This window comes from Panthera uncia, chromosome B4, assembly GCF_023721935.1.
Source record: "Panthera uncia isolate 11264 chromosome B4, Puncia_PCG_1.0, whole genome shotgun sequence".
Lineage (NCBI taxonomy): Eukaryota > Metazoa > Chordata > Mammalia > Carnivora > Felidae > Panthera > Panthera uncia.
The window spans coordinates 8,997,304-9,069,392 of NC_064809.1; positions in this window are offsets into that span (position 1 = coordinate 8,997,304).

Consider the following 72,089-nt stretch of genomic DNA (forward strand, 5'->3'; position numbering starts at 1 on the left):
ACAGAGAAATTATGCATTACTTGTCAAGGAGAAACCATCCTAATGGCAGTAGATTTCTCATCAGACACCATGATGGCCAGAAGAAAGCACCACAGTATTTTTCAAGAGCTAAATATGAAGAACCATCAACAGAGAATCCTATACTTAGTGAAAGCATCCTCAGGAATGAAAAGAAGGAATTCAAGACATTCTCAGATGAAGGAAAACTAAGATAATTTTTTGCCAACACATCTATTCTAAAAGAATGGTAAAAGGCGGGGCGCCTGGGTGGCTCCATCGGTTGAGCGTCTGGCTTCAGCTTAGGTCATGATCTCGCGGTTCGTGGGTTCGAGCCCCGCGTGGGGCTCTGTGGTGACAGCTCACAGCCTGGAGCCTGCTTCGGATTCTGTGTCTCCCCCTCTCTCTGCCCCTCCCATGCTCATGCTCTGTCTCTCTCTCTCTCAATAATATATGTTAAAAAAATTTTTTTAAAAGAATGATAAAGGGTATTCCCTAAACAAAAGTAAATGATAAGAAATCTCGGAAAATCAAAAAGATGAAATACAGAAAGAGCAAAAATATGGCAGTTCACAATAGATTTTCCAGCTCCTCTTGAGTTTTCTAAATTGTTTGACATTTGAAACTAGAATTATAACAACGTCCATTGTAGTTCTCAAATTATGTAGAGGTGGGATTTAAGAAACTACATAATATATTGGTAAAGGGAAAGGGAATAAGTTTTCTTTTTTTTTAATGTTTTATTTATTTTCGAGAAAGCATAGGGTGACAGGGGGTCCTAAGTGGCCTCTGTATTGACAGCAGTGAGCCTGATGTGGCGCTTGAATTATGAACCGTGACATCATGACCTGAGCCAGAAATGGACATTCAACCGACTGAACCACATGGGTGCCCTGGGAAATAAGTTTTCCATGCTTCATGTTAGTGGGTAAAAGGTCAACACTAGAATACTTATAAATTGTGATTATATAATATGCTATCTAGAATAACCATTATAAAGCTGCATAGAATATATACTAAAAAGCACCATAGATATATCAATATGAAATTATTTTTAATGTTTAAGCAAGCAACCAGAAGGCAGGAAAAAGAAAATAGAAAAACAGAAATCAGGGTGAACAGAAAACAGATTTAAACCTTAATATACTAACAACTACATTTAATGTAAATGGTCTAAAAAGGCTAATGAAAATATATGAGCAGAGTGGGAGTGGGGGTGGGGAAATGACCCAACTATATACTGGCAACATTTTAATACAATAATATCTGTAGTTTAAAGGTAAAGAGATGGAAAAAATGTACCATCAAACATTAATCAAAGAGAAGCTACTGTAGCTACATTAATATCAGATAAAGTAGACCTGACTTCAGAGAAAATTACAGATATAGAGGAGAACATTACATAATGATAAACAAGTCTGTCTCCAGGAAGATACAGCAATCCTCAATGTGGATACACCCAATGACAGAGTTGCAATGTATTGTAAAGGAAAAACTGATAGAAGTGAAAAATCAACAAATCCACAGTTACAGTTGGAGAATTCAGTGCCACCCTCTCAGTAATTTATAGAACAATTAGAAGACTAAAGTTATAAAAGAATTTAACATTGTTAGCAATCACCAGAATCTAATCAACATTTGTAGACTACTCCACCAACAATAGCAAAAAACAAATTATTTTCAAGTTCCCATGGAACATACACTAAGGTAGACCATGCCCTGGATCATTAAGCAAACATTAACCATTTTAAAAAATGAAAAGTATACAGAGTATGCTTTCTGACCATCAGAAAATCGAACTAGAAATCAATATCCAAAAGATAACAGGAGCATGTCTAAACAAACCATTGCACTTCTAAATAATGGCTCAAAGAGAAGTCTGAAAGGAAATAATTTAAAAAAAAAAGTATAATGGCCTGGATGAAAATAAAAATGGAAAAAAAAATCTTTACAAGATAATCCAAAGCAGTGCTTTTAAGTAAATTTATAGCAATTCATGCTTGGATTAGAAAATAGGAAAAGTATCAAAACAATAATCTAAGCTCCCAAATCAAAGAACTGGGGGTGCAAGAGTAAGAAAATGAACGAAAGGCAAGTAGAAAAAAGGAAATGTTAAATACTTGATCAGAAATCAATGAAATTGAAAACAGAACAATAGAGAAAAACAATAAATCAAGAATCTTGTTTTTTAAAAATAGCAATAAAATTGGCAAGTCTCTGGCAAGATGAACAAGAGAAAAAAAAGAAAAATATAATTAATACTAGGAATCAAAGAGGAGATATTATTTCAGACCCTGCAGATAGAAAAATATAATAAGGGAGTAATAAATGCATTCCTGTATACTTAAATTTCATAACTTAGATGATATGAACCAATTCCTCAGAAAGTAGAAACTACCTCAGCTCATACAATATAAAATAATTAATTTGAATCCCCTAATAACTATTAAGGAAATTGACTTCATAGTTAAAAATATCCCCAAAGAACATACATCTCTAGGCCCAAATAACTTTAGTTGAGAATTCCATGAAACCTAGAAGGAAGACATAACATCAATTCTACACAATTGCTTCCAGGAAATAGAAGAGGAAATACTTCCCACATGAATTTATGAAGCTAGAGTTACCCTCATACAAGAAATCAATAAAGGCAGGAATTATTTAAATATTAGCAAGTAGTATTCAGAAATATAAACACAGCATTATACATCATGATCAAGTGTATTTATTCCAGGGATACAAGGCTGATTGAATATTCAAAAATCAATCAGCGTAATCCACCATATTAACAAGCTAAAGAAGACAGATCTCATGATCATATCAATTGATACAAAAAAAAAATTTCATGAAATTCAACACACATTCAGGATAAAAATACAGAAAAATAAGAATAGAGGAAAACTTTTCTTAATTTGATAAAGAGTACAAAATACTGACAATAACATTTTTTAAGTATGGTTGACACATTAGTTTCAGGTGTATTACCTAGTGATTTGACAATTATAAACATTACAAAATGCTCACTACAGTAAGTGTAGTTACCATCTGTCACTGCAAAGTTATCACAATATTATAATTATTGGCTGTATTTCCTATGCTGTCTGTACTTTTTATCCCTATAATTTATTTACTTTAAACTGGAAGTTTGTATCTTTTAATCCCCTCCACCTATTTCTTCTATTCCCCACCCCCCTCCCCTATGGCTACCACTAGTTTTTCTTCTCTGTCTGTTTCTCTTTTTGTTATTGTTGTTGCTATCATTTGTCTGCTTTCATTTGCTTTGTTCTATAGATTCCACATATCAGTAAAATCATATGGTATTTCTCTTTCTCTGTGGGACTTATCTCACTTACAGTACTCTCTAGGTGCATCTATGTTGTCGTGAATGGCAAATTTTATTGTTTTTTAGGGCCGAGTAATATTCCATTCTGCATGCACACACAAACACGTGTGTGTGTGTGTGAGTCTGAGTGTGTATGTCATATATCTTGTATATCAGTTATCTATCGATGGAAGCTTGGGTTGCTTCCGTATCTCAGTTATTGTAAACGATACTGCAGTAAACATAAGGGTGCGTATATTCTTCAAATTAGTGTTTTTGTTCTCCTTGGGTAAAAACCCACAGTTGAATTACTGGATTGTATGGTATTTCTTCTTCCAGTTTTTTTGAAGAACGTGCATACTGATTTCCACAGTGGCTGCACCAATTTCTATTCCCACCTATAGTGCACAAGGTTCCCTCTGCTCCACCTTTGTTATTTCTTGTCTTTTTGATACTAATCATTGTGACTGGTGTGAGATGATAGCTCATTGTGGTTTTGATTTGCATTTTCCTGGTGATTAGTGATGTTGAGCATCTTTTCATGTGTCTGTTGGCCATCTGCGTGTCTTTTCTGGGAAAAAATGAGGGTCCTCTGCCCACTTTTTAATCATAGTATTTGGATTTTTGGTGTGGTGTTGAGTTGTATGAGTTCTTTATATATTTTGAATGCTAACCTCTTGTCAGATGTATTACTTGCAAATATCTTCTCTCATTAAGTAGTTTGCCTTTAATTTTGTTGGTAATTTCCTTTGTTGTGCAAAAGCTTTTTTGTTGTGTTTCCAATTGTTTATTTTTGCTTTTGTTTCCCTTGTCTAGGAAGACATGTTCAGAAAAATATTGCTAAGCTTAGTGGTAAAAGACTGAATGCTTTCCCCATAAGATCAGGAACAATTAAGACCACTAGAAGCTATTACTACACAAACAGAACAAATAAAATTTTAAAAATAATGAAAATATCAAATGCTGGGAAATATGCAAAGAAATGGGATCTGCCATGTGTTGCTGCCTGGAATGTAAAATGGTACAACCACTCTAGAACACTGTTTGACAGTCTCTTAAGAAGCTAAACATAATCTTCCCATATGACCCATTGATTTCACTCCTGGAATATCCCAGAGAAACAAAAAACTTTTGTTCACACAAAAACCCATACAAGATCATTCGTAGCAGCTTTATTTATAATAGCAAAAACTGGAAACAATTCAAATGTCTCTTAATAGGAGAATGATTGCACAAAGTGTGGTATATCCCATACCATGGAATACCATTCAGCAATAAAAGGAATTAAATATTGATACACTCAACAACTTAGATGGTTGCCGTTCTGAGTAAAATAAAATAAAAAAAAAAAGCTAATCCCAAAAGGTCACATAGGGTATGATTCCATTTATGTAACATTCTCAAAATGACAGAATTATACAGATGGAAAACAACAGGTTATTGGCTTCCAGGCATAGAGATGGTAGGAGGTAGGGCAAGAGTATGTGTTGTGGGGTAAGTAGAGCTCTATATGGTAGCATAAGAGGTATCTTTGCAGGGATGAAATAAATCCGTATCCTGATTGTGGTGACATCACACAACTCTTCACAAATGATAAAATGATATGCACACATGGCACCAATGCTAAATTCCTGACTTTGATATTATGCTATTTCTAAACTTACTTATTTTGAGAGAGAGACCATGAGCAGGACAGGGGTAGAGAGAGAGGGAGAGAGAGAGAATCCCAAGCACTGTCAGCATGGAACTGGACACGGGGCTCAAACCCATGAACCAGTGAGATCATGACCTGAGCCGAAACCAAGAGTTGGACACTCCACCAACTGAACCACCCAAGTACCTCTGATATTATGCTTTAATGGGGTAAGATGTGGCCATTGGGAAAAGCAGAGCAAATGGTATCTTTCTGTACTCCCTATGCAACTTCTGTGAATTTGTAATTATTTCAAAATAAAAGTTAAGAAAAATAGTGCCGTCAGTTTTAAGAAAAGAGTTCTAACATAAAATTAAGGTAGGCTCTTGAAAAGTATGAGAGATGAAGATAGAAAATGAGAAAAAAAAAAAGGATAAATTGTGAATCTAAATTGCAAGGTAAACATTCCATTGATAGGAATCATAAAAAGATATAACAGAGAAAACAGATGACAAGGAATCATTAAAGAAATAATACACCTAAAATGTTCAGAACTCAAAGATATATACCCTCAGATTCCCAGGTTTTACTGAATATCCATCGTTATAAATGAAAAAAACAAAACAAAACAAAAAAACAAAAAAACAAAAAAAGAAATCATCTTCTATTGTAAACTAGCAGATCATGAGTCAACAAAAAGACAAGGAGAATTGTCTTAAGAATGACACTAGAAGTTCAGGTTTGCTTCACTTTCCTTAACTCTCTGGAGCAATTAAAATGTTGCAAATTATATTATCTGTACACATAGATGATAAATTAAGAACAGAATTTCCATATATCTTTCCTTTTTCGTGTAGTGGATGAATTTGAGATCTATTGGAAAAGCCGTAGAATTGTAGACAGTGATGCTTATTAGTACTTTGTGTCCAGTAAACTTTACAGTGGGCCATCTTTCAATTCAGTATTATCCTCTGTGTTTTTTTATACTAAATCATATGTAATTCAGGAGCAAGTAGTTTTGCTTATAGAATAACTCAAGATTTCTCTTTAGATTTTTGTCTTTGGTCACATACCTGCATTTTCCACATAATGTATCAACATTTATATGGATCACTGTTTTATCTGTTAAGTTCTGAGAGTATAATCTAACACAGAAAAGTGGAATTGACAAGGTAAAAAAAGAAGGGTAAAAAAATTAGGCAAAGCCACTAGTTTAAATAAAGGAATGAAAGTAGAAATCAAAAAAAAAAAGAGGGATTAGCGAGTTCTGGCCACTTTAGCAGAAATATAAATAGGAAAACTATATTTAAGGAACAAAGATAAAACACACTTCTGAGACTATGGCGTATGAATATAAAACACAGAATCTAATTTTTCTATCTGCAGATAAAAAGCTTCTTAAATTTAAAAAATTAAAATCTGAATCTTTATATAAAGAGCAAAATTTACGTCCAACAGTTACTGCCTAGGGTTCTGGTAATATTATGATCCATACAATATATATGCATATAAAATTTGAATATGCAAGATTTACACCACAGGATATTATAATGCCAAGGAAGATTTCAGTATTTATGGAGCCAATAAGACCAGTTTAAAAGCTTGGTAAATATATTTATGGACACAATCAGGCTACAATCTGTATTGCAAACAGCAGTTCTGTACGAAATAACCTAATATACATTAAATGTGAGCACATAATCTTACTTTCCATTATAATAATAGTTTAAACACCAGATTTCGGGAGTTTTACGAACAAACATATCACAGAGGATTTTGTTTTTTAAGACACATGGAATAGATTCTTTAATAATTCCAGAGACCATTAAATTCCATTACAATGATATAGATGTTCAAGTTTCTTTTACAGCAAAATAAACAATAAAAAATTGGGGGTGTAAATCATGTGAATACCAGAGCTAACCTAAGAATGAAGAATTATCACCAGAAATGTTTAACAACCTTCCCAGGTTCACACAATGAATTTCTGTCGGTCAGTATTAGAAACCAAATTTCCTATCACCAAGAACATGTTCAAGTAAAACTGTTCAGTGTTTATTCTTGAGTGTGGTGGTGCTCAACAGGATATTTCTCAACGTCCCCTCTAGCGAGATGAGACAGATGACTGAATTCTGAGAAATGAACTGTGAGGAGATGGTACATGCCATCTATAGGCTCTTGCCCAGCACTTGCCAAGTTGCCCCCCATGCTGGCTGTATGCCGGTCTCTGCAGAAAGGATGGCAGGGCCAGTCATAGGAAGGAGCTCTCCTGGGTGACTGTGGCCCCACGGCCTGCTCGCCCTGACATATTCTGCTACACACATCATACTCAAGTGCATAAGAAATTAACCTTAATTTTGCCAAGCAAGTTGTTTCGGGAGTTGTTACAGAAGTTAATCTAAGCGCACTAGTAACCATCTCATTCCTTTTTTGACAGGGAAAAAAAACACTTTAAAAATGTTAATATAAAATGCATCGCTTACACACTAGGATGGATATAAGCAAAAAGATGGACAGTAACAAGTACTGGCAAAGATGTGGAGAAATTGGAACCTTCATACATGGCTGGTGGGAATGGAAGTTGGTGCAGCTGCTGTGGAAAACAGCTTGGCAGTTCTTGAAAAAGTTCAGTTTGGAGTTACCATGTGACTCAGCAGTCATATGGTACACATTCCCACCCCAGTAAAGTAAACACGTCCATACAAATGCGTACATGTGCATAGTGAATGTAGCAACATTGTTGGTTGGACACAGCAGTTCCACCCCTAGGTAGTCACCCAAGAAAACTGGAAACGTGTTCATACAAAATCTTTGAAATGAATGTTCACAGCATTCTTCATAATAGGCAAAACCAGGAAATCATCCAGATTTTCATCAACTGTTGAATGCACAGACAAAATGTCTATTCCTACAGCGGACTATTATATAGCAATAAACGAGAGTGAATTATTATACTAGAGTATGTATGCACCCCCAAAACACTATGGTAAGTGAAAGAAGCTATTAAGTATTGTATGATTCTATTTGTATAAAATACCTATAATGGGCAAATTTATAAAGAGAATAAATTATTGGCTGAGAAGAGGGGTTGGAGAGAGAAATGGGATTGGCACCCACTGGATATGGGTTAAGGAAGATGAAAAGAAAATGTTAAAATTAGTTGTGGTGATAGTTTCATAAGACAGTGAATACCTCAACAACATCATATCTCAATGAAATGTTTTAAAAAGGAGGAAAGAGAAGGAACATTGTCAGTTGTCTAGATGGCAGCTGCTCACTCCAATACACCCCGTTGAAAGCTAATGTTTTATTTCTCATCTTAGACTTAAGATTTCAAATCAGGTGGTTTTCTGACCCCTCTGTTCTCTGACAGCTTCCCCGTTGTCATGGAAACAGGCGAAACTTGCCACAGTGGCCTCAACCTTAAGTGTGCTTTTATGACTTCAGTCTTCAGCCTCCCCACAAACTGCCGTCCAGGAGCAGCCTTCTAGCCCCTTGAGGAGGAGGCTCCCTGGTTGAAAGCTGTATTCAGTACAGACCCATATCTTGCTCCCACTCCACACCTCCAAAGCTAAGGGTTGTAGTTTGAGAATAGCCAAAGTCATTTTAATATGCTCCTTGCCACCTCATCCCTAGCTGAGAATCACTTCTAATCCTTCTAAAACTATGTATCTTTAAACCATATCTCCCTATACATGTATTTCTTTAGAGGAAGGACAATTTTGTCATTTAAAACAAATATTAGGGGTATCTTGGTGGTTCGTTCATTTGGTTAAGCATCTGACTTCCGCTCAGGTCATGATCTCATGGTTCATGGGGTCCAGCCCTGCACTGGGCTCTGTGCTGACATCTCAGAGCCTGGAGCCTGCTTCAGATTCTGTGCCTCCCTCTCTCTCTGATCCTCCCCCGCTTGCACTCTGTCTCTCTCTTTCTTAAATATAAATAAAAAATTTTAAAAATTAAATACTAAAAGCAAAGATGCCTGGGTGGCTCAGTTGGTTAATCTTCCAACTTCAGCTCAGGTCATGATCTTGGGGGTCTGTGAGTTTGCACCCTGTGTTGGGCTCTATGCCGACAGCTCAGAGCCTGGAACCTGCTTCAGATTCTGTGTCTCTGTCTCTCTCTCTGCTCCTCCCCTGTTCTCTCTCTCTCTCTCTCTCTCTCGGAAAAATAAACATTTTTAAAAATTAAATAAATAAATGATAAAACAAATACTAAAAGCAGCCACTATGGAAGAGTAATAATTTACCTCTGAGATAGTCTTTTTTTTTTTTTGATTAATGTTTGTCTATTTTTGAGAGAAAGACAGAATGTGAGCAGGGGAGGGCCATCGAGAGAGGAAGACACAGAATCTGAAGCAGGCTCCAGGCTCTGAACTGTCAGCACAGAGCCCGATGCAGGGCCCAAACTCATGAACTGTGAGATGGTGACCTGAGCTGAAATCAGACACTTAACTGACTGAGCCACCCAGTTTCCCCTGAGTCAGGCCAATTTAAAGTCACACTTTTCTAGTGTCAATGATAGCTTTCAACTCTATGTCAGAAATAGTTTATTTTATTCATAATAAAATAAATAAATAACTTTAAAAAAATTGGCCTGACCCAGAAGTACATATGGGTCAAAGTCTTTTGTAGGAAGTATGATTTTAAAATAGCATTATATTATACCAAGTAATACACTTTGATGAAATTCAATATATATTTAATACAAATATAACTCCATACATAAACTACTCAGACCTGTGAGGATATTTAGATGCTAGAAAATTTTCTGTATTGGGCAGTCCTATTGGTTTAAAAAAATATCCTCTTTCTTTGATAAGGGTGTATTGACAAGGATTTAGTCACTCAGCTGGAAAGTGAGATTAGAGCCTTTTACATAGAGTTTGCAATACAGATTAGAACATGTAGTAGACAGATTCTGAATATGGCTAGGGATGACTTCCCCCTTCCCTGTGCACACGTGCCTGCCTCTCTTCTCATCACGGAGTGAAGTCCACTTCTTTCCCTTCAAACATGGCCTGGAATTGTGACCAGCTTTGACAATGTCCCTAGTTCCAAGTGGCTTGGCAGCTTCTGTTTTTGTACTGTTTGTTGCTATGGACTGCCATGATGCAGAGAAGCTTGAGCTAAGCTGTTTGAAGGGACAGGATGTAGGGAGGATGGAGAGCCCACGTGGAAAAGCACTGAGGCACCAGACATGTGAGTCACGCCTTCTTGGATCCTCTAGTTAGTTTCATGCAACCGCCATCTAAATGCACCTGGTGAAGTGCCCCCAGACACTGTCAAGTAGAACTCAAGAACCACCTAACTGAGCCCTCCCTGAATCCTTACGAAAGATGTGTAATAAATAATAAATCATTGTTCTGTCTAAAGCCACCAGAGTTCTAGGTTGTTATCCCAAAGTGAGATAACTAAAACAAAAATTGATAGGAGATATAGTTTGTCACTATAACAACATTCTAAAATATGTGCTAATGGCTTTATAACAAGGAAGGTAGGTGGAAGCCTGAGGAAAAGTGAGGAGATTGTTAGTGGGGCTTGAAATAGAGTGAGGAAATTGCTTTTGGAGGGTAGAGAAAGGTTATACCCCTGCAGCAACATAGAATGTAAAAAATATAGAAGACATACCTAACGAACATATGGAGTATAGAAAGTACAAATTGGCTCTTGGAGTTTTCAGCCTTGCCTAGCTTCTATCTGAATGTATCTGAGTGAGTGATCTCAGCTAACACCAGGTGGACATAGGTAGTGCCAATGTGAGCCCTCCCAAAATTCCTAACCCACAGAATTGTAAGGAAACATAAGTCTTTGTGTTTTAAGCCACTGTGCACTGGAGTTATTTCCTACATAGCAATGTGTAACTGATACAGAGCACCAACAGATCCCAGCTGGAAGAATATTTTTGGGATGCTGGTGCCCAAGATTGGTCTTGCAAAGACAGACAGGAACATTTGTGCATTCCTACTAAGTTACCAATTCTACAAAGTATTAATAAGTTGGAAACAAAATCAAGAGCATAAAACCCTACGAGATGGAAATAAATTATGTTTTTAGATTGCTCATACCCATAATGATGGTTGTTGGGTGACTTATTCACAATAAAGTCTTTCCTGCTCCTCTCTTTTGGATAACCAGGAGGACAGGGTTCCAGGCACACTTCAAAAATCTCAAGTCCAGTCTCAGAAATACGGTCAAATCCTTTGGACAGTCTGACCTTGTTTCTTTAATTTCTTGTGAAAGTCTTTTTTGATTGCCTATGTTTTTCTCTGAGAAGGGCATCATGTGTCACATGGTAGGTACTACTGGAACCTTTCTTTCTCAGGCAAAATACGTGCCAAGGAGCTGCTTCTTGCAGATGTGTTATCTAAATGAGTGTCCTAGATAATGATCATAATTTTCTCCATGATTGCTCTCACTAAAAGGGAAAACCAGAAGTTAAAGGATTTCTCTACTCTTCTCTAACTTATAATTTATCCTGGAAGCTGAAATAAAAGCATGTCCCAGATGACACAGCAGTAACCCTCTTCCATCAGATGTTCCTGTATTTTAAGTTTCTTAGCTGTATAACCTAAAGGAAGTACGCCTACTCTGGAGAAAAGAATTGACTCAGTGTTAGCATTTGTCACCATAAACTGTTTTGAAGTTTTTTTTTTTTTTAATATATGGAAGAAGGAAGATTAGTACAAAAAGAGAACACTGAGAAGAAGAGATGCAAATGATTTGCATCCTTTTTTTTTTCCTGTTTGTTTACATGCGAATATAAAGGAAAAGTGGATCTGGTGGTCTACTGCCAGTCTAATTGTTGTCGGAAAAAAATTTTTTTTCATATAAAACTCACATCCCCTCAGACTAGTCTGATGTTAAATTGTAGCAAAGACTGTGAGAGCTAAAGCACATACAGTATTGTTTTCGCTTTTCAGTTTACTTAGAAACATAGAATATAAAACATTTAAAAAATATAATGAATAAAATTCTTACTATGGTTAATAAGTTTTGCTTATCCATGAATGTATGTACCACTTTTTTAGTAAACATATAGGAGATGCATTTTTGGAAAATATGGTGTCTATGACAAAGATGTCAAATTTTAATTCACATGCCATTCTGATAAATGAATAGTGGCTCCAGCAAGAATGTATTGTAGACCTATCTTTGCTAGTATGAAAGAGTACCGTGATTAATTACAATAGATACAAGCAGAAAGACTGTGCTGAGAATTTGTCATTTCTGTTCTGTGAGAGTAACACCTGAGTGGACATATAGAAGACAGAAGTCCTCAGTTATAATAAGTTAATGGGGTTAACCACCAGGAAAAATGGATGTTCTAACAAAAATAATTTTATAAATGCTTGCTTATTGGAATGTCAGGGAATTTAATTATTTTGAAAAATGCACAGTTTCTTTCACCACATGGTGGATGTGATAAAGATCTGGCAGGGGAGAGATTTTTGAAGTATGATACATTTTAGTAGCAGAAATTTACTTAGGCCCAACTTAAATGAGAACATCACAAAGCATTGGACCAGGAGGCCAGAAATACGTTTGTATGATCTGTAGCACAATCATAGGTATATATGATAAGATAGTGTGTGTCAATATTTGTTCTCTAAACTTGCAGTATATAAAGGGTATAGTATTCTTTGAGGGATATCTTTTTTATATTTAATACATCTGTATGTTTTTTAAATCAGATAACAAAGGAGAGAATCCAAATTGCCAATGAAATTGAAAATGGGACTCATAGGGAAGAAGTATTCATGATAAGTGTGGTCCAAACAAGAGTAAAGAGAAGGAATGACATAATTGGAGGTGAAGAGGAGGGAAAGATACGGAATTTAGTGTATTCAGTATTCTTGTTTAACATGGCCACTTTGAGCAAAGGGTAACAATATACACACACAGATTCACTCTATAACAAATAGGTATATGAGGTGAGCAGCATTGATTGGTAAACATGGAGGCGTGGCTCATGGGCACTGATAGATACAGATAAGTATAGTTCATAGAAAGTGCTTAGATCTAAATATAATCAATAGTCTCAGCCTCTCAGCCATTAATATTTGGAGGAGAAAGAAATCTTAAAGTACAGCAATGATGAAGTGTCTGTCTTCAGCCACATCTGGTAGATGTCTTGGAGAACGAGAAATGAACAAATGGTGTCCATCAATAGAAAGTTAGGAAAGCAAGGACAAGGAATAATTCGTGCATAAAACACATAAAGAGAAGCTACAAGCACGTCAAGAATAATTGGGTTAGTAAAACATGGCAACACCATGCCTGAGGAGCCACGAGGATCTTCTGATTGGAGATTTGGAAGGGATTTTCAGAAAACCTCAAAACGATTGGTTCAGATGTTATAAAATTTGTTTCATGATGGCTTCACATCCTTCAAGTTGCACTTTTTCTTATGATTTATTCTCACAGCAAAGTGAAACTAAGTTGCTCACAGTATGAATATAAAGTTTTTTTCTGCCTACAGTTCTTTTAAGAGCAGCCTATTGGAGGCCTTTGAATACTTTCAGCTTAGGCAGAGACCTTTTATAATAAATTGTGTTTTTCATGTTAAAAAGAAAACTTCAAAAGAAGGTGTTAACATAATTGAGGCATGATAAGTTTGACAGTAAGTGTCATTATCAGAGTTACACTGACAGCTTTTTGAAGTCAAAAAAAATATTCTTCCTACATAGACACAAAACCTCTCACGGTGTTTAAACAATTTCACCAAATATATTAATATTCTACAACTGCCCCTTCATTCTGAAGGTTACCCAAGTGAAATGGTTTTCATGATATTTGGGTTTTTTAATCTATTGAACAAAGATGCAGTACTCACTGGTATTCAATATAGAGAAGATACAAAAATTTAAAGGATGAGATGAAAGAAAAATATGAAAAGATAGTCTCGTGTTTGCCTTCTGCACACCAATGACTCACCTTGTACACACACTAGGGTGAACACCCTCCACTTTGAATATTATTGCGGCAAGAAATGTGAAGAAAAAGGTGGATAAATAGATAAATCGGGGTCATTCAAAGCTGTGCTTAAATTTAGTATAAAACCAAGATGCATTTTCCAAATGAATTATCCTCATTTTTAGCCTTCTCTAAAAATACAGTATCCCTTAATTGTGAAGGTCATCAATTCATCACCTCTATGCACATGATGCTTACTCTCACACTGATATTTTTAATTCTTTCATCTTCGAGCTTTAAGGATTTCTGAGTTTTGTTTTATCAAGGAACCACTAGCGCAAAAATTTGATAAAGCATCAAAGAACACTTACAAATAAGTAGTGATGTGTTGGCAAGTAAATCTTGGAAGGAAACATATGTGATTACAAAAGAAAATAAAAGTAAAAGAAAACAATAGAGCAGCACCAAATAACACCAAACTGAAATAATGTAAAGAAAATCTGCAACTAGACAAAGCCTGATTTTTAAAGCGGGACACATTACTTTGAAATGCTTAGGAGAAAGGAGTTGAGATTCACCAAAAGAGATGCATACTCTTAAAGTGCATACTTTTTAAGTATGCATAACTGTTAAGTTGCATCCAATATTTTGAACATTACTCTTAAAAGTTTGCAGCTCTGAACACAGAAGGCCAAAGCAGGTGCTGGAAGTGAAGCAGCATAAAATAAGTGAACCCATGTATTGAGGTATAAGTTGCATTGATGAAATGGTTCAGTGAGCTGGTGGAATCACCCAATTATTTTGACATCATTTGATGCAATTTAACAATGTATAACTTGGTCTCCTAGTTTATAAATTTTTGCGTCTTTCATAAGACCCATGGGAATAAGTATCCCACTAATTTTGTCATTTCCCCAAGTTGAGAGATTAAGGTACAGGGACTTAATTATTGCCCCTCTTGGCCAGTTCCCCCTCTTGCCTTAACGCTCCTCCCTGATCTCACAGTATATAATCAATATATCTGGAAAAAAACACCCCCAAAGCTATAATAACTCTTTAAAATAATGATTCCACCATCATATTCTGAATACCCTACATTTATTAACATTGTCATGCAACAGATACTTCTTGGCATTATTGTGGATCTTGCACTTTAAGAGATGTTTTTCTTGTGCAGCCTCACAATGGGGCCACAATTAAAACTGCATAAGTAAGCCAAAAGGTAAATAAGACATGGGATAAAGATGTATAATAGGGTGACTACAGCTTTGAAAACTGAGGAAGTCTGGTGGTAAGGTTGTCTGTGTGTGTGTGTGTACGTACACTTAAGGAATGAGCACCTATAGCATTGTGGGACTAAGGTTTAGAGAAATGCACACAAAATAAATATCTAAAGACATGGTTTGAGTCATGGCTCTGCCACTTACCACTGTGTGACCTCAGGCAAGTAACTTAAAATTCTGAGTTTCAGTTCTTGATGGATTGTGCTGGAGAGAATAAAAACTACTCCCCGAGCCTTTTCTGGAAATTAAATAAGGGCTTCTATTTTTTATAATGATGGGCCCAGAATTTGGAACAATTCTCCCACTAAATAAACCTAGAAACTGTTTTCTAAGCCAAGATCTAGGAAAAGACAGATGAGATCCAGAGAAGCAAGTCTGACATTTGAGGATGGTTTTTCCCCTGGGAAGGTTTGCCAGTCTGGAAAAGAGCATTGAGTACCTGAGCACCAGAGAAGTTTTTTGACATATTCCCAACGATAGAAAAACAATAGTTTGAATACAGAGGTAGCCAAAGTATGGATTGTGATAAAATTCTATGGGTGTTGTTTTAGGACCCTGAAAATTGCACCACAGGGGGGAAAAAAGAATAAACTTTTTTTTATGTTTTATGTTTGTCTGCTAGAGATGTCCTGGCAGAGACTGAAACCTAAATTCAAAAACTTCCAGCCCTTCCAGATTACCTTATAGAAGGTAGTCTATAAATGTTGGTGCCCCTTTCAGAGATAAATCTGTATCTACCAGTCTTTATCCTAAATTAAATCCAGAGAAGAATGTTTCAAATAAAATGTTCTGTCAAAATAAGAAAATAATAACCAAGTACATAACAAAGTGAGCAAAGTGAATCATAAACTAAAAATAGCACAAACACACCAATATAGGTCCAGATATTGGAGTTATCAGATATAAAGTAATTCATAAAACAATATCACTACTGTTCTCAAAAGACAATTTTGAGAATCTCAGGAAGACTCAACACAATAAAGGACATGAAGATTACTAAAAGCAACAGATAGATATGCTTGAAATGAAAAATGAGGTAACAATATCAGTATCCCAACTTAGGATATCAAAAGAAGGCTTTAACATCAGGTTAAACACTCTGAAAAGAGACTTCTACATGTGGAAACTAAGTTGAAGAAAGTAACCACAATGAAGCATATGGGAAAAATAAAGAAAGTGAAAAATAGAGGATAGGAGATACAAAAATATAGCAAAAAATACATAATATAAACAGGGATTTCCTTTGGCTATGTGAGAAGCCCCTGTTATATAAGCAGTTGGATTAAATTTTTAATGAAAAACTGATGATCCCATAGTGAATAAGTGACACATATTTAAGACAATGGGAAATTGTTTATTATCCTATTGGTGTACATAAAGTTGTTTTACAGCATCCAGTACCATCTCATCCTTCTCACATCTCTTGATACTTGTTTTTACCCAACGTGTGGTTTCTGGCTAACTTTATATTTCCTACTGTGAGAAAAAGTAACACTAACTTTTGCTTTGGGCCTTTGGAAACTGATTATATTGAAACAATACAGATTTCCTTGCCTCTGAAGGTCTCTGATACCATTTATTGAATGCTGGTTGCACCATTACTCATGATAGCACTCATCATCCCTTTCATAAATACTTTTACAATGACTCCGACTTTGTTACTGTCCTTCACTGATGACAACAACTAATGCAAGCCTTACACAGATTATGAAGCAAAATGTTAATCTTTTGTTTATGATTATGTTAAATTTTCTGCTTAGAATTTCATAGCATAAACTTATGTCAGCACATCTAGTCATGTCTTTTCTTGAAACCTTTATTTAGGCCATAATCAAGAACTTCCTAAATGCGATCTCCTTCAATGCTGGTTGTACCACTGCCTTCTATATCCTACCCCAGTGGGGAAAGTTAGACATGGGGCTGGTGCACAAATCAAGAAGATCCACTCATTTACACAGGAACATCCATTCCACATCCAGCATGGCTTCAACAAAGACCAGGGAAAGCACAATGTCACCACAGCTATCTGAGACAAGAGAGGACAGCAGTCAGAAAGGTCCATGGGTGTTGCAAAGCAATGGTCTTCAAAGCCCTCAGAAAAGATAGGAATAACCATGTCAAGAGGACTGCCTGGAACATGCCAGAGAGCCTGTAGAGAAGGGAAGTGACTTCTGTGAGTGTGGTGGTATGGAGTTCAGAGGGTAAAGGATGCCTGCTTGTGTTGCCCCTTTCCCCAGGTGCTGTAGATCAATAGTAGCACCCGAGTTAGAACATGGAGAAGTGCAAGCTGACGTCCACATCTATTTACATAAGCATTGGACCATCAGTAGTTCACATTGTGCCGTGTCCAGTGTGAGTAAGAGTCACTCAAAATACATTATTTTTGTGAATGGTGTGAGAAAGTGGTCTAGTTTCAATCTTCTGCATGTTGCTGTCCAGTTCTCCCAGCACCATTTGTTAAAGAGACTGTCTTTTTTCCATTGGATATTCTTTCCTGTTTTGTCAAAGATTATTTGACCATACTTTTGTGGGTCTAGTTCTGGGGTTTCTGTTCTATTCCATTGGTCTATGTGTCTGTTTTTGTGCCAATACCATGCTGGCTTGATGATGACAGCTTTGTAGTAGAGGCTAAAGTCTGGGATTGTGATGCCTCCAGCTTTGGTCTTCTTCTTCAAAATTACTTTGGCTATTTGGGGCCTTTTGTGGTTCCATATGAATTTTAGGATTGCTTGTTCTAGTTTCGAGAAGAATGCTGGTGCAATTTTGATTGGGATTGCATTGAATGTGTAGATAGCTTTGGGTAGTATTGACATTTTGACAATATTTATTCTTCGAACCCATGAGCACGGAATGTTTTTGCATTTCTTTATATCTTCTTCAATTTCCTTCATAAGCTTTCTATAGTTTTCAGCATACAGATCTTTTACATCTTTGGTTAGATTTATTCCTAGGTATTTTATGCTTCTTGGTGCAGTTGTGAATGGGATCAGTTTCTTTGTCTTTCTGTTGCTTCATTATTAGTGTATAAGAATGCAACTGATTTCTGTACATTGATTTTGTATCCTGCAACTTTACTGAATTCATGTATCAGTTCTAGCAGACTTTTGGTGGAGTCTAACCTGCACTTTGAAAACTTTTGTGACTGGTGTAAGGGACATGAGAGAGGAGGGTTATTGTGTAGGACAAGTTTCACCTAACACTAATGGAATCACCGCTGTCTACTAGCTCAATGGAATCTCTTTCATTTCGTGCAATTTTAACGAGGAACCTATCCAGTGACAGTTGCTTTTGCCTCCTTTCTGAGGATTTCACGGAAATGTGACATTGCTTTGATGATCACCCACAATCCCACAATGAAAGAGAGAGAGAGAAGAATCATTGGCTCAGTTGTGATCATGTGACAATCAGCATCACATACTACTTGGATTCCGGGACATCACTTGTTTATCAAGTTAAAATTTATTAGAAAAGTTTTGCTCATCTTACAGAACACTCACAGAACGAGTTACTCGCAATCCAGAGTTTTGCTGTATTTCAGTATACTTCTGGCAGCCCAGCACAGCATGATCCCATTAGAGAAATACTGTACTGCCCAGCAGGAACAGTTCATTCACTGAGCTGCCCTTTTGAAATTGAGGTCCACGCATAGAGGTCCAGAACAACTCCACAAGCAGAAGTTCTGGAGCTTGTGGGAGGATCTGGTTGACTCACATGCAGTATAAAAGGCCAGAGATTGCCTCAGAGGGGTGAAACAAAGATTGAGGCCCATGAAAGCTAGGCTTAGGGCACTCTGCCTAGTTGGAATTGCCACAGAGAAGGGTTTGGAAAATGGGAAGGGAGACATTTCAAAGCACAGAGTTCCCTGAGGTGTGAGGCCTAGAGCATAAACCCCGTGTGCCCAAGTCTAAGGGAAATAATAAATAGACATATTATGGGATACCAGAAAGAAAAATCATAAAGTAGAAACAATAATTGAAGTAATCTGGCAAAAGAAAACATAAACCACAAGTACATAACATTATACCCATTAAATTGGCAAAAATTAATACATACAGTTATTTTATATTTTAGAATGCTCACACCCATGCATTCATACATAGCACATCCAGTTGCAAATTGGTATAGGCACTTGTGAAAACAATGTGACATTATCCTTTAAATGTGGACAGTTACAACCATTAACTCACTAATTCTCTTGTGTGTGTGTGTGTACTCGTGTGTATCCTAGAGATACTCTTATGTGTGTATGTCAAGAGATACATCTATGAAAGAATGTTATAATAGCATCTATAATAATTTTGGAAAACTAGAAATGACTTCAAAGTGCAACCAAAAACAATGAAATGGTGACCCAGACGTAGTCCATGAGATGGAATGTAAGATACAAGTTGCAAAAGGGTACATAAAACTTTGAATCCATCTGTATGAAGCTCCAAGAATGCCCAGACAAAATATTATATTATTAAAAAAAATTTTTTTTAACGTTTATTTATTTTTGAGACAGAGACAGAGCAGGAACAGGGGAGGGGCAGAGAGAGAGAGGGAGACGCAGAATCAGAAGCAGGCTCCAGGCTCTGAGCCATCAGCCCAGAGCCCAACTTGGGGCTCGAACTCACGGACTGTGAGATCGTGACCTGAGCTGAAGTCGGACGCTTAACCGACTGAGCCACCCAGGCGCCCCAATATATTATTTAAAGATAGATTCATGGTTAATAAATTGGAAATAACAAAGGGATGATTTTTTTAAGTTTATTTATTTTGAGAGAGAGAGAGAGAGAGAGAGAGAGAGAGAGAGAATGAGAATGAATCTCAAGCAGGCTCCACTTTGTCAGCACAAAGCCTGATGCGGGCTTGATCTCACTACCACAAGATCATGACCTGAGCTGAAATCAGGAGTCAGACACTTAACCCACGGAGGCACCCAGGTGCCCCTCAAAGGATGATTTTTTACAAAAGTCAAAATAATGCTTCTGTCTTGGAGAAAAATGGACATGGATAAGAGAAGCACACAGGAGAAAGATAGATAGTGATAACATCATAATTCTTAGGCTGTGTGGTTGGTCCATGGGTGCTCATTTTATTACTGTTCTTTTATGGCGTCCATGTCCTTTGTGCCAAAGATTATATTGATTATGTTAAAACTGATATTTTAATAAGTAACAAGAATGTGAACTAAGGCATTTATAGTAAGAATGAGTAAGAAGCCTAGGATATGTCTTGAAATGTCTTAGACTCTTGATGAGGATTTCGTAGAGTAGTAGAATGTATTGAACCAGTATAAAGGTCAGAATAAAGAGCTTTTAGGAAACTTGAACATTCTAGAAAACGGCTATCCAGTTAAGTAAAATACGACAAATTTCATGAGATATATATATATATATACATACAAAACCATTTAAATATAAATGGTGAGCTGTAATCATTTGGAGGAATCTAGCATGGCTTATTGGAAAACATGGCATTGGATATTGCCTTAAGGGAACATTCAACTTGACCATCAGATACAGGTTTATAGTGTCTTCCAGTAGGAACCTGAAGGTACTGTACTGGTGAAAAGTCCATTGATGTCATATTTATAGAGTAGACTGAGGACACTGTCAAGTAGCAATAGTTGAATATCCTGGAGTTTATTGAAGTTGTTTTCACAAAATCTTGAAAGTCCCCAGGAGGGGGGCAGTAAATGGGGGATTGCAGATTAATCTGGCAGAGATGTGTAGGGTGAACGTGCCCTGTGAGTGACCAGAAGCAGAAAGAACTAGGAGAAAGTTACTGCATTTTTCCAGGTAGGAGTAAGGGCCCCAACTGCAATGGTGATATTGAATACTGAATTATTTTAGACCATGCATTTTCCCAAGTGGATTTTCAGCTTTCATATTAATAAGGAGAATAGTGAAAGCTTTGATTTTTCTCGGGGAATGGTTAGAAAAATTATCCCATCTGTATAGTAATTCCCCAAACATGGATGAGTATAAGAACCAGTCCAGATGAGGATAAGCCCCCATTTAATGTTCTGAGTGTCAGCTGAATAGTTTTGCCCTAGTTTTCCACAGTATCAGGGACTCGTGGTTTACTAGTGTCCATTATATTTTTGAAAATGATTCCAACCCCCAATATTAGTTTTATTTCAGTGGCCTAATAAAAAAGAAATCTTGGAGTTTGCCTAGAGGCCATAAAAGATGAGGTGTCTAAAACAGGGCTAAATAGAAGGGATATTTGCCTCAGACTCCCTAGAATTATAGCAGAGAAGACAGCAATGATTGCCCTTTTCATTGGGAATTTTTCAAGTGAATAGGTGCTGTCTTTTCTGATGGTGTCATTGCCAAAGTTATTGAGAATTTTAATGTTACAAATAATTTTACTGAACTGACACTATTGGAAATAATGAAATGGTGAACCATAAAGGGTCTTTGTTTGAAAAATAGACTATTTTAAGGTCTTTTTTCAAAATGTAGTAAGTGTGTGTGTGTGTGTGTGTGTGTGTGTGTGTGTACATGCATATATGGACATATGTATTCAGATTAGATATATATTTTCTCTATATGAACATTGAAGAAATCAGTGATTTTCTTTTAATTAAGGAATTTGTATTATATTAAATTCATTGTTTTCACTTGTAAAATTGGACCCTGGAAAGCTGGATTCAGTACTTAAAATCATATTAAGGGGCACCAAGGTGGTTCTGTCAGTTGAGCATCCGACTCTTGATTTTGGCTCAGGTCATGATTCCAGGGTTGAGCCCTGTGTTGGGCTCTGTGCCGAGTGTGGAGCCTGTTTGAGATCCTCTCTCCCTCTCTCTCTGCCCCTCTGCTGCTCGCTCACATTCTATCTCTAATAAAAAATAAATAAAAATAAAACCCTATTAAATGTTGAAAAGATATCAACTTTAGTATTCATCAGAGAAATACTAATTAAAACTATGCTCCCACTCACTGTAAAAGTGGCCAGATTTAAAACTTGGAAAATATAAATGTTAGCAAATACATGGGTTCAGCGAGGACTCAAGGCCCTCATGAGTGTGTAGTGTAAACTGGGACATTTGTTTGGTCACCTATCCACCAAGGCCAAGCCTGTGCATGTTCTAGGACTCTAGTTCTAGCCCTGCCTACATATGCAACAGAAATAAGTGCAGATGCTCCTCAAAGTACATGTGGAATATTCAAGAAAGCAATGATTTTATTAGGTCCTAACCTAAAGTTACTAAAACCCCCAATGGTAGTATGACTAAAGAAATCCTGTTTATCCACTCAACAGACTATTATTTGGCATTGAGAATGAATGGCCTAGAATTCCATACAACAATATGAATGAATCTAACAAACATACCGTTCAATTTAGACTTTAAAGGGCTTATAATTGTTTGTTTCCATTCATATAACATACACAAAAATTGGTAAAACCAATATAAACTGTTAAAAAGGGAAGTGATTATCCTCTATGGATATTGACTAGAAATACCATGAAGGGGTCTTCTGGGATGCTGTAACAATTTGTTCCTTTTTCTGGGTGCTGTTGTAAGAATATGTGTTCTCAACTATGTGTGTGTGTATACACATGTACGTTTATGTATAATCTTATATATGTAATTATAATCCTAATTCTATATTATTAATTATATTCCTATGTGTATATGTAAATACATCAATGAAGTTTTATAAAGTATTAAATCATGTAAAGTTTAATTTTATCGGGAAGATGATAAAGGCAACAGCTTCAGCTGAAAAATAAATGCTTGATAATCATTTCATGTAAGTCAAATTCAGTAGCATGGGATGATCATATTAATCAGGGTTCTCCAAAGAAACATTATATAAATATATGTGCGTGTGTCTGTATGTGTATATGTGTGTACATATATATGAAACTTATTATATATGAAATTATATTTATTATATATGAAATTATTTATATATTATATATGAAATTTATTATAAGGATTGCCTCATGATTATGGAGGATGAGAAGTTGTAAGTGTGAGGCCCGGGAAAGCCAGTAGTGTGATTGAAATACTGAGAACACAGAGTATGAAGGGCAGAAGGATATTCCAGCTTTGGGAGTCAGAGTGAATTCAGCCTTTCTGGCCTTCTTGTTCTTTCTACTCAAGTCTTCAGCAGATTGTATGATGCCCACTCACACCGGAGAAAGCCATCGGCTTTACTTAGCTCACCAATCCAAATGCTAATCTCTCTGGAAACACCCTCACAAACTCAGAACAAATGTTTAACCACATAGCTGGGCATCCCATATCTGTGTCCAGTCACGTTGACATATGAAATGAATCATCACAATGAGTCATGAACATTTAGCATGTAGTTACAATGTATTCTTTCTTCCCCCTTGAATATATTTGATTCCTCTGTATAAGCCCTGTTTATACTCACTTAAGATAGTATGAATGCAGGATGTCTGGGTGGCCCAGACAGTTAAGTGACCAACTCTTTATTTCAGTTCAGGTCATGATCTCATAGTTTGTGAGTTCAAGCCCCACATCAGGCTCTGTGCTGACAGTGCAGAGTCTGCTTGGGATTCTCTTTCTCCCTCTTTCTTTGTCCCTCTTGTGTACATGCTCTCTTTCTCTCTGTCAAAAATAAAGACCCTTTAAGTAAAAGATTATATAAATAAAGAAACATGTAAAGAATATATTAATTCAGTCACCTGGAGAAGAATGTTTAGGTCCATAGACATGCCAATCCATAAATCAGTTATTCATTCATTTAAAATATTTATTGATAGTTTGTGCCAAACCATGTATCAAATGTTTCAAGTACAATGGTAAGCAGTAACAGAAACTGCCCAACCATCACTAGATTCTATTCTATTGGAAGGAAACAGAAGATAGTCACATGATCACCTAAAAATATATCTAAAATTACAGTTGTGGTGAGTGTTATGAAAAAGAGACAAAAGCAATGAGAAAAGTACAAAAGTGTAGTTTGCCTGGTGAGCAAGCGTAAATGTGCTGTGTTCAGAAAGCAGAATGGGAAATAGTTATTCTAAAAGGGCAGAGAAAACACTGGCAGGCAGAGGGAATAGCATGTGCAAAAGCCCTGGGGTAGGAGGGACTGTAATCAATTACAAGAAAAGAAAAGGCCACTGTTTGTGGAACACAAGGATCTGACATAGTGGTTGAAAACACTCATGCATAAGAATTTCCTGGAGGGTTTGTTTAACACATGCTGCTCATCCTCCCCCACCCCCTTGCAAAGTTTCTGATACAGTAGGCTGTGTGGGGGCTGAGAATTTCTAAAAAGTTCCAGGCGACACTGATGCTGCTGGTCTGAAAATCATACCGAGGAAACAACTGACCTGGAGGAAATATGGTCTTGCACAAGGCTTAGTAGGAACCCGACCACTTAAAGCTTTGGAGGACATGTTAGGAAATCTGTTATTTATTCTAAAAATAATGGATGGCACTGAAAGTGGGAGGTGGGAACTGGGGAGTGACCTAACGTGACACATGTTTTAATACGTTCAGTACTGGCATGGCACGTGTGTGAAAGCACTGGAAATCGATTAGGGGGCCGTTGTGACACTGTAGGTGAGGGCTGATCGTAGTTGGACTGTGGTAATAGTGACAAAGACAGAGATATTAGAGAGGATTTTCTGTTCATTTTTCCATCACAGGATTTTGTGATGGATTGGATGCAGGTGGTCAAGAAAGAGAGAGACCAATGAGGATTTCTTTTTTTTTTTTAATTTTTTTTTTAATGTTTATTTATTTTTGAGACAGAGACAGAGCATGAACGGGGGAGGGGCAGAGAGAGAGGGAGACACAGAATCGGAAGCAGGCTCCAGGCTCTGAGTCATCGGCAGAGTCCGACGCAGGGCTCGAACTCCCGGATCGTGAGATCGTGACCTGAGCTGAAGTCAGACGCTTAACCGACTGAGCCACCCAGGCGTCCCTAGGATTTCTAAATTTCTGGTTCTCGTAACTGAGTGGCTGGAGGTGGCACCCACTGCCATAGATAAAATTAGAAGATGAAAGATCACTTAGTTTATGTTTGGTCAAACGAACTTGAAACTTGTTTGGGATGTCCAAACGAAGATATAAAGCACACAGTTTTGGTCTTCCAGTCCACAGTTCTGGATATGCAGAGACTGAATGTGTGTATTTAAGATTCATCTGCAGTCTGGTTGTCCAGAAACCGAGTTGGCCTAAGGAGAAAATGTAGAGGAAGAACAGACAAAGGACTCAGGACGGAGTCTAGAGGAACTCCCAACACTGAGCAGCCAAGCACGGGTAATGAGCCCACAAAGGAGAGGGAGAACATTACCAGAGTTAAGAGAAGAAAATCAGGAGAGTATGTGGTGCCAATTCAAGGGAAGGAAAATGTCTAGTCAGATGAAGACTTTTCAAGAAGCTTATCAACTGATAGAGGAAATAGGATAGGGTAGTAGCCAGTAAGAAAATTAACAACAAGGGCAGGCTGATTGATGGATTTGTTCATTTATCTATTGGGAGAAAGTAAGCATATGCTGGGAAGTTGATGGGAATAACCTCTTCAGAGGACAGTGTTAAGGAGAGCGGATCTGTCAGATGTTACATCCTTTCTAGGTGTCTCCGTCTCGTCTCTCTCCCTTTGTCACGCACGTACACACACATACACACTCATTAATTTCTCTGATGTAAAAGGATAGCTTCTTTGAACTTGCATTTTTTACTGATTCAGTTGAATCATTTTAATATCCTAATTAAATTACCCATTTACATTACTTTGTATGTAAATTGCCGATGTCTTAAGTGTATTTTTTCTACTACAGTACTCATTTTGTCTTATTGTTTTGTGAGAACACGTTGTATGTTAAAACTAGGTGTTGATGTGTTTATTTTATTCATGTTACATTTTTTTTAATTTTTTTTTTAACATTTATTTATTTTTGAGACAGAGAGAGAGCATGAACAGGGGAGGGGCAGAGAGAGAGAGAGACACAGAATCTGAAACAGGCTCCAGGCTCTGAGCTGTCAGCACAGAGCCCAACGCGGGGCTCGAACTCACGGACCGTGAGATCATGACCTGAGCCGAAGTCGGACGCTTAACCGACCAAGCCACCCAGGCGCCCCTCATGTTACATTTTTTTAACATTTTGCATTTTATTATTTATATTGTACCCATCCTAAAATGTCATTTCAATAGAACTATCCTGTCCTTTTCAGTCTCTGACTTTGGTGCCAAGCTAAGAAACACTTTTCCCACATCAAAATTAAATAAATATTCACATGTATCTTATTCTAGTAATTTTAATGCTTTATTTTTTATCTTTTGAATTTTGAGTCCAGCTTGTATTTATTTTTCCAAAGTGTATGATAGAAATCTTACCTGTACTTTTTCTCCTGAATGCTTAACCAGCTCTAAAATACTATGCATTTTCAAACTTTTATTTGAAATGTCTAAAAGGTAATGTCAAATGCTGAATTGAGTTTGTCACTTTGGATTTTTCTGTGTCCAAGTGCATGTCCCTGTACTTTGGAAGATCTCACTCAAGAAAAGTTGACTTAATTCACAACCTGCACATTCCTTCACATTTTTTGGTTTTCATAGCCCAGTTGAAGTACTAAAATTACTTCACTTTTTAAGAAGCCACCTAGAAAGTTGACCTAGATTGTAGTTACCCATCTGTTTAAAGAGTTGTGTTACGTGGGATATTCTCTTTCTGTTCGGGTTATCCATTGGCAATTCAGAATGTATACAAAGAATGGTATACAGAACTCATTATATTTTTGAGTCTTGGTGCTTTTAGAGATTACTTTTCTTCTTTAGAATTCCTTTATAATAACTAAATAATAAAAGAGGACATTTTTAAGATTATTTCCTGTGTCACAGAACAAATATATTTTAATTTCAAAGGTGCAATGCAAATAAGATGTTTTCGGCATTCCCACTCAGAAAGATGTATGCACAATCTCCTTTATTCCCCTTTAAAAAAGTTGTCTTTATTCATTTATTGAGGTATAATTGATGTTTAACGTTTATATATATTACAAAAGGAATACCACAGTAAATCTGGTTAACATCCATTGCCATATATAGTTGCAAGGTTCTCTTCTTCTTATGATGAGAACTTTTGAGATCTACTGTCTTAAAAACTTTCAAATATGCAATACAGTGTGACCAATAGTCACTGTGCTATATATTACATCCTGAGGACTTATTTTTTTAAGGTTTGTCTGTTTAGAGAGAGTGTGCACACATATGTATGCATGCTAGCAGAGGAAGGGCAGATACAGAGGGAGAGGGAGAATCCCAGGCAGGCTGTATGCGATCAGTGCAGAACCCAATGCAGGGGCTCAATCTCACGAACTCTGTGATCATGACCTGAGCTGAAATCAAGAGTCTGTTGCTTAACCAACGGAGCCACCCAGGCACCCTCTGATGACTTATTTCTTTTATAACTGATAGCTTGACCTTTTGACCTTCTTCACTCATTTTGCCCATTCCCCAGCCCCTGCCTCTGGCAACCCACTGATCTGAATATGAATTTGTTTTGTGTTGCTTTAAGATTCAACTTACAAGTGAGATCACAAGGCATTTGTCTTTGTCTCACTTACTTCATGTAGCATAATGCCCTCGAGTTTCATACAAATTGTCACAAGTGGCAAGATTTTATTTTCTTAATGACCGAATAATATACAATTGTATGTATGTGTTTGTCTATACCTATATCTAATTTCACAGTTGTTTTATCCGTTCATTCATCCATGGACAGTTATGTTATTTCTGTATCTTGGCTATTGTAAATAATGCTGCAGTGAACACGAGGGGTGCATATATCTTTTTGAGGTGGTGTTTTCATTTTCTTCAGATAAATAATCATAAGTAGAATTGCTGGATTATATGGTACTTCTGTTTTTAACTTTTTGAGAAACCTCTGTACTATTTTCTGTGGTAGCCACACCAATTTACATTCCTCCCAGCAGTGAACACGGGTTCCCTTTTCTTCACATCTTCGCCAACACTTGTTAACTCTTGTCTGTTTGATAACAGCCATTCTAACAGGGGTGAAATGATGATGACTTCCCTAATGGCTAGTGATATTGAACATCTTTCCATGTACGTCTTGGTCATCTGTATATTTTATTTGGAAAAATGTCTACTCAGATCAAAAGGTATGATGTTTACAATCACACAGTAATAATGAGTAGATTATAAGATCCAAGAACAATGAAAGTAACCGTCTGCCCGCTTTGCACTTCCCCTTCTTGGTCATATATGTAACCGGAAAGTTCTTCATTACTAACATGTAAACACATGTGTCTTTTCCTTTCTTTTTTAGATAATGGGATCAATGTGAATACATTTTTTCACTCAATAATGTGTCTTGAGTAGGGGCGCCTAGGTGGCTCAGTTGGTTAAGTGTCTGACTCTTGTTTTCAGCTCAGGTCATGATCTCAAAGTTCATGAATTCAAGCCCCACGTCGGTCTCTGTGCTGACAGTACGAAACCTTCTTGGGATTCTCTGCTTCTCTCTCTCTCTCTCTCGCTGTCTCTCTCTCTCTGTCTCTCTGCCCTTCCCTCACTTGTGCGCACGCGCACATGCTCTCCGTCAAAAATATTTTTAAACACGTCTTAAAAATGTTTTAAACATTTTTAAAAACGTGTCTTGAGGCTATCGTATGTGAATTAGACTAGTATATCTCATTCTTTTTAATGACCACGTCATATTCTGCAGTATTGTAATTTAGCTAAATCTGTAAGACAGTGTCTATGAGTTTGAGGTATTTTTTTTCTTTCTCTATTACAGTGTTGCACCCAATATGCAGAAATGCCCCCCTCAGTTCCTGACTGGTCTCCCTGAGTCTGCTCTTGCCTCTCAGGCTTCCTTAATGCAGTAGTCAGGCTGACCCTGTAAAAAGCCTTACCAAACGTGGACTTGCTACATCACTCAGAGTGAAGCCAAATCCAGACGATGACAGACAACCCTCGCATCATCTGGACTTCCGTTGCCTCTCTGACTCATCGCCTTTGTTTCTCTTCACTCAGCTGAGTTCTTGAGGTTCACTGAACACTGTGAGCATGTTCCAGTCTCAGCATCTTTATCCATATCGCAGTCTATATCTGGAATGCTTAGTCACTCCATATCTACACAGCTCGTTCTTTTTTTTTTTAATTTTTTTAATGTCTATTTATTTTTGAGAGACAGTGTGTGAACAAGGGAGGGAGGGAAGAGAGAGGAAGACACAGAACCCGAAGCAGACTCCAGTCTCTGAGCTGTCAGCACAGAGCCGACGCGGGGCTCGAACTCACAAACCGTGAGATCATGACCTAAAGTTGGACACTTAACCTAGTGAGCCACCCAGGCGCCCCACTTACTCTCTTTTTTTTTAATGTGAGTTTGTCTCAAGTGGCATCACAGGAAGGCCTTACTGGGCCATCCTATCTAAAGTTGCAATACATGTCCCCAGCCATCTCAAACCTCCGTGCCTACATCATTATTCTCCTTAGCACTTACTCTACTATATAGTATATGGAATATCTGTGTCTTACTTTCACTAGTCTTATTTATTGCCTTTTCCTCTTAGGGCAGAGATTTGTATTTGTTGTGTTTTCTGCTGTATCTCTTCTGTATTTTCTTCTATGTCTGTCTGTTTTAGAAGCATACCCAGCGCATAGTTTTAGCCAATAAATATTTTTCATGCATGAATTTTGCTTATATGTGTGCATTTGTCTGTAAAATAGATCCATAGAATGAAAATATTAATAGGAAAGGTATGGACATTTTAATTTCTGATGTTTCTCCAGTGCTATGTCAGTTACCTTGACACCAATATTTATGCGACTGTCCATTTTTCATGTCCTTGCCAACAATGGATGTTATCAATCACTTGAATGTTTAATAAACATAAAGTATATTTATTGTTATAATGCATTTTTATTGCATACGATCAAAAGTTTTTCTCATATATATTTTAACTCATTTTTCTATATTGTTTATTTCTTTGCCTATTTTTTTCTTTAGCAATAGTAGTATTTCATTTGATTAATTAGAACTGTTTACATATCTTTGGGTATAATTCCTTCAGTTGCTGTCTCCTTTTAAAATATTTTCTCTTGCAAAACTGTCTAACTTTAACACTATGATGGCTTCTTTCTTTGTAAAGAAATTTCTGATTTCTATTTATTCAGATTTTTTTTTCCCTTCATGGATTCTGTTTCGTGCCTTCCTTAGGAAAACATCCCCAGCTCCAGAGAGATTTTTTATGTTAATACGTTTATACTTTTGTGTTTTACATTTACCTCTTGCATGTGCCTAGACTTTGTTGTTTGAGAAGAGTGGTATATGAACGGTCTGAAGTAGCTTCTTTGCTAAAATTTTAAATGATTGAGAGATTATCTCAAAAGGTTATTATTTTTTCCCTCAGTATGCTTACAGGACATTAATTCCCAGTGTTTTCAGAAAGAAATAAGCCTATTTGTTTAACATGTTTGGGTATTCTGAGGCACTGATATTCTATGTACTGTGGTAGGGCAAAGACATTGAATTTTATATAAATTTGAAAGAATTTTATTAAAATATATTCTCTCTTACTAGATCTCATGCTTTTGACAGCTGAACAGACCTCCACAGAGCCAGACTGGCCATTAGTACTTTGATTTTCACAATGCCTTTCTTTATTTAATAGGCCTGAAATATTGATTAACATTTACAGATTCAATTCTGAGCACTTGCCAGAGGTTAGGGAGAGCCCAGAGTGAGCTGCTTATGCCAGTCAAATTCTAAGGTGTAATGAAATTCCCCACCGTGCCTGTCAACTTATCCTGCACACAGGTCATTTCCCACATGGTCTCTGGTGTTGAAAGAAGCCATTTTCACTTCAAATATTTCATAGACAATGGGGGAAAATGATATGGCACTAATATTGTGTTCTTTGCCCTGCTGTGGAGAACTGAATAGCCTCCATTATATAGTAATGCTCTTTTGAAAGGAGGGCCTTCTCTGCCCAGAAGGGTTCAGGGGAAATCAAGAAGAGACATGGCATTTCAGGTGGACCATGGCATTTCCCCCGTGTGTCCTTTCCTCCTCACTCCAAGTTTCAGGCACTGGGAATTCACAGTTGACTAAGTACAAAAGTCATGAGCCTTTACTTCAGTTGGTTGATCCTACATACTTACTGACCCAGTCATGTGGGGGACTGAGCTCTAGTTCTTTCTTTCTAATCAATTGCTTTTCAGTTCCCCCTTGACACTTTGAACGACACAAGCTAAAAGACCTTGGAAAGAAATCCAGGACTTTATTTGGCCATTCTTAAGATCACTCTCATTTCACTGACTTGGAAACTGCTTGTTGATTTCTTCATCCTCAAGGAATTGTATAATTTAGGATTTTACTTTTCAGACCTTTTCTTATTCTTCCTTCCCTAAATGATGTTAAAATATACATATGATTCAATTGTATGCTCAGGTAGAAACCCTGGAGAGTAAGTGATTTAAGACATGGCTCACTATTTGGGAGATCTGTAAATTAAACAAGCAGGATTTCTATATAAGGGGTAGCTAATTAATGTCATACTGTTTACAACTGTATAAGATTATTTTCTGAGAAGGGAAGAGGTATTTAAAAATAACCTGTCAAATTAAGTGGGATTTACTTCATTAGAAATAGTCTAGGAGGGCCTTTTTAATTCAGTGTAGAGAATGTAAGTGACTCAGTTATTTTATTTTGTTTCATATGTTATTTTATATTTTGTTAATTTATTTTTAAGTTAGTTAACCTGCAGCGTAGCCTTGGCTTCAGGAGTAGAACCCAGTGATTCATCTTATATGACACCCGTATATGTTGAAATGTGTGTTCCTTTGCAGAGGAAAAGAATCCTCTACCCCTGCTGCCTTCAACCTGTCTCAGGCAGTCTGTCTTACCCTGCTCCCTCGCCTTCAGAATGTTCAGCATGCAAGGTCTCCAACTTTTGGCTGAGCAGCACTTCATAGGGGTGTTTGCCAACTTGCTCATGCTAATAGAAAATCTATGCTCCAGATCAATATTGATTAAGCAACAAAGGTTGGAAATATTTAATTTTCCGTTACAGGGAAGCAAAAAGCATCCCTTGATATCAAGTCTCCGTCAGTGCCAATCTCTGCAAAGTTCAGACGTCTTGTGCCAACACACTCCTACCATCAAAAAAATTTTAATGCAAGAAAACAAGCAAAGCTATCTAGCATTCTCAAGTTACTTCTCTTCTGGTACTTCACCTATGTGGCATTTTGAACTTGCTTATAATACAGTCAATGCAATTTTAAGTATGTTGACATTATCAGAACCCCAGTCAGCCCTGGTTTCAGTTATGCTATGGGCACAAATTCTGTTTTGCTGTAGGCACAGTTTTTAAGTAGGCTACAATTGGGATGATTAGGCATAGGTATATAAATCAAATATAATGAATGCAAATTGGTAGTGGAAAATCTGTTTAGCTAAGAATAGAATAAGGTGGAAAGGGTAGGGCTTTTTTGTTATTCTTCTGATAGTTTTTTCTTTGAGCCTCATTGTGTTATTAACTACTTTCAGAAATAAGTGAGCTGCCTTACCTCATGGGGGTGGTCGTGGCAGCAGTAATGATGGTACCAGGGGAAAGTAGATTTCAAGATGTACAATCTTCTCTAGACACTTAGTCACTACTTATTCCTGTGGCCCAGGGCAATTATCTTTCCCCCTCCATATCTAAGTCTCTTCATGCCCATAATCATCAAAAGACAGAAATAGACAAAGGTCATGTTCTGGGAACCAGGGAAGCACAGGGAAAATAAAAATACCACTAGAGATGCTATTAGGAGGAAAAAAACAAAAAAAGTCCTGTCTTTAAACTTTATCAACACTGCAGCACAAAAAGTTTACTATTGTGAAACCATCACTCCACCACCGGGTTAGACATAAACAGGTGGATAAGGAGCGTTCCGAGTTTCAGGGAGTTGTTCCTGTGTGGTTGTTTTATTGTGATCCGAGTGGCAGTTTTCATACACCTTGAAATAATGACTGTTTTAAAGAAACCTATTAAATTTATCCTTTCAATCGGTTTTTACTTATTAATGTAAGCCAGACTTTCATTATAGAAGAAGGGGGATCTGTGGTAAATAAGCCTGGGTAACTTTGAGTTACAAACGAAAACACATTTCTGTAGGACCTCTTGGAGCATTTAATATACCCTCTCTTCAAAAGGGAATAGAGCATAAAATTATTTCCAAAATTTATTGGATCATGGAGCATTTTTTTCCAACAAAACATCACTTAATGTTTCCAGGTGCATTTTTGTTCAACAGAACAAACTTAGAAAATTAGAAAATTTAACGTTTAAAAGGATTCATTCAAAACAACTATTCAGTTTCACCTATATTTTCTGGAAAGCCAAGCGTCAAAAGGTATAGGACCCTGGGTGAAATCTGGAAGAAGTTTTGTTTCTTTTCTTTTCTTTTCTTTTCTTTTCTTTTCTTTTCTTCTCTTCTCTTCTCTTCTCTTCTCTTTTCTTTTCTTTTACTTTATTTTACTTTATTTTATTTTATTTTATTTATTTTTCGTCTTTGTCTTCATCTTTATCTTCTTTTTGGGGATAGATTCTAAAGTTGTTTTGTTTTTTTGTTTAGCTAAAAGAGTTTTTCTTAATTATGTTTTCTTAAGAATAAATCCTAGTGACTTTGCATTGTTGGAAGAGTTTTAAGGATAATACTGACACTTGACTATTACAGAGATCTGAAGGGATTATTTATAGAAATACAGTGTGTATTATCAATGATAATTCTGAATGGAAATCCAAAGACAAAAGCAAACATTTATTTTTGTGGTTTTTTTTTTTTTTTATTTTTAGTAAACCCAGAAAGCTGTAATAGAGGAAAGTGAATCAGTATGATTCCTGTGGTCCCATGCAGTTCTTATATTCCGTGACCCGATATATGCACTTACAAAAATTAGACTTTGTCTAGACTTAATTATATGCCAGTAAACACTTCCATTTGACTCCCTCTTTGACACATGGGTACAAGGTTTTAAGAAAAGCCCACCATACTAATCCTCTCTACTTTTTTGCGCAGGATAAAAAGGGACAATATTAGAATAACAACATCAAAGAATAGTCTACTCAAATTCCATACATATCTGTTTCACTGAATACCAGAACAAAAAATAATTGCTCTCCTTCAACAAGAATCTCTCTTAACAAATAAGGGAGTGTTTGGGTGAGCATGAGGACCCCTTTATATGTTAGAGAAGACTGTCATCCTTAAGGTATAGCAAAATGTTGCCTTTCAGTTAGAAGACAGCTGTGCTGGGCTAGCCTGGGCTGGGCTGAGCAGTGTTTAGGGATATTGCTGAGGGAATGATGATTCTCTGCTTCCTTTTAGGTGCACATTTATTTGGATGTTTTCTGCTTGTCCATAGTGACAGTGTTTTAGCAGAGAATTAATACCATGCATAACAGGATCCATAGATACAGAATATATGTAGACCCTTGAAACAAGTCCTTTGAGCAACAAGGAATGCAAGGGAAGTGATGGCTCAAGTGGCCCCAAACCATGTTGACATCATCAGAGTGAAAGGCAGCAGCTGGGTTCTGCAGATCTTCTTCCTAAAGCTGGGCAGGGGTCAAGGCTGACTGTCAGAGGTCAAGTTGACATCTGTGCTCAAAGTCCAGCATGGCCCTGAAATAATATCTTCTTTGTTAATTCAAGAATTACCAGTTGTGCCTGTTTTTCCTGTGGTTTGTAACCCAAGGATCACAATATAATTTTTCAACGTCTAAAAGTCACTTAAGTTGGACAGGTGGCCAAAACATGAGGCTCAGGGGAGATAAACATAAAAGTGACCAAATCCAGAAATAGTTTGCACAAAGGTATCACAGCTCCCAACTCATCCTTCTGCAAGCTGAAGGAAATGCTTTTAGTAACATCCAAATTATCTTCACTAGACAAGAGCTGTTTCTAGTTTTGTTTAAAGTCAAGATCACTTTTCAGAATGATGAATGAAAGGTAGCATCAGCTGTTTATTTTTTTTAAATAAAATAAGCACATCTAGAGTTCCTGATTCTTGATTTAACATGTAAGTAATAATATAGGATAATATTACACACCTGCTGTTTTCTTTCTTCTTTTTTAATGTTTATTTAATTTTCAGAAAGAAACAGGCAGAGCGCGAGCAGGGAGAGGGCAGAGAGACAGAGGGAGACACCGACTTTGAAACAGGCTCCAGGCTCTGAGCTGCCAGCACAGAGCCCAACGTGGGACTTGAACCCATGAACCACGAGATCATGACCCCAGCTGAAGTTGGATGCTTAGCCAACTGAGCCACCCAAGTGCCCCTACCTGCTGTGTTTTCTATCAGTCGTGCTATGTACATTTAAACATCTTATTGAGATAAAACACAATTCCTGGAGGGGAAGGGATAAGAAGACGGGGACTACTGGATGAGTGAATAGAGGAAAGTCTCAAAAGAAAGAGGAGGTAATGGGGTACCTGTGTGGCTTAGTCCATTTAGCATCCAACTCTGGATTTCAGCTCAGTTCCTGATCACAAGGTTATGGGATCCAGGCCTGCGTCGGGCTCCATGCTGGGTATGGAGCTTGCTTAAGATTCTTTCTTCTCTCTGCCCCTTGCTTGCTTGCATTCTCCTCCTCCCTCCCCTCTGTCTTTCTCTGTCTCATAAATAAATAAATAAATAAATAAATAAATAAATAAATAAATAAATAGAAAAAAAGAAAAAAGGAAGGAAAAGAAAGTGGAAGTCAAGGGCAAGACTGGTAGTTGGGGTGCTGAGATAGGGGTAGGGTGGTGGGAGCTCTGTCATGATCTCCTATTAGCCTCCCTACTACTCATTGCCCATGTAATTCTTTAGTGATTTCAACTAGTGCTTCCATTCTTTTAAAAATACTTTTATATTTCTGGAAATTCTTCTATCTATAGATTGGATCTCTGTGTTTTCTTATGTCTCTCACATTTTCTCTGTATCCTTTTCCTGTGAGTTCTTGGTGAGTTTTTAAAGTTTATCATCTACATGACTAATCATTTCTTCCCTCTTTTTGTCTGCGGCCATATCCCACCAATTTTTAGTTTGGCAGCCATTGCTGCCTTTTCTTCCAAACCTCAAATGTTTTCCTCTTTAACATGATAAAGTAGTTGAGTCGATATATTACCCAAGTGTCCTTAGAACTCATCTCTGACTCAGTCTGTGTCTTTGCCTCATCTACTATGTCTCTTTCACAGAGATGAATTCCTCTTGTTTACCAAGATGGCCTCTTCTTTTCACCCATTTACCTTTTTATATATGTGTTGAATTTTATTGCCTTCTCATCTAGTAGGAAGCACAGATGAGGCTAGATTTCTTTTCAATGTAGTCAGTTCCTAGGGAAAAATAATAAAAATAAGAGTCCTTTCTACTCCGTTCTCTTGTTTCTGACCTTTGTGCTAAGTGTTCTCACCTGGCCCTACGGGACACCCCAGATCCCTTGACTACATTACCAGCACCCACACCAGGAATCATGCTAATGGCCAGGCTTTCTGACTATCACCTAGTGAGGTAGGAAGTTTTCTCCACACCTTCTAGCAGTGCATTCTTGCAGGAGTTTTCTCTTCTTCCTCAGCCTCATGCCCCTCATCCTTCCAAAAAGAGCAATGTTTGAAGGACTGTGGGGATTGTGACTATATGTCACCTCTACTTGTTTCCCGTTGACCCTATCTGCTGTCATTACATCCCCATCTTTACTTCCTCTAGAAAGACTTTGCATTTCTGACATGTGGTCTTCTTCTGAATCCCACTTTTCCACTAGGAATACCAGTTGGGCAGGAGGTTGGAGGTTGACGGCTGGCTAATGGCTAACCCAGAAGCATCTCATTCTTTGAAGTCAGATACCATCTCATTCCTGTTTTGCCTCTTTCATCTCTGATTGTTCTGTTACAGACTGAATGTTGATGTCCCCTCAAAATTTAGATGTTGAGGCCCTACCACCTCTGTGATGGTACTTGGAGATGGGACCTTTGGGAAGTAACTAATTTTATATGAGGTCATGAGGGTAGGGCCCTCATAATGGAATTAGTGTCCTTATAAAAGGAGACATGAGACAATGTACTCTCTCCTTCCCAGTCATGTGAGGACACTGAAAGAAGGCAGACATCTGCAGCCAGGAAGAGAGCTCGTATCAGAACCTGATCATGCTGGCACCGTGTCTCAGTCATCCAGCCTCTGCAACTGTGAGAAAATACATTCATGATTTTTAAGCTGCTAAGTCTTTAGTATTTTGTTATGGCAGCCTGAGCTGACTAAGACATGCTCCTTTTTCTGTCTCTTTCTTATTCACTTAATAAATATCTGTTAGCCTCAAGGATGCTCCAAGACCTATCATAGGCAGTGAACAAAGGAGGAAACAAAAGTCTTGCCTTAGTGGAGAGTAAATCATAAGGATATACAATTTGTATTGTGTATATACAGTACATATAGCATATGTGTATATTAAATGTCACATGTAGTACAGAAAAAATACAGCAAAGAGGGAGATGAGAACTCAAAGGGGGCGGGGGTTATACTTTTAGGGTCATTGAGACAAAGTGATATTTGCACAGATAAATGAAAGACAGGAAGGAATAAGGAAGAAGATATATAAATATCTAGAAAAAGAGGTTTCCAAGAAGAAAGAACAGCAAGTCAAAGGACTGGTGATAGGAACATGTTGGGACTTGAAGGAGAGCCAGTAGGAGGAGATGAAATCAGGCAGATGGTTAGCACCAGCCTAAGTTTTCTACACCATAGTAATAGTGTTGTTATGCCTCTACTCAAAATCTTCAATGGATTGCAAGAGTCTGACAAATAAATTTAAATGATTTAACATACATTTTCGAAGTACCGTTCACCCTGGACTTTTTCCAACATGCTTAGTTTCACTTCTTCACCCTGCTTAATTCTTCACTCTGGTTACCTTCACCATTTTCCCAGACAAATCCATGTAGATCCCTAACTCTTGGTGGCTCTCCCAAAGCTCCCTTTACCTACCAAAGCTGGTTTTGTCCTTGAAAGTTCAGCTCAAATACGGTCTTCTACTTCCTCCAGGGCCCTGGGTAAATTAAATTTACTTATTCATCCCTCTGTTCTTCCAGGTTATCTTGATTGTATTTATATTGGGACATTTATTTATCACCTATACTTTAATAGTTACATGGCTGCTTCTCCTACTAAATGATAAGCTTTCTGGGTCAAGGGCTATTGTGCATATAATATATTCATTTTGTTGGTTATTAAAAGAGAAGTAACTCAGAACCAATTATTTTTGCAAACTTTGAAAAAGAAAATGGACAATACTTATCCCAGATCATCTGAGTATTTATTTCCATAAGCAAAGATGTCTATAACCAGATGATATTTCAGTGAGAACACTGAACATTTCCATTATTACAATGCTGCATTCCCAGAGACAGTTTCAGAGATGTGAAATCTAACTGACTATAGATCTTTGCCTTTGGTGGTCAAGGTGATTCACACTGAATTGCACACCAAGAATACCTGAGGTTCCGATGTGAATAAGTAGGCTACTCCTAGCCCTCTGTCTCTTAGAAGCCCAAATTTAAAAATCCATAATGCAATAGACCATATGAATTCCCATGCCGCTTCATTTTTAAATAGTTTATCATAAGAGAGGTAGCTTCTGGAATTAACATCTGAATCCCTGTAACTGTGTAACCTCAAAGGAATATTATTTGCAGCTTCCAGGTATCTAAGGATGCCAGTAGTTTAGATGGACTGAAAATAATTTGCAATTCTACGGAAGTCCTTAAGATACTGCAGGAAACACCTGCTACTGTTCCACAAGAGAAGCATGTTTTCTGAATTCCTGCTTCCTGCCATTATCACTTCTGTACCAGCTATCCACCTAGAGTGAAGATGTTTGTGTCCCATTTCATGCCTCTCTGAAAATGGGGACAGAGAGTCTTTGGAGTATTTGGTAGTAGGAACAGCAAAAAACAAAACAAAAATTCTTGATTTCAGACTTTTTCCTTGAAAAGTCTTCCACAGAACAATTACATGAAAATCCATCTCAATAACTATCTGGAATAGGGCACATGAGGAACCATCCCTGTGTATAACTGGATTTTCTGGTAGATGATGGTCATTAGACTTTTGTCCTTGCAATTTGAGTTTGTGATCCATCCTCCACCATCAACTGAGTCTAGCTCAAATTTTGCTGGCAAACACAACCAAAGAACTAGCCCTGTCTTGGGGAAAAAATGAAATAGTTTTAAAATGATACCTATCGAGAATAGTCAACTCTAAAAGGAAAAGGAAGTCACAAAAGAGCATTGTTGTATCCCTCTGACTCTTCTATAACCTTTTCCTCCATTCTTTTTCCATCACACACACACACACACACACACACACACACACCCCACAATCACACACTCAGAATGAATGAGAGATGTCACAAAACTATACTGGAAATTCAACACTAGCAGAAAGAAATGTGCTGTCTCACAGTTTCATTCAAAAAGGTGTTAGCTGTCTTTTACAGCAAAATTGAACAAACAGGCTACTGACAAATATCTATACACATATATGCTTTATTCCAGAAGACCCAACAAATTTGAATGTTTTGGTCTCTACAAAATACCCAAGAATAGTGTAATTCATATCAAGAATGAAGAATTACCTTTAAGAATTAATCCTCTAAAGATCAGCATTATAAACTTGAGAGTTTGATCTTTAATTTGGAGCTTAACACAGAAGAGTCCTATTCCTTTTTAAAAGCCTCTCATAATGTTTTATGCAGCCAGTATAAATTAATTTGAACTTTGCAGGGAAAGAACTCTCTGAAAATATGAAAAGGAACCAGCCATGAGGTGGGCTGATAGCATGAAAGGATCTATGAACTAGAATCAGGCAGCCTGGGTTATGGCATTTGTGACACTTGACGATTAACCTTTCTGGACCTCAGTTCCCTCTCAGAAAAGGTAGTTGAGTCAGATGCTATCTACAGTCTTCTCAGCTCTGGAATAATTTTATTTGTATGTAATTGAGAGTGTAGTGTAGGATACAAATAGACATAGACCCTGTGTGCAACGACCCAGCAATTTGAGTTATAACAAGCGTTCCCCTCTCCCCCCAATGACTCTGATACCTGTGGATCAGCCTTCATTCAGATCTCACACTGCTCATGTCACAGAGGCGCTAGTTACATTTGTACTCATTTTAGGGTAAGAGAGGGACATCTACAGTGGATGGCAAGGGACTAGCAGCTCAGCACCCCTGGGACAAGAGACCTCTTGGCTAGAGGGCTGGGCTGAGTGAATGTTAGAGATCACTTAGCAGCTGGCCTCTTGCTTGCTTCATAATTCACAGTGCTTCCTGGGGTTGCAAAAAACATGATCTTTTTGAAATAGAGTACCAAAAGATTAGTTCTCAAAATGCAGTCTGAGCACTGATTGCTGCCTTTTAGATTGGTCCTCAAGCGATTGTCACCACACCTCTGTATCTGGTCATTGATCGTTTATTCATATAGTTTTGTAAAAGGCCAGTCTCATCAGGTTCTCACCTGACCCTGGACTTCACCTGGGAAAGGGAAGATATGGCTGGGAGTAGACAGGTGGGTGGTCCTGCCACTGTGTATATCAGGTCACTCCGTTATTTGAAAGTTTTGCCTCTTACGATGTCGCAAGGGTGCTGCTCACTGGTTGTTGGTCTGATCGAAGGCTGTTGCCACTTACTGGGCTTCCCACTTTGGGCTGAGGCCAGAGAATGACGTGCATTCACTGAGTTTGTTGAGATTCCAGGACTGTTGATCTCAAGCAGAGTCCACCCATTCATCAGTACTACTGTGGCCACCAAGGCCTTTGATCTGTTGACATCCTGCCCCCCCCCACACACACACACACACACTGTAGTCTATCAGCTGTTCACAGAAGCTCCCGCCATGCCCGTCCAGGGCCCTCAGATCAGCAGTGTCTCATTAGCCGACCCACGTGTTTGGCCCAATGCCTCTGGACTCCAGCCTCCAGCTCAGTTACTAGCTCACAATTTTGTTCCTGGTGTCTGATTATGTTGCCATTGGCACAGATTGGGTTTTGCAGGTGGAATGCAGCCCCCTACAGGAGTGTTTTTTAAACCTATTTCATTTTAATTTACCTTGGGAGCGGCCGTCTGAACCTCAAATATGTCTTTCATATTTCATGTCATATCTGGTTACTCAGGGCAAAACACGTTAATGTTTAGTTGTTCTGGGATTAGGAAAATAAAACATAATGTGGTCTCCTCTTAGCTACATCGGCCAAACTTGATGAGCGTGCGGATGTGTGTGCTTCTCTTCCTCCTTTGAGAACCAGCTAATATTAAGACAATTCAAAATAAAGAATCTTTTTTGAGGAAGCAAAGTAGAGGAAAACCATAGGAAAACCATAATATCTTTTGTGAGCTACATTCACCCCAAGGCATTTATCATAAAGTGCACTCTGTGTCTGATTACATCCCTTGGACATCTGGGATGAGGAAGCAACCACATTGGGAAATTGTCAGACACTATCACAAGTTCCCTTGGCTTATAATGGTTTTATCTTTATTCTTATTCTGACCAGAAAACCCTTGGTTCGATTCCATTTGAACGTCAACAATATAAAAATAAAAACAGAGCAGAGGCTTCATGAGCAAATGTTCAAAGTTCTGGGGAAAATAATCAAAGGATGAGTTATCCCTATGTACTCACATAAAGAAATGTAATACTGTTTGATGTGCACATACAATTTAATATGACCTTCTACAAAGCTAAAATGTTCAGAACAAGAAAATGCATCATTTGAAATATTTAGGGAGAAAGTTTTATATCATTCTTCCATTTGAAACTTTTCAGAACAACACCATTCCTGGAAAATACAGAAATATCATGGCTCATGTTTTGGTAGAAATAGATACATGGGAATATGTCTTCCCAACATCTTTCATGTTGTAATGGAGGAGGAAAGAAGATGAGAAGAGCTGTTTGTCTGGTTTCCTGAAACAGGCTCCTAAATGTAATTTAAAGAAAATAAATATGACAGCCTTAGGTCATTGCTAACGATCACTCTGACTTTAACAATGAGGAAACAGAGACACAGGTGGGCAACAAGTCAGAGATGACCTTGTGATTTGGTTGTACCAGACGAAATAGAATCCCAAAGGCCTCTTCTTTCTGTGTTTCAGATGCTGGCTTGTATGAGCTTTTTATTTTAGCTGTGACTTGGCTATACATTTTTAAAGCATATAATAGCATGCAACCCAGCAGGGTTTGAATGTGATTAGACCCAAGTGCAGCACCATTAAAAACTGGAGACGTGTTCGGATGACATGACATTTTGAGTGAGTGCCCAATGTAGACCCCAGTGTGTTTGGCTTTGTGTTTGTGCTTGTTTCTTTCTTCTTAAACTGATTTCTTTTCAGAAGAAAATGTGCTTTCCCAAAACAGCTAATAGGATGCTTCATAAGTCACATGCTATTTTCAGGACCAGAGAAGAACAGCGTGTGTTATAGATAAAGTGAAAAACATCATTGCTGAGTTTCTCAGCCTCTCTAAGCTCAGGTCAAGGCATCACCTTTGATTTTACTTTTCAGTTGTTATTAAGTTTTCTCTCTTTTTTCTTTGTTGACTACCTTTCAGGTTTTTCTCTACCAACCAACCTTGATGCAGTTATCCACAATCTGTCATTGAACTTTAAAGATGTGATGGGCTCGTCAACTCCAACCAACCCAGCCTGTTGGGCTAGGACTTGGTTCTCTGATTTCAGTTCATCTCAGTCAATTCAGTGCCCTAGCTATTTATGCGCAAAGCCCCATGCCAGCCACTGTTTGAAGGCTATTTTATTTTAATTTTTTGTTTAAAAAAATTTTTTAATGTTTTTTAATTTATTTTTGAGACAGAGAGAGCCAGAGCATGAGCAGGGGAGGGGCAGAGAGAGAGGGAGACAGAATCCGAAGCAGGCTCCAGGCTCTGAGCTGTCAGTACAGAGCCCGACACGGGGCTCGAACTCACAGACTGTGAGATCATGACCTGAGCTGAAGTCGGACGCCCAACTGACTGAGCCACCCAGGCGCCCCGAAGGCTATTTTACACTCCATGTTTTCTTGCTCAGAAGCTGACACATTCTATGTTCTCATAACATAAATGGAAATGGATATATGAGTATGTTTTATAAATTTGATTTATATTTTACACTATTTAATTAGTTGAGTTAAAGTTTTAGGGGATGCATTATTAAAGAAACTTTTGACTAGACCATCTACCAGTGTTGTTTCAAACAATGTTATATGGGCAAAAAAAACCCTTGCCCATATCATGATCTGGCTTTGGATAATATGAGCATTCCTTGTTAGCCAAAACACTAATGAAAGACATTAAGTAAGGAAAAAGAATGAAGGCGCTGACTGTTACATTTCCTATGAAGTTGCTAGTTGAATGCACTGTGGTAGAGTCTACCAAAACACATTTGTATGTGGATAATATCAAATATACATATATTGATCGAGTGTATTTGTATCTGAGCTGCTTCTAAATCACAGCACAAAGATTATAATTATAGGAGGGCAACTGGAATTTGTTGGCTACCTCTTATGTTCCATCTGCCTTAAGGTTGCTTTCTTTTAGGGTCCTTACATTCAGTACCCACATTTTAGAGATACTGATAGTGGAGTCAAGAAAATTAATTCAACTTTTTACACCAATCAGCAGTAAAACACCAAGACTCTAGATAACCAGTCTAGTGCTCAATCCACTGCTATATCCCACTTCTTAAGATCTCTGTTGCAGATGAGCCTAGTGGGATCCTTATTTTGAATTTTTTTTATGAATTCTCTCATCCACTGCATCTTCAGTGGAAGATTACTGCTTCTGGAAACCAAAGATTTCTATTATTTGTTTGATTCAAAATAAATCACAATGACTTCATTTTTGACCACTCACCTAAAGATCAAATGCCTCATACCTTAGGCTAGAACATCTTAGTTATACTTGATCGTAATACCATGGAAATTACAGAACCCAGAGGAAAATCTTCCTATGTTATGGTGCTAGAGATCACGTTTTTGAGTGCTTTTAGCACATAGATTCTTCTTAGTAAGTGTAAAATGCTGCATATGTACAGAGAACTTGTCAGCTAAAAATGCTGGAGGCTTTAATCTGCATTTCAACAGGATGTGTATGAGCAGATGTTTATTTCAACACTTCCTCTGTTGAGCTATCACTGTATATTTGCCTGAAGAGTGAGAGGATAAGGGCTGAAATGGAATTAAGGAGTGAACAATGCAAGACACAATGTTACCCCGGATTGTTACTCAGATTGCTTAAGAAAATACAGGGGGGAGGAGTAAACAGTTGATTAGCAGTGCAAATTTTCCATATAGGTATTAACTCTCTTTGTATTCCTCTTTGAAGAGTAGCTTCTTTCAAAGAGTACTTTAGAAAGAGAAGGCAGCACTGTTCTTAATTATCCTAGCAAGGACGAGTAGTAATCTGCCCTCATTTTAAGATTCAAGGATACCAGGGTGCAAAGACATCTTTGAAAGAAGAGATACAACCGACTTGGCAGAAATAAAGGACAATGAACAGTTACTGGGTAACTCTATCATGTTGGTTATATGTTAAATGGTTTCATGCATGGCAAGTCATTTCCTGTTTATAACATTCTTGCATTTTTTGTTATTTTTATTTAGATAGTCAAAATTCAGAAAGTTTAAATAACTTAAGCAAGTTACAAAGCTAATAAGCAGCATATGTGGGGCTCCAGGTGTGTGTAACTCCTTATCCTGCTGCATTATGACACCTTCATAAAGTATTTTAGAGCCGATCTTGCTTAGGAACACAAGGCAGGAAACCACTTTATTCTTAGAGTAACAAGCTCCATGAGTAGGGCAGATGGAAGGAAATAGAGAAGGCTGCAGTTTGAGTCAGAGGTGATGTTCTAAATACGTGAATGGGCACAGGCTGATTTTCAGAAAAGGTACCAACCTCCAGTGACTCTAGAGATGTACCGGTGCTGACCAGCTAAATAAAGCCCCTCAGCTTCATGCCAGTTCTGGTTGTAGTGACTTGTAATTTTGTGTCTCTCTTGAGGGAGAGCACCTCCCACAGGGTCAAAATTGCATACCGTTCTCCTTTGAAAAGCCTCCAATGATAAAATAACAGATGGCTTATAAAACCTGTTTTCCTCATTGTCCTAGTCTTCTGTTCCCTCCTACTTCACTATACTTCTTTGATTTGTATTTCTTTATTGGTGTCCACGTGTATTGGTGTTTTCTATATCCCCCACCTCTGTCCTCTTCATTTAATGTTTACTTACACTTCCCATTTGGGGCAACCATCCTCTCCCAGGGCAAGGTAGCTCACAACACTTACACATTTCATTTCATTTCTGAAATCAGTCACACCTGCCGCTCACACCATCATGCCCACAACAGACCTGCTGTTCCTCCATTGTCTCCTACTGCAGCATATCCCACTTGGTCATCCTTGACCCCTCTCTCACCTGCAGACTGAGTAATTGCTTTCTTCATTATTATTATTTGAGAGAGAGAGAGAGAGAGAGAGAGAGAGCGAGAGCGAGCAGGGAAGAGGGACAGAGGGAGAGAGAGAATTGCAAGCAGGCTCTACGTCCAGTGCAGAGCCTGATGCGGGGCTCAGACCCACGAACCATGAGATCATGATCTGAGTCGAAATCAAGATTGGACCACTCAACCGACTGAGTCACTCAGGTGCCCCAGCAATTGCTTTTGTTTTTTAATTCCTCTCTCAATGTCCACACCCATACCCCTACATCCGTACTGTCTGAACTTTGTGCAGTCCCTTGCCATCACTAATGTGGAGAGTGTCAGTCATTTTCTAATACGTCTTCTAGTCTCCACTCTTGCTCAGCTCAGCCTGTCTTTCATGCTACTCCAGGAGAGCTTTCTCGAAAGCATAGAAACAATTGGGTGGTGCCCTGCTCTTCTTCCTACTTTTCCTCTCATTCACCGTGACTACCCAGAGGTGAATTTGTTCAGGTCAGCTTCTTTCAGTTCACTGGGAGAAAAATCAGCTATAATATGAAAAGCTGTGGGTGATATTTCTCAATGGGCAAGGAAATCAAAATATTGTAAAAGCATTTGTCATATAAAATTCACCTTAGCAATAGCACAAAGGAGACTTCTTGCCAATAGAAGAAATTTGTGAGGCTGAAAAAAATTAAACAAATGAGGAACCTAATGCAGAATGAAATTAGAAATCTAGGTTAAAGTGTGTGTGTGTGTGTGTGTCAGGGCAGCACCTCCTAAATTAAACTTAATTGAACTAGATTAAGCTGAATTAAAATTGATTAGGCCAAGCCTGACATCATTATGATTTTAATAATAATAATTAATGTTTATTGAACACCTAGTTGGCAATAGGGTAAGACACAGTCCCTTTCCCTGAGTTTATAATATAAACTAGAAAGGGGGACTATAAGTCTCCTTAAAAAAAAAAAAAAAAAAAAAAAAAGAGAGAGAGAAATAGACCTCAGGGAAATGAGTTCTAATAGCACTGACTCCATTAGGAGAATAGCTTTGTGTTGTAATGGAAGTAAGTAACTGCACAGAAACCTGAATTCTTTGTAATTATTTAAGGAACCGATAAGGCCCTAGAACTTTATTCTAGAAAAGTAGTTACTAGTGATACGGATAAGTTAGCTTCAGTGGTAAAGGAAGAATTAGGTGAATAAGATATAGCGTATAATGAACCAGGAGGAAAAATCCATATGTCATTTCATTTGGTGGGGAAATCAAAGCTCAATAAAGATCGATAGTGCTTTACAATAGTATTTGCACATATCTCAACACTATATATGTTTACAGATTTCTCATAAACCCCTTGGCCCCACACATGTCCAGCCTCTGCCATTATCAATACCCCAGCAGTGTGATCTATTTCTTATAATGGATGAACCTACACTGACTCATCATCTTCACCCTAAGTCCATGGTTTACATTACAGTTCACTCTTGGTATTTGTACATCCATATATTATTTTTATTCTAGTTTCAATCTGAGTAAAGTCGAGTTAATTGTTTATTGATTTTAAGTTTTCATACTAACTTTATTGATTTCTTTTTATTTTTCAAGTAGTCATTAACTTGAAGTTGCTAAAAATCAAGTTGAATTATTTTTCTTTGGCCTCTTATAAATGCTTTGAAAAGCACATTTCCAGAGAATGGTTGGAACAGTGTCTTAACAATGGCAGAATCTTTGAAATAAGTAAGTTGTTTTTCACAATGCCACGTTGACAAATTAAGTTTATTATGCCTTATTATATAGTCAGAACTTTCACAGGTAAACATCAACTTTCTACGAGTAGAAAGTTTCCAATTGCTAAAATCTACCTATTTCTATTTAAATATCTCCTTTGTCACTAGTGAACTTTAATACTCTTTCACTTGATCTCTCTTCTCTTCTTGAGTCACATTGGAAAAGAGGTTTACCCTGCCTTTCTCCACCTTTGGTGATAGATCTTCGAGCTATCCCTTCGAGCTATCAGCAATTTATTTATTGCTACTAAATCATTGATTTAGGTAGAATATTCTTTTATAAAAGAAAGTCTCCAATAAATATATAATGACTATTGCTTAGGAATAGAGACCAGTGCCCATGACCCTATAGCAGGCACACTTTCCCCTTGTTCCCCAAGAGTAAAGATGCATTGTCCCACTCCCAAGAGTTTTCTTAAGAACCCAGAAAAAAATTTACAAATTTAGTCTGACAAGCAAAAAACACGCATCCCTTCTTGACAAACACATCACGATTTCTCAGAGTAGGAAAATACTGTATATGTCAGAAATGTGACGGACTAATTAAAATTGTATGAAATCAGGTATGTAAATCATGAACTTAGGGTTTTATTTCCCCTAAATGGTATGATAACTTTAAAAAAAAATTCAAGATAAATTCCAAAAACAATATAGGAGAACATTTAGATGATCTTGGATTTGGCAGTGAGTTTTTACATACAACACCAAAACCACACTCCATTAAAGTGAAAAACAAAACGGTATGTTGAACTTCATTAAAATTAAAATCATCTACTCTGTGAAAGATACAATTAAGAAAATAAGAGCAGAAGCCACAGACTGGGGAAAATAGTTGAATAGCATACATATGAAGAATGACTTGTTTCCAAAATGTACAAAGAATTCTTACACCTCAGCAATAAGAAAACAACTCAGTAAAACCGGGACAAAAGATCTGAACTCATAAAGATAGACATATACCAAATAAGCATATGAAAATGTGCTCAGCGTCCTATATCATTAAGGATTGCAAATTAAAACAACGAGATGCCATAACACACCTATTAAAATGGCAAAAATCTAAAACACTGACAGCATCAAATATCAGTGAGAACATGGGACAGCGAAATTCTCATCCACTGCTGGTGGGAAAGCCAAGTGTCACAGCCACTTTGGAAACCTGTATGGCACTTTCTTACAAAGCCACTCCTACCGTACCATCCAGCAGTGATGCTCCTAGATACTTTCCCAAATAAGTTAAAAATTTGGTCTGTGGAAGAAGATGCCCATGAATACTTGCCATATCTTTAATCATAATTGTCAAACCTTGGAAACAATCTAGATAACCTTCGATATGTAAATGGATAAATTATATTACATGCATACAATAGAATCTTATTCAGCGATAACAAGGAAAAGGCTCTCAAGCCACAAAAAAAGACTTGGAAGAACCTTAACTGCATGTTACTAAGTGAAAAAGCCAGTCTGAAATGGCTGTGTATTGTCTGATTCCAACTCTACGACATTTTGGAAAAGGCAAAAGTGTAGAGACAGTCAAAAGATTAAGTGTTTGCCAGTTCAGGGGAAGGGATGAATTAGTGGAGAACAGGGGATTTTTAGGGCAATAAAAATATTCTGTTAGATACAGTAATAGTGGATACATGACATTATGCATTTGGCAAAAGTGGTAGAACTGTATTATTCAGTGAACTCAAATGCAAATGGTCTTTAATTAATAATGTGTCAATATTGGTTCATCAATATTCTTGATGTTCATCAATAATATAACAAATGTAGCACAGCAATGCATGAGGTTAAGAATACGGAAAACTGGAGGTACGGAGGAGAAGGGAAGGGTATATATGGCTACTCTCTGTACTTCCTGTTCAATTTTTGTGTAAACCTAAAATTGATCTAAAAATAGTCTGTTAAAAATAATAAGTACAGTATTGACTCCATCTCATGGAGAATTCTAATACTACCACGTACAGTATTTCTGGGCATCCATAAACCATCTATGTATCTCGCAGTCCAGAAACACAGTAAGTAGATTTAGGGAAGGGTAGATGTTCTCTGATAGACACTTTTGTGATTTTTTAGAGGTGGGTTTTTTTGTTTGTTTGTTGTTTTGGTTTTTTGTTTTTGCAAACAACAAGATGGCATTTAATCTGCTGAAACAGAGACTTGTCTTTTCTACCGGCTGTCAAAGTACTCAGGATACATGATATTACCACATTACTGTACTTTATTTTGGTTAAGGCAGTTTGCCTGGAACTCCTAAGGCAGGTTCAGTGCCCTGGCTGTGGAATGGATGGCTGAGTGATCAGTAGGGCATCTAAGCTCTTCAGTAAGTTCAGTGTCCAACACTGTCACAATGAGCCAGGTTAAGAGGAAGAAATCAGTTGGCTTATTGCTGTCTTCCCTCTAGACTGGATTTCCAGGCACGTTATTTGAATTACAAAACACAAAAATCGATGAAAAGATTTGGTAACCTAAAGACCATGTGAACCTCATAAGGTAGCCTCTTATATGGAAATGAATAATGAGGTAATTGGAATACAAATAAACTTTAAAATTGCAGTAGGTTAATAGACCAGAAGTCTTTTTCTTACTCATGTAAGAGTCTTATCATTGGTATGTGTTGGAGGATGGGTCCACACAGTCCTTCAGGGACCCAGTATGGTGAAGCTTTTGTCACATAGGGTGGCTTGTATAGTTACCATGTGGGTTGCTATCCACCCAGAGGATGTTAAAAGAGAAAAAAAATAGCACATGGAGGGTGTTTGGGGACAGGTGCATATTAGTTCTCCCCACGTTGCATTTGTCAGAATTTATTCACCTGGGTGTTATCTAAGTACAAGGGAGGCTGGGAAACATGGAGATAAAGGAAGTAGTTGTTAATAGATATAGATTAGGTATAGGTACAGATGTAGACACAAAGATCTTGCAAGTGCATACATCTTATTCCTTATATCCATTAATTAACACTTGTGGTAAGAAGATAGGAATGGCATGGAATTTTAGGTGAATAAAATTTAATTAATGAAAGGAGTGAATCTTTCCATGACAACATGTCATGTCTTGAGGAGTATGATTAGCACACCTCTCTGTAGCTGACACAAAAATATATTTAAAAAAGAAAAGAGAAAGTTAGGGTAATCCTACTAAAAATGGATAGATTTCTTTCTCAACTTGTTGAGGAAAACATCACAAGATTCTTTCTATTATTTTAAGTTCCGTCAATTTTTTTCTTTCCCAGGAGAGCTAATTTCTCACTGCAGTCTTGAGTCATGACAGATAATTAGGAAATCTGGTCAGGCTTTTGCGGTACCATATTTCTGCAATTTTTATATTGTTATAAAATAGCTTCAGGGGAGACACACATACAAAAAAAAAGGATAATCAGGGTGAGAGTGCATTAGCCTAAAGTATAATTTTATTGTTTTCCATCTGTTGTAATTATGAAAATAAACTCTTTTGTACTCTGATCAGCAGGATAAATCATCAGAAAGATGCTTGTGTCTTGCAACGTATCTTGTTACATGTTATAAATAAGAGCATCTTATCTGTCTGACTGTTTCTTTTCTTTTTCCCTTAGGAGCAAGGCCATTACAATCTTCCTATTAGAGAAGTCACTTCCACCCCAAACCAACATAGCTTGAGGGAATAGTATTTGTTTCAACCAAATCATTACCGCATATGGGACTTAGATTTGCATTTGCACATATTTCCAAGGTGACTGAAAAAGCATCCTTTTAAGAAAAGAACAATTTAAATATCATACTCTGGAAGATGTGTTTTCTCTCAACATATTGATTAAAGATAATGCATGTGCTTTATATTGAGAGTGTCAGAGTACTCAATGAGCACCCTTCTACTAAGTTTTACAGTGACAAGGAACTGAGTCAAGAAAAATAGGCTCTGTTCTTCCTCTCTCTCACACTCATTTTGCCTAAGCTACCAAAAGATTGTTTCAGATCATATGCTGATTATGTCAGAATGGTAAGAAATTATTTCATTACATTACAGAGGATAGCCATGATCAACTGCGTTAACTCAGTGTTTATTATCTCTAACTTAAGGGACCCAACTTTGAGACTGATGATGTAAAAAATAAAAACTAAAGTTTTCCTTACAATATCACTTTTATCTTTACCTAAAAACAACTGTGAAAAATTGTGGCTATTCATTGACTCCTATTTTATTGTACAATCCATTCTTAGAGCATTTTTGCCTTTATTGCAGAATTAAGCAGAAGGTAAAGAGATTTTTCCTATACTCTCTGCCCCTGGTCATGCATAGCTACACCCATTATGAAGATACCCAGCAAAGTGGTACATTTGTTACAACTGATGAACCCACACGGACACATCATCATCACTCAGAGTCCATAGTTTACCTTAGGGTTCACTCTTGGTGTTCGACATTGTGTGGGTTTTAACACACATATAATGACATAAACACAGTATATAGTGTCATATACACTAGTTTCATTGCTCTAAAACTCCTGGGTGCTCATCTAGTAATCACCTGACCCCTAACCCCAGGAATGACTGATCTTTTGCTGTTCGGTTTTGACTTTTCTAGCATGTCATACAGTTGTAGTCAAAGAATATGTAGCCTTTCAAATTGGCTTCCTTCACTTACTATTATGCAGTTCATTTTCCTCCATGTCTCTTTCTGGAGGGATAGCTCATTTGTTTTTAGTACTAAATATCCCATTGCCTGGATGGACCACAGTTTATTTATCCATTTATCTACTAAAGACATCTTGGCTACTTCCAAGTTTTGGTAATTATAAATAAAGCTGCTATAAACATTTGCATGCAATACACACACACACACACACGCACACATAATATCTCTGTGTGTGTATATATATATATATATGTACATATATATAGTTTATTTTTGTGAGAGAGAGAGTGTGAATGGGAGAGGGGCAGAGAGAGAGAGGGAAACAGAATCCGAAGCAGGCTCCACACTATTACCGCAAAGCCTTATGTGGGGCTCAAACCCAAGAACTGTGAAATCATGACCTGAGCCACAACCAACTGAGCCACCCAGGTGTCCCTACAATATATATATATTTTTAACTTTAATTCTAGTTTAGTTAACATAACAGTGTTATATTAGTTTCAGGTGTATAATGTATTGATTCAACAAGTGTATACATTTCTCAATGCTCATCAAGATAAATATACTCTTAACCCCCTTCATTCATTTCACCCATTTCCCACCCACTGCCCCACTGGTAACCATTCTCTATAGTTAAGAGTCTGTTTTTTGGTTTGTCTTTTTTTGTTTGTTTGTTTCTTAAATTCCACATATGAGTGAAATCATACGGTATTTGTCTTTCTCTGACTGATGTATTTTGCATACACTCTAGATCCATCCATGTGTTGCACATGGCAAGATTTCATTACTTTTATGACTAATATTCCAATGGATATGGATGTGTGTGTGTATATACACATATATGTTCATATATATGTATATGCGTATGTATGTGTGTGTATACACACACACACACACACACACACACATATATACACACACACGCAGATACACACACCCCTTCTTCTTTATCCATTCATCTGTCAGTGGACACTTGGGCTGCTTCCATAATTTGTCTATGGTAAATAATTCTACATAAGGCATAATAGGACATATATCTTTACAAATTAGTGTTTCATATTCTTTGGGTAAAAACCCAGTAGAGGAATTACTGGATCATATGGTAGTTCTCTTTTTAATATTTTGAGGAACCTCCATACATGGCAGCACCAGTTTGCATTCCCACTAACCGTGCATAATGGTTCCTTTTTCTCTACATCCTCACCAGTATTTTTTATTTTACCCATTGTGACAGGTGTGAAGTGATGTCTCATTGCAGTTTTGATTTGCATTTCTCTGATGATGAATGATGTTGAGCATCTTTCCATGTGTCTGTTGGTCACCTATGTGTCTTATTTGAAGAAATGTCTTTTCATGTCTTCTGCCTATATACACACATATATATACATATACATATATATATACATATACATATACATATATATATACATATACATATACATATATATATACATATACATATATATATGTGTATATTCCTTCTATATTTTGGATTCTAAGCCTGTATTGCATATGTCATTTGCAAATATCTTCTCCCATTCAGTAGGTTGTCTATTAGTTTTGTTGATTGTTTCCTTTGCTGTGTGAAACTTTTATTTTTATGTAGTTCCAATAGTTTATTGCTGCTTTTGTTTTCCTTGCCTCAGGAGACAGATCTAGAAAAATGTTGCTATAGCCAACGTCAGAGAAATGACTGCCTGGGCTTTCCTGTGGAGTTTTATAGCTTCAGGTATCACATTTAGGTCCTTAATCCATTTTGAGTTTCTTTTTGTATGTGGTGTAAAAAAGTGGTCCAGTTTCATTATTTTCCATGTAGCTGTGTTTTCCCAATGCCATTTGTTCAAGAGACTGTCTTTTTTTTCCACTGCATATTCTTGCCCCCTTTGTCAAAGATTAATAGATCATAAATGTGTGGGTTTATTTATGGGCTCTCTAATCTATTCCATCAATCTCTGTGTCAGTGTTTGTGCCATTACCAGACTGTTTTGATTACTACTGCTTTGTAGTATAATTTGAAGTGCGGAATTGTGATGCCTTCAGTTTTGCTTTTCTTTTTCAAGATTGCTTTGGCTCTTCAGGGTCTTTTGTGTTTCCGTGCAAATTTTTGGATTTTTTTTTAGTTCTGTGAAAAATGCTGTTGGTATTTTGATAGGTATTGTATTAAATCTATAGATTGCTTTGAATAGTATGAACATTTTAAGAATATTCATTTTTCTAACGCATGACCATGGACTCATTTTTCCCAAGAGTTAGACAATATCTAATTTCTTTCTATTTGTTTCTATCATCTTCAGTTTCTTTCATCAGTGTTTTATTGCTTTCAAATACATGTCTTTCACCTCCTTGGTTAAATTTATTCCTAGGTGTTTTATTATTTTGGGTGCAGTTGTAAATGGAATTTCTTAATTTCTCTTTCTGCTGATTCATTATTAGTGTATAGAGATGCAGTGAATTTCTGTACATTGATTTTGTATCCTGTTACCTTGCTGAATTCATTTAATAGTTCTAGTAGTTTTCTGATGGAGTCTTTAGGCATTTCCATATATGGTATCATCTCATCTGCAAATACTGAAAGTTTTACTTCTTTCTTACCAACTTTAAGGATTTTTATTTCCTTTTGTTGTTGGATTGCCATGACTAGGACTTACAGTATTGTGTTGAATAAAAGTGGTGAGCATGGGCATCCTTGTCTTATTCCTGACCTTATGGGAAAAGCTCTCAGTTTTCACCACATACATTTTTCATTGTTGATGGGATAGGGAGGGAATAGAAATAAAAAAATGGATTTTTAGACTCTTAAAGGGACTCTATAAATCTTATGGATAACTGATTCTTTCAAATCTAATTTTCAGAAGTCTCTTGAGAAATTTCTTATAATACAGATTCTTTGCACTACTGAATAAAAATATCCAGGGATGAGGACCCAGAAATTATATTTTCAACAAGTTTCTTAAATATCTCTAGTCATCAGCCGGATTTGGGAACTACTATTCTAGGCAACTTAATTTTGGGAATACAGGACCCAGATTGCTTAAGTGGAAGAGTCAGGGCAAGAGTGGAAAAGTGTTCTCATTTTGACCCCGTATGATTCTATTAATGAGAAATATATGAGCATGGTCTTTTTTCCCATTACCCGTGATAAATATTTGTTTAAATACAGGAAATAGGTAAATAAAGTAAATACAGGAAAGCAGTTATACACTTTCTCTAACTTAACATTATGTCAAAACCCAGCAAAGTGGTGAATATGCATTCTTTTAAAAAAATGTTTTAATGTCTGTTTATTTTTGAGAGAGAGAGAGAGCATGAACAGGGGAGGGGGAGAGAGACAGACAGACAGACAGACAGAATCTGAAGCTGGCTCCAGGCTCCAAGCTGTCATCACAGAGCCCACTGTGGGGCTCAAACCCATCAGCCATGAGATCATGACCTGAGCTGAAATGAGACACTTAACAGACTGAGCCACCGAGGCGCCCCTGAATATGCGTTCTTAATTCAAGGGACTCTGAATGGACTCAGCCTCTCACAAAATAGTGTACTGTGAATTTTCTTCCTTGGGGTCACCTACTTGATCCATGAAGAAGGTAGCATAAATGTTTGATTTTCAGTGTTACTGCGTTTGGAGTATTTGAGCAAGGGTGCCATTGGCAATTCTCTAAAGACCCTGACATGAATTAGATTTGCAGGGGATTGTATCCTGAGGGGAAGAAACATGAAGAAGCCAACTGATGGTGTAAGGGAGCTATAATGAAGGTGCTATCAATATTTTTGTTGATTTGATTTTTTCCCAAAAGTTAGACAATATCCCACTGCTATTGCATAGGTACTCTTATCCCCAGACTCCCAGAATCCATTATGGTTTAATCGCATAATTTCAGCAGACTCCTGTGATGTATAATAAATGTGATTTTTAAAAAAAGTTATTGCAATTACACACACACACACACAGTCTACAGCTTTATAACTACGTTAAAATAGGATTATCTTTAACAAATAATGGAGTGATTAAAGGAACTTCCCATCTAAAACCATCCTGTATAAGGTCTCCTAAAGTAAAGAGGGAAATATCAGTTTCTCTTGCCTGGACACCTCAAGGAGAGGATGACTAAGTAAAACCAAATGCATGAAATGAGAGTAATCACTTTGTGACCAAAGTAAGTATAAAAGATAAACAATTCTGAATGGTGCAAAATCCATTTAAAAAAAATCTAAAATATAATCAATCTTTAGATTCTTCAAAGGGAGAAACGATTTGATAGTTTACATGAAAGATTTCATGTGCAGTTTGGAGGAAGAAATCTTTCAAATACTTCTGGTTGGATTGTGATAAATGAATATATTTTTTAAATACATATTGAAGATAGATAGTATTTGTAAATGGGGAAGAGGAAGGGAAGACTGTATGATGGCAGGAAATGTTATGGACAAAAGCAGTAACCTAGTACCTTTAGGGTGTCTCAAGTACCTTTAGGGAATGATGAGTAAACCAAATTGGTGCATAGGGACAAAACTCTAAAGACAGGACAGAATTAGCTTCCAGTTGACTAGAAAGCGTGGGGTGCTTTTTATTTTTAGCATTTATTTATTTATTTAGTAGACAATAGCAATCACTCAACGTCTTTTAGTTGTGATGTGGCATGGACAGAACTGTGGTTTAGGAACATTATCTGCAATAGGGTATACGAAGTATATGATGATAACAGAAAATACACAGTAATTGCCAACCACCCTGTGATAATCCTTTCAAAAACCACGTGGTTTACAATTCTAAGAAATGTAAAGGGCAAACCTATTAATGAATTGCAGTAACCTAGTGCCTTTAGTTTTTTTCTTTTTTTTTAAGTTTATTATTTATATTGAGAGAGAGAAAGAAAGAAAGCACAAACAAGGGAGGGGCAGAGAGAGAGGGAAAGAGAGAATCCCCGGATGTGGGGTTCGATCTCATGAACCACAATATCATACCCTGAGCCCAAACCAAGAGTGGGACACTTAAGCAACTGAGCCACCTACGCACCCTGTAGTGCCTTCACTTTAAATTCAAATACATGTGTCTTCATGTTTCTTTCTGTTGGTCGCAGTTAGCTTGAGGATTGCGTGTGGCTGCTGCCCTTTCCCTCTGCGCTACAATGGTCCCTATTTCTAGAGGTGTTCTAACCCTTTCTCATGCCTGATGTCTTTTTTGGAGCTTCTCAGTTTCCATGCTCGCCAGAATGCAAAAAAAAATATAGACTCTGGGTCTAAAGTTCTCTCTTGTCCAACAAAAGAGCGCGGCGCAGGATTGAAAGCAAGAGATGGCTAATGTCCGGGAAAAGACAAGGGTCCCAAATAAGGGTCCTTGCCTCATTTTTATTAGGATCAGAAGGTTTTTACAAACATGGCGATGGACGTGCACAAAGGGCCAGTGAATCTGTGAACAGTAACTTGTGGACGTGAGGGAAAGGGGGTCTTGAGATATTTGTGGTTAGGGATTTGGATTAATACAAAACAAAATCCACGTGCCGAGCAGTCAGGAGGAGGGTTGTTTACAGCAGACGTGAGGCAACACCTCTATCTTAGCTAGCCTAGGGGACGAGACAGATGGGGGGATTAACCTCAAGTTTGACAAGGCACCATTTCTTTTGTTAACCATCTCCGCTCTGGGCTACTTTTCCTGCAGCACAGCAGTCCAGCAGGTTTTCTGCTATAGTACTAAATTGGTGGTGCTTCCACCCTGAATATCTAATCTTGTTTATTTTATATACCTATGTTTTGGGCACCTTTTCACCATTTCTACTTTAGGCCTTTGGCTCTCCCTATTTTGGGGGCTCTGCACCCCCTATTTTGGGGTGCCTTTCCACCTCCCTAATCCTGTCACCTTTGTACCTCCCTATTCTCAGGATGTCTTTGCACCCCTGTATTCTTGGGGCGCCATTCTGGTTTACCCAAACTCAGGTGTGAGCATTTTATGACTTTGCATTTCTTTATGCCTTGTTAACCCATTGGTGTAAACCTGGGGGATTCCTAAGCTTATCCCCCACACATACTCACTTGATTTCCTCACCTATTAATATAAAGCTTCTACTGTTCATTTTACTGTATAATTAAAATTCATTACACTTTGTAATTAATAAAGGGGAAAATATAAAATAATTTTCCATGGTCTCAGTACCCAAAGACAACCACAGGAAACAACTTTATGCATTTCAAATAGTCTGTATCCCATCAATAGTACTTGGTTTATTACAAGTTTGGGAACATACCATGCATAAAACTTGTATCCTGGCTTCTTTATCTTATATATAAACATGTTTTAGTCCATGTGGATTCCTCTTGGTTAAATGATCTATTACATTTGGACTGTCATCTTCAGACCTAAACTGTCATCTCCAGGCTACCAGCATCAGTGTTATCTGGAAGTTTGTTTGAAATGCAGAATTTGAGGAGCACCTAGGTGGCCAATTCAGTTAAGCCTCCGACTTTGGCTCAGGTCATGGTCTCACTGCTTGTAGGTTCGAGCCTTGCATTGGGCTCTGTGCTGTCAGCTTCGAGCAGCTTCGGATTCTGTCTCCATCTCTCTCTGCCCCTCCCCTGTTTCAAATATAGATAAACATTTAAAAAGTTAAAAAAAAAAAAAAAGAAATGCAAACTTTGAGAACTACTTTATTAGTCTTACCAGGTTACTCTATTCTAACAATCCCCAGAACAGAATTAATTCTTTACTTTGAAGTTCCAGTATGACTTCGGTGGTGTTGTCAAAGGAAAATATGCTAGGCAGCTGTCAAAGAGATGTTTCTGGGGGGTTCCTGGTGGCTCAGTCAGTTGAGCATCCAACTCTTGGTTTCGGCTCAGGTTGTGATTTCACATTTCATGAGATGGAACCCTTTATCAGGCTGTACGATGACAGTGTGGAGTCTGCCTGGGATTCTCTCTCCTTCTGTCTGCCTCTTCTGGCCTCACTCTCCCTCTGTATCTCAAGATAAATAAGTAAACATTGCAAAAAAGAAGATGTTTTGTCATATTTTTTGTTGATTTCACCTTCCCTAAGGTCATACCTTTCTGGACCATCTGTGCTTGATTCCAAGACCCCAAGGATCCATGATAGCTTAGTTTTATAATTCTAGTAGACTCCAGAGGTACAACTGACCAAAATATGTAATAAATAAATTTTGTATTTATTAAGTTTCATTTTAAATATATCCTATTGTATCATATAAATTCTCATGGATATTTGAATAGGCATGTTTGAGAAAAGTCCTGGGATCTCATTTAGCAGCACTGATTCCTTTCAGAATTGCCATGTGTAGTTATGTGAGCTGTGAAACACACAACTTCTGGGAGTGCCATTTCTCAGACTTTCAGTGTAAATGATGCCCCTGGCAGCGTGCAGTAGAGTGGCTCTGACTCCTATGTGTAGGCAAGAAAGATGGGTAGTCTTTAATTTCCTTAAAGAAGTGAATGATGTTTCTCCTTGATAATCTCTACCTTCATTTCAAACTGATTTCATTTGCGGTGAACGCTTAAATAAGATGCTTCTTCATATGAATTTCTTAAATCTATTTAGGCAAATAGATTTTTATTACCATAGGGATGGCTACCATTTCATTTTGCATAACTGGCACAGGAGTGCAATTGTTGAAAGAAATGACTGAATAGAGGATCATTTAGACATTTTAGAAGCAACCACTGAAAATAAGCCTTTCTTTTGGAGGCATTCTATGATATTTTGTTTTTCAAGTCTTCCTATTGAAAATTAAGTAACTTCAGAAATTTATGCTGAATAGCCTAATATTATACTACTGTGTGTTTATTTACATACTATATTCCGAATATTCATATGCAGTAACATCTAGCCAATGTTGCCATGTGGATGTTTCCAGGTATATTCTGTGTGGTATGGCAAAGAAACACAATTTTTGTCTTCCATAAGAACAGCACAGTTTCTCCCAAAAAGATATATGTTATCAAAAAATGATTCAGCTTGACAGAGTATATAAGAATTTATTTGTGTCAGCCAAATCTTGACTGGAAATACCTTCCATGTTTATGATTTTAGGCCATCTTATCTTCAGGACAATACCAAGACTGAGGTGGAATCACCTACGATAGTAGGTTAGGGTAGAGAAGCTTTCAGATATCAAATCTTCCAGTAAAACTAGTAGCTCCAGATGTTTTAAGCATATGGATGCTGTTTGGGCATAAAGTTTTCACATGAGGATTCAAATGAAAATGGAGATACAGATATTTTCTGTGTTTCTAGCTCTGGGTTTGGACCCAAAGACAAAAGTGAGGGCTAATTTAGATAGATTTATTTATACACTTTCTTTTTTTTTTCCACAAAAGATATTTGGAGGTTTATAAAATGTCATATGATAAACTGGAAAACTAAAACCGCAGCAAAGAAATAGAAACTGGAGGTCAGTGTTGCAGGCACTGGTTTGGAATGCCATGATTCATATTCTTTTATTAAAAATTCTTGTAATGTTTATTTATTTTTGAGAGATAGAAAGGGTGTGTGAGCTGAGGAGGGGCAGAGAGAGAGAGGGAGACACAGGATCCAAAGTAGGCTCCAGGTTCCCAGCTGTCAGCACAGAGCCTGACGCGAGGCTCGAACCCACGAACCACGAGATCATGACCTAAGCCGAAGTCAGACGCTTAACCGACCATTGGTGTCACCTAGGCACCCCGACCATGATTAATATTCTTAAGAGGCATTTGGACAATTCTGAACAATCACTGAACAAAATTTCGAAGCTGAATAGATGGTGCCATAATTGCAGGTTAATCCTAACAGATTTTAGCTCCCAGGATGAACTGTTATCAGTATATATAATGAAGACACTAGTGGAACTTCTTGGTTATCTTAGTAGAAGATAGAGTCTTACTATTTCTTTTTTTATTGGTTTTGGTTTATTTTCATCAATAATATTATTTTGCTACATAGATCTTGCGCATGGTGAGAATATGAGAAGTCAGATAGTAAGCCATAAGAATTGCTGGCATTTCATACCTAAGCTTGGCCATAGGTAAAAGGTCACTCAACATACGGTAAAAGGTTATTACTAAGAAGAGTGATTTCTAGTCACTGAAATGGAAATATTCAGAGGTGTCGCCTTTACATTTCAGAAAGTTTCTTTTTAAAATAGGTTATAAAATGTTTCAACTATGGCTAACTTATGTGACAGGAGAACCAGGTAAAAAACTGACTAGCCTCAGGAAGGCTGGAAGCTCTGACTCTATTTTTGAAGTCAGAACATCACTTTCTCTCCTATGTGAAATCACCATTCACCCAAAAGCCCAACCCAGGTAAATGCTTTCAAATTTGTCTGTTCCATCTATCCCATCTCAAACATTCAGCTATCATTTCTATCAGTTGTACCTTGCAGATGTCTTTCTATTCATTAGAAGATATATCCAGGGGCGCCTGGGTGGCTTGGTCGGTTAAGCGTCCGACTTCGGCTCAGGTCATGATCTCACCGTCTGTGAGTTCAAGCCCCGCGTCGGGCTCTGTGCTGACAGCTCAGAGCCTGGAGCCTGCTTCCGATTCTGTGTCTCCCTCTCTCTCTGCCCCTCCCCTGTTCATGCTCTGTCTCTCTCTGTCTCAAAAATAAATAAACGTTAAAAAAAAATTAAAAAAAAAAAAAAGAAGATATATCCATCATTCACTCTCATTAAATCTCAATTTACTAATCATAGTCAACAAAACAGGTCGGAATGTAGTTTACCCTTAAACAACATGGATTTGAAGTTTGAGGGTCCACTTACAGTTTTTTTTAACACAGTAAAATACTGTAAATACATTTTCCCTTATGTTTATTTTTATGTTTATTTATTTTGAGGGAGGGAGGGAGGGGGAGGGAGGGAGAGAGAGAGAGAGAGAGAGAGAGAGAGAGAGAGAGAATGCACATGAGCAGGGGAAGTGCAGAGAGAGAGAGGGAGAAAGAGAATTCCAAACAGACTCCAAACTGTCAGCATAGATCTCATCAACTGTCAGGTCATGACGTGAGCTGAGACCAAGAGTTAAATGCTGAACCAGCTGAGCCACCCAACTGCCCCTCTTATGATTTTCTTAATAATCCTTTCTCTAGCTTACTTTATTGTAAGAATATTGTATATAATAGACATAGAAAGAATGTGTTATAGGTACAGTAGGCTATTGCAGTTAAGTTTTGGGGGGAATCAAAGCTTATATGTGGATTTTCCACCACATGGGGGATCTGCACCCCTGGCCCCCCATTGTTCAATGGTCAACTATACTATTTTTCATTGCTGACACTGCCTTTCTTCTGTTTCAGAATCCAGTGGGATGTCTCAGTTATAGGTCTTTGGGTACTATGACTAGTTAGGTTAAACAAGCAACCTGGGAAGCAGTGAGTGTTTTTGTTGTTTGTTTGTTTGTTTGTTTCCTTAGTATCATGAGTAGAGGACTCAGGGCCTGTGTAGAGATTTTTATATAATTTTTACATTAAATTTGTCTACACAGTATCATAGTATCTCCCAAATGGCTTTCTAAGATACGAGTGTTTTTACTTCTTCGCCCACCCTACCTCCTTCCACCCTTTAACTCCTTTAATACTGTCTTAAAACCCTGCGGATGACAAGTCAGACACACTGTTTAATTCTCTGAAATTTTGTGCTTATAGTTCTTCAGAGCATCCAACTAAGTGCATTGTAGCTCTGAGCAGTAAGATCTAGAAGAGCCATCAGATCTGGAGGTCATTAAAATATACTAGAAAGCAGAAGGGAGGCCTCTGGATTCTTTCCTGATATCATCTGTTTGTGATACAAATGGGAAAAAAAACTAACCCTGCATGAATTCTTCCACAAATTATTTGGGCAAAGGCCACAAGTAGGGCCCCTCTCTTGCAACATTTCACTCCTTGAACCCATACTGTTTCTTGCCAAACTGGGAGAAATTTAAGCTCCTGGAAGTTGAGTTTCATAAAAACATAAAATAAAGCCATGACTTATATCTTTTACAAATAGAACTGTAGGAAAGGAGGAAAGTGTTTGTGTTCAGAACTGCCCTCTTATCTGGGGAAGACACAAATAGAAAGTAACTTTGGCCCATATACCTTTGGCAAATCAAGCATATAAAGTCTGTGCCACAAGCCAGTAAGAATCCAAAGCATCTTAGTTGAGAACCACTTTGCAGGAGACACGCACAATATTTCAAAGCTTTTTGAATATCTTAGATAATAAATCCATTTAAAGAAAACATATTGAACATGTGAACTCTTGCTCCTGCCCTCTTTCTCTTTCATTCTTATACTTTTATTCTATATTTTGTCATATACATATATATGACATCTATATGTGATACATATGCTAATATATTGCATATATTAGTGAATATAAGAACTAAGTAAAATATGTCATAATTAGCATATAGACTTTTTTTTTTAATGTTTACTTATTTTTGAGAGAGCAAGCAGGGGAGGGAGGGAGAGAGAGAGAGGGAGACACAGAATCCAAAGCAGGCTCCAGACTCTGAGCTGTCAGCACAGAGCCTGAATGGGGCTCAAACTCAAGAGCAGTGAGCTCATGACCTGAGCCAAAGTCAGACACTTAATCGACTGAGCCACCCAGGCACCCCTCTTATAAGAATATAGAAGATGTGGTTTATATATACAATGGCATACTACTTGGCAATGAGAAAGAATGAAATCTGGCCATTTGCAGCAATGTGGATGGAACTGGAGGGTATTATGCTAACTGAAATAAGACAGGAAGAGAAAGACATATACCATATATTTTCACTCATATGTGGATCTTGAGAAACTTAACAGAAGACCATAGGGGAGGGGAAGGGAGGGAAGGTACAGAGAGGGAGGGAGGCAAACCATAAGAGACTCTTAAGGACTGAGAACAAACTAAGGGTAGATGGGGGGTGGGGGAGAGGGGAAAGTGGGTGATGGGCAGGGAGGAGGGCACTTGTTGAGATGAGCACTGGGTGTTGTATGAAACCAATTTGACAATAAATTCTATTTTTCAAAAATAAAATGAATAAAATAAAAATACATTAAGAAAGGATTGTCACATTTATCACTTAATTACAAAAATAAATAAATATAGAAGTCCAAAAAAAAAAGAATATAGACTTTAGAGTTATAGTTCTGATAATCTGATAACTTATTTCTTTAAGAATTGTTGCACATTTGGGTGCCTGGGTTGCTCAGCCTTTAAGCACCTGACTTCGGCTCAGATCATATCCTAATGGTTCGTGAGTTGAGTCCCACATCGGGTGAACTCAAGCCCCTTTCTCTCTCTCTCTCTCTCTCTCTCTCTCTCTCTCTCTCTCTCTCTCTCCTCCTGGGATTCTCTCTCTCTCTACCCCTCACTCACAGAATTATGAACATTCATGTTGTAAGCTGTAAAATAATAGTTCTATCCAGAAGTGCCTTGAATGACAATGATGTCATTGTCAGCATCCATACTGAACCCATCAAATACCTAGAAGTAATAAATGATATTGGAATCAAGAATTTCCAACTTTTAGACAAATAGTTCTTAAATTCTGTGACTTCATTCCTTTGAAGAAAACCAAATAGTTTACAAAAATTAAAAGCAGGCACTATGTGATGGGGGAGGAATAGATACTGAACTATTTCAATATTGAACTGTATGAAGATTTGGAGGTATTCACAGTGAGTATTCATTGCACTAAAACCCAAAATTAAATGTGCTAAAGGGCTGGGTTTATTTTTTCCGTATTTTTTTTTAAAAAAGATATTTCCTTTTAACGTTGTTAGAATACTATTTATTTTCATTCCACAGGAACAGATTGCATAATACTCACAGAAGTGGGGAGACTAAAAATCTTTAACGTGATATTGGCTAATAATGCAAACAAGTCAATTTATTTTATTAAAAATGTCCCTGAAATGGAGAAATTGTTTCTTATGCTTGCATGTAAAACTTCAGCTTGGATAAGCATCCAGGAGAAATGGTCATTCTACAACATTTACAGGAAAGAAGTAGATAGGAGCTATGGGGTATTACAAATCCTACTTATTGTTTTATTATTCCCTCTCTGTGGTCTCTGGATTTTGAAATACTTTATCCTCACTGAAATTTCCAACACTTTCTGAAAATCTTATTTTATTTTTAGGATGAGCTTTTATGAACTCTTGCTAAAGACCATTTTTGTAGTTGTTCCCAACAGAATGAGTCTTCAGTAGGCACCAGGTTTGAGAGAAAGAGAAAAAATGAATGTATGAACTTATTTTTCCCCTGGAAGTCAAATAGCGCTTTATTTTTTTTTATTTTTGGAGGCTGGAAGGAACAAGCCTTCTGTGTCCAGATTAATTACTTTTCTCTGATTTTGTTTTATATTTCCTCAAATAAGTTTAGTAAGAATGGAATTAATTTTCAACTTTTATTCCACCTTTCGCCCATGTTTAGTTATTTTTCCTTATTCAGCTTTCTCCTTAATTTATTCTAGTAGGAAACGCCAATAGGAGGAACAAAGGAATTATTTTGGAAATTGTAACTACTAAGTTTTACAAACATTGCATATGTTGTTTTATGGAACACATTCATGATATGCTTCAGCATGATTTTATTCAAAATCTGCAATGCCAATGAAAGCAGAGATTGACGCACACTGTACAGAAAAAGCAACCATTTTTTTCACCCAGTAATTATTTTCAAGGTGCTAGTAAACAAGAACTAAAACATGATCCAACCTTGGGTTAATTAGAGCTATCCAATGTAGAGTATATCCTAATTTTTCTCTGTGTTTGTATAGTTCTGGGTATAGTTCATACTGTTCCCCTGCATTATACATTTAGCCATATCATGAAGTGCTTTGTAAACAAACAAACAAATATATGTACAATTCTTAATCTTAAAAAAAATCACATTTAGTTTTGCTTCCTGTCAATTCTTGTTTCTTTCCATACTTCCTACCCGTAGGTTTTAACTTTTTGTGGTTTCTTTCTGAAAGAGACAACTACTCAAGTCTGAATGATAATCTCCCCACAGATTTAAGTACCTGGAGAGAAGAATGTGTTTCAGATCCAAAAGTCATGGCTCAGAGAATAACAAAAATAACTCTTTCCCTTTACAAAAAAGTACTAAATCTAAGCAGAAATATTATCAGATGAACAATAAGTTATTTCTGGTAAAATCAATCCTGCCACACTGAAGAGTGTAGAGTGTTTGGCCTGCCAAAAATTTCTTTCCAGACAATGAATCTGTGACAGGAAGTGAGCTTTAAGGAAACTCTTTTTCTTGCTCTAGAATCTACCATTAGTCCACGTAGCTGAGAGCTCCATATCTTTCATCTCATTTGAAAAAATATTACTGTTGTATTCTATTCTATAGTTTTTAAGGAGCCATTAATACTCTTTGTTGGTTGGATTAATTAGACAATTACAAAAGTATCCTGAGTGCTCAAACATCGTAAGACGGCATTAAAACTCCAAGACATTAGAAAGCATTGCATAATGATATAATAACCATGCAAGAGGAAAATTTCAGAATAGAAAATGAAGTCTGTCACTAGTCCGTCCCACTAGAGTAGGCTGGCTTTTTAAAAAAAAGGTATTTTACAGCTCCCTGAAGAGCTGTGACTCCTGGATCTGCCAAAATAGATTAAGCAGTTGGTTCACAAGATAAGAGCTCTACAGGGAAAACATTTAGGGTCCAATTAAGTTTGGATGTCGGCAAAACTAACTGGAAAGAAGGTCCATGATGCCAGCCGATTGGGTAGGATTTACAGAGACTGAAGATTGCTGGCTAAGTGCTAAAATTGTGGGTCATCTCTCAGACTGCCGCATCTTTGAGCCGAGAAGCCATCCAATTGCCCTTTAAGTGCCACAATCATTTTCACGGACTCTTAGAGTCCTACCAGGTCAATGCGCTATCTAACAAACTCTGGAATGCTCCCTAACTATCCCTGACAAAGGCTAACCAGCCTTTGTTTAACTCTTCCTATGATGGGAAACTCATTATTCAACCAGGCAAATCATCTTCTTCAGTAAGTTTTTTGAAGGCTCTACTTTATATTGAACTGATTTTACTCATGCCTTATACCAAATATTATACCGTAGAGATCTAATTAAACTTCTTCAACAGAAATTAAGGCAATACACATACACAAAGAAACTTTCACATGTTTGAAGACATACTAGAATTTGGGTTTTGGCTCCTCTGCTTCCTAGCTATGTGAACTTGGGTAATTAAAAGAAAATTCTCTGCCTTTATTTCCTGACTTCTAAAATAGGAAAAATGAGTAATTTTTGTAGGGCCAGTTAGAGGAATAAATGCCTGACATAGCAAGTGCTCAACTAAAAGTATGCTTCATCTACTTAATCTTTCAGTAGCCTCACCCTTATATCTGGTGCTGGAGAAAGAAAGTTTCTCTGCCCTTGAGGCTTTTCTTTGTAATGAAGAAGACAAAAAATTAAATATGCAACATCAATAAAGATTTCTGGGTTCTCTGAGAGAGGTATATGATACTGGGTGACTACTCAGAAGATACTGACAGTTCACAGGGAGATCGAGGAATAGTCCCTGGCAGAGGTGAAGTTTAAGATGAGATTTGATGGGTGATGAATTGACCAAGTGAAGGAGATGAAGAGTCCCAAGTGGATAGAAAAACATACAGGGGAGCCTGGGTGGCTCAGTCGGTTAAGCGTCTGACTTCAGTTTGGGTCACGATCTCGCAGTCCGTGAGTTCAAGCCCTGCGTCGGGCTCTGGGCTGTTGGCTCAGAGCCTGGAGCCTGCTTCCGATTCTGTGTCTCCCTCTCTCTCTGCCCCTCCCCTGTTCGTGCTCTGTCTCTCTCTGTCTCAAAAATAAATAAACGTTAAAAAAAATTTAAAAAATTAAAAAAAAAAAAGAAAAACATATAAAGAGGGAAAGGAGAGAACAAAGGCTTTAGAAACAGAGCCTCAGGCTATGAGTAATAAAAAGAGTAATAATAATATGGCTGAAAATTTAGGAAGGGGCTTTCTAAGCCATGTAAACTGCTGAGAAATGAGAAACTCGTGAAGGATTTTAAGAAAAGCAATAACACGATCACATTTGTAGTAAAGGAATTTTTAGTAAAGGAAGGCTTTTTAGTTGAACTGCATTATAAGAGAATGAAGTTGTCAAAATTCAGTCCTTGTGGCACCTGGTGGGAAGGCGTAGACAACTTGGGACATTTCAGGGCCATAATGTATATAATATATATGCTATTATCCTAAACAACAAATACACATAGCCCGTATGCCCCAATGTTTTCAGGACAGTTCCAATTTAAACTGTAGCCAGAACAACTTTTCACACTGTCCATCCCCTCCCTCCCTCCCCCTCTCTCTCTCTGTCTCTCTCTGTCTCTCTCTCTCTGTCTCTCTCTCTCAGTTGTCCCAGATTAAATGAAAATCACTTGGACATTGTGCCTAGTACCCATGAACACTGAATCTTAGTTTATCTCACATTCTTTCAGACCTCTTGCTAGAAAGGGTCTATATTTCCAAGCAGGCTCAAACTTAGCCTGGTGAATGTAAGAAGTTGTTACTTTTAATTTTCTGTTTAAGGGGAGACATGTGAGTATAATTATGCTACTCCTTTATTCTCTTCCTGGTAAGCTACTAGGTGGAAGTGAAAAGCCGCATGTTCTCGTAACTTACTTGTTTTTTTTTTTCTTTTTTTTTTTTTAATATAATGTATTGTCAAGTTGAGTAACATACAGTGTATACAGTGTGCTCTTGGTTTTGGAGGTAGATTCCTGTGATTCATTGCTTACATACAACACCCACTGCTCATCCCAACAAGTGCCCTTGCTCAATGCCCACCACCCATTTTCCCCTCTCCCCCACCCCTCCCATCAACCTTCAGTCTGTTCTCTGTATTTAAGAGTCTCTTATGGTTTGCCTCCCTCCCTCTCTGTTGGAAACTATTTTTCCCCTTCCCCTCCCCCATGGTCTTCTGTTAAGTTTCTCAAGTTCCACATATGAGTGAAAACATACGATATCTGTCTTTCTCTGACTGTCTCTTAACTTATTTGAAGAAGGAGACATCTCCTGGTCTATTGTGCCAAAGCTATATATATATATATATATTTTTTTTTCTTTTTAGTGTTTGATGATGAGCTTTCCACAGTAGAAATAATCATTGTCTTGGGAAACTTTGCTGTACTGAATAAATACTGGGTTGAAGTGAATTCAGATGTGGCCATGGGATAGCGTGGTCAAGGCAATGGAAGAGAAGGTCATTGTAGAAGACCCTAAGTGTTGGCCATGAGAGGCTTCAGGGTAGAAGGAAAACCAGAAGTCTGGTGCGAAAGCCTTAAATAAATTAGGGATAGTGACCACAGTTTTCAAGAATTCCCAAAAGGGCTGGGAATTTTATGTAAGGATTGAGGAGTGATAATCTGGAAATAGAGGCAGAAGGTGAGGAATTCTTAAGCCAGAACCTCAGAAGTATATATTGTCTTGTGCAGTGAGCTACGTTTTTGGCAACACTAATGTAAATGGCATGTTTAATGAAGAGAGAAAAGATGGAGAGGCGTAACTTAGTGGAGGTCCATACAACACAGGAGAAGAGTTGGAGATGGGGGAGAATCATGGGACTTTGAGTGAGGAAAGGAGAAACAAAAACACAGTGGAGATCATAATTTGAGATTGATTCTGGGTTTCTACCTTGGGTTACTGGGCCAGGAGAGCAAACGTGCTGGCACTTACCTACTCTTACCTACTCTGGAAGTGTTAGAATACTCAATCACACTGAGCCCTTGGGGTCAGACTGGGGAAGGAAATAACCCTCACATTTTATGGGAGATAGGTAGGCTTGATCTCTGCAAAAATTCAGGTATCTCAGCATGGAGTGACTTGGAAGGTGTCAGCTAATGTCTTAACTCGGTGGCAGGGAGGAAGTCTCACAAAAACTGTCCAGGATTCAAGGATTCTGGAGAGGATTGCAAGGTTCACAGGTGATGTCAGATTTGGGGGGAGCTTAAGGACATCGTATCTGAAGCCAACCTAGGTTTGATATCTAGCTATACAACTGACTAGTTCTGGGATCTTGGGCAGATATCCTAAGAACTCTAAAACATTGTCTTTTCATATGCAAAATGGGGATGATGGCGATGATGATATTACAATAATAATATTAATAATAATATTTAAAGGCATTTGGATTATTAAGTGACTGAAGACTTAGTGTTGAGAAGCATCCTTGGCATGTAGTAGGTGCTGAACAAATGCCATCTATTGTTGTTCTCATGGGAGGCCTTGTGAAGCTGTGTGACCTTGTTCTCAGAGTAGACACGGACCGGAGTATTGTCCGTCCATTTCTGATGCTTGGCTATACGGTCGGTGAGAGGCTCAATTAGGTGGTGTGAGAAGGGAGGCAGGAATCTGGGAGGTCTTCCAGAAATGAACATCGGGTCTGCTAAATGGATAAGCGATAGCTTCCTGCTGCTCATGCGAAGATATTTGTGGTTTGGCGCAGATCGGATGTGAAGGCAGGGATGTGCAGACTTTTACAATTTATTCTTCTGCTTTGATTACTCTTTATGTAGAGCTTTATAATGAATGGCACCTTTGCGGATGTTCGACCACTTAATCCTTGCAGTGGCATTGTAAGGCTAGAGTCGGATGGCCAGCAGTATTTAGAGACGAGGAACCCGAGTTTTAAAGAAGGTAAATAGTTGCCAGCTGTTAAGAGGAGGAGAGAGGATTTGAACATAAATCTCCTAACTTTAAGCCCTGTGCTATTTTCATTCTGATCATAGTGTATAAATAGAAACAGTGATAGCATTTCAGATCCATTTCAGGTTTACAGTGACCTCTAATGAGTGACATCTCCCCCATGGAGGGTTTGCTCTAGCATTCTGGCATTGCAGTGATCTCTGCTTGTGTGGCACCTCAGTGGACTTCTCCACCACACAGTGGGCCAAAATTTCACCTCTTGAAGAATATCTGTGTCTAGGTCCAGGATAGCAAGGAAGGCAGGGAGAGGGGTTCTTGTAGATTTGTTCTGGCCAGCCACAGGTAATCTGTCTGAGCTCTGGGAATAATGGCTGTGCCCAATATCTGCTATTCCTGTATTCTTTAGATTTTTCTTTATTCCTTAGTTAATACTTGTTTATAGTTACTATTTCTTTGGTTTCTGCCTCCTGATTGGACCGTGACTGCTAAAATAAGGGTTCAGCTGAGATCATCCCACGGCCAGCATCCACAGGTGGACTGCACTCCTGCTTCCTCTGTGTACCTGTGATGCTTTCTTAACATTTGTTATGCAACTTAAGAGAAATAATAATAATTATTATTATTACTATTATTATTACTACTGTTATTTTTGTAATGTCTGTCTTACCCATGACATGATGAGCTTAAGAGAGAGTTTCTTTAAAAAAATTTTTTTTAACGTTTATTTATTTTTGAGACAGCATGAATGGGGGAGGGTCAGAGAGAGAGGGAGACACAGAATCTGAAACAGGCTCCAGTCTCTGAGCAGTCAGCACAGAGTCTGACGCGGGGCTCAAATTCACGGACCGCGAGATCGTGACCTGAGCCGAAGTCGGACGCTCAACTGACTGAGCCACCCAGGCGCCCCAGAGAGATTGTTTCTTTAAAATAAAGAGAGAGATGAGGCGCCTGGGTGGCTCAGTCAATTGAACCTCCAACTTCAGCCAGGACATGATCTCACGGCTCATGAGTTCAAGACCTGCATTGGGCTCTGTGCTGACAGCTCAGAGCCTGGAGCCTGCTTCAGATTCTGTGTCTCCCTCTCTCTCTGCTCCTCCCCCACTCACATTCTGTCTCTCTCTCAAAAATAAGTAATAAAATAAATATTAAAAATTAAAAAGGGAGAGAGAGATTGTTCCTATGTTAGATTGTTTCCACTCCTTCCTTACCCCAGGCACCTAACACAGAGCTGCATTCATTATGACATCCTCAACAAATACATATGAGTAAAATAAGGAAGTGGTCCCCAAATGCGTGTATGTCAAAATGGTCAAATACTCATGAAAATTAAGCATACCACTTCTAGTTCTGGGACATAAATCTAATACTTAACCATCCTGACTTTGTATATGGCATATTGTACTAGCTATACACATCCCCTAAACTTGATTCCCTTTGCAACTGTTTCCCTTTTAATAATACACAAATCAAGGGACAGTTGT